Source organism: Chionomys nivalis, chromosome 2 (assembly GCF_950005125.1).
Source record: "Chionomys nivalis chromosome 2, mChiNiv1.1, whole genome shotgun sequence".
In the NCBI taxonomy this organism is placed as follows: domain Eukaryota; kingdom Metazoa; phylum Chordata; class Mammalia; order Rodentia; family Cricetidae; genus Chionomys; species Chionomys nivalis.
The window spans coordinates 67,372,586-67,426,889 of record NC_080087.1 but is presented as its reverse complement, the minus strand read 5'-3'; the positions used below and the strand labels follow the sequence as shown (position 1 = coordinate 67,426,889).

The following is a 54,304-nucleotide window of genomic DNA, read 5'->3' as shown; positions in this document are numbered from 1 at the left end:
CTGAAACTGAGAAGCTTCTGTAAAGCAAAGGACAATGTCATTAAGACAAAAAGGCAAGCTATTGAATGGGAGATGATCTTCACCAACCCCACATCAGACAAAGGTCTGATCTCCAAAATATGTAAAGAACTCAAGAAACTAGACATTAAAACTCTAATTAACCCAATTAAAAATGGGGCACTGAACTGAATAGAAAATTCTCAACAGAAGTTCAATGGTCATGCTCAACCTCCTTAGCAATCAGAGAAATGCAAATCAAACCAACTTTGAGATACCACCTTACACCTATCAGAATGGCTAACATCCAAAACACCAATGATAGCCTATGCTGGAGAGGTTGTGGAGAAAGGGAAACACTCATCCATTGCTGGTGGGAATGCAAACTTGTGCAACCACTTTGGAAATCAGTGTGTCAGTTTCTCAGGAAACTGGGAGTCAACCTGCCTCAGGAACACGCAATTCCACTCTTGGGAATATACCCAAGAGATGCCCAATCATACTACAAAAGCATTTGTTGAACTATGTTCATAGCAGCATTATTTGTAATAGCCAGAACCTGGAAACAACCTAGGTGCCCCTCAATAGAAGAATAGATAAGGAAAGTATGGAATATATACACTTTAGAGTTCTACTCAGCGGTAAAAAAACAATGACATCCTGAATTTTGCATGCAAATAGATGGAAATAGAAAACACTTTACTGAGTGAGATAACCCAGACCCAAAAAGAGGAATATGGTATGTACTCACTTGTAAAGCCATAAACAAAGGACATTGAACCTATAGTTTGTGATCCTAGAGAAGCTAAATAAGAATGTGAACCCAAAGAAAAACATATAGTTATCCACCTGGATATTGGAAGTAGACAAGATCGCTGGACAAAAGTTGTAAGCGGGGGAAGGGGGAGTGGGTTGGGATGAAGGGGAGACGGGGAGAGAGAAGGGAAAAGGAGAGAATTGGGGAGAGCTAGGGGGAATAGGATGGTTGAGATGGAGGAAGAGTGGATATGGGAGCAGGGAAGAAGATATCTTAACTAAGGGAGCCATTTTAGGTTTAGCAAGAGACTTGGCTCTAGAGGACTTCCCAGGTGTCCAAGGGGATTTCCCTAGCAAGGTTCATGGGCAGCAGAAGAGAGGGTGCCTGAACTGGCCTTATCCTATAGACACACTGATGAATATCTTGCATATCACCATAGATCCTTCATTTGTTGATGGATGGAGATAGAGACAGAGACCTACATTGGAGCACTGGACTGAGCTCCCAAGGCCCAGATGAAGAGCAGAAGGAGGGAGAACATGAGCAAGGAAGTCAGGACCGCGAGGGGTTGGTCCATCCATGGAGAAGGTGGGACTGATCTAATGGGCCAGATAAACTGGGACTGAATGAGCATGTGATCAAACTGAACTCTCTGAATGTGGCTGTCAATGAGGGCAGACTGAGAAGCCAATGATAATGATACCAGATCTTGATTCTAATGCATGTACTGGCTTTTATGGGAGCCTAATCTGTTTGGATGCACATCTTCCTAGACCTGGATGGGGGGTGGGGGCTTGGACTTCCCACAGGGCAGGGCATCCTGACTTCTCTTAGGACTGGAGAATGAAAGGGAGGGGGAATAGAGGGAGTGGGAGCGAAATGGGAGGATGGGAGGAGGTGGAAATTTTAAATAAATAAATTAATTAATTAACTCATAAGGATGTCCCCCAAAAACCCTCAATAAACTAGATATCGAATTATAAAATAATCTAATAAAATGTGTAGAGATCTAAACAGAGACAGCTCATCACAGAATGAGAGGTCATGTCCTTTTACATGGCGATGTTTAAATGTACTAAGTTCAAAACTAGAACTTTATTTCTGTTTACCTCATCAAATGCTAAGTAAATCTTACAACCAAGTAGAGAAAGTCTTACACTACTGTCGGGAACCAGCCTCAACAAAAGTACCACTTGCCAGGATAGGGGTGTGTGGTTTTAGAAAAATTTGTTAAGTATACAAAGATGTATTTTAAAACAATAAAACATAGAATAGTACTGGAAGGGAGTTCCAATAAATACTGAAATTGCCTGCATATAATTTCCAATTGCTTGAAATACTCCTGGCCCCAAAAGGAAGGAGTAAGATTTAAAAAAAAAAAACTGCATTAGCATGATACAAGAAAATGAATAGAACAGTTGAGGTTCATGGGCTACATACATAGTTAAGAATTCTGTTGCTAGAACAAAACAAGTCTTGCTCACACCCTAACCCAAAACATTCTAAAGGCAAACTACTCCCTGGATGGAATCCAATGTCACCTCCTTAAAAGAAATGGAACCTTAGTTGGATCCTTAGACTTTTGTTTGAGGTAGAAGCAATCTACTTCTCTATTCCTAAAATACAAGGTCTGGCTATTAGACACACCTGTTGACAATAACCTTGAGAAAGCAGAACTCTCTGACCTAAATCTTTTTTGTTTTTGCGGGACTTTTGTTTGAGGTAGAAACACAATAATCCTGAAGGAATAGAGGTATGTTTCAACTCTCTGACTTTTGGTCAATGTGGAAATAAGCTCATATTTTGGGGCCTCCATGCCCTATTTCTGTTCTGCTTTTACTGCAGTCCATATCCATCCACTGAAAGAGACTCATCTGCTCACATTCATCAATGCCCCCTCACACTGGCAATGCACAGTCTAGAAGGCAAGCAAAACAGTTGAGTTGGAAAATGGTATAAGAAGAATTTATAAGTAACTAATCTGTAAAGTTTCCTGATGTTGATCCTGAGAAAATTCCATCTTGGTCAATATGTAAATTTTAATAAAAGCTTGCTTAAATTCAGGCAATAAAAAAAGAAAAAAAATTATGCATTGAGCCCATGGTCAATTCACAGTATCTATTTCCTTTGTAGATTTTCAACAAAACATATTCACAACAACTATAAGAATCTAAAATGATGATATTCGAGATAATCATCAGTGTGATAGTGGCGCAAGGCCAGTTCAGGTACCCTCTACTCTGCTGCCCAAGGACCTAGCTGGGGACATCCCCATGGACACCTGGGATCCCCTCTAGAGCCAAGTCTCTTGCCAACCCTAAAATGGCTCCCTTAATGTAGATATCTTCTTCCCTGCTCCCATATCCGCTCTTCCTTCATCTCCACCCTCCCACTGCCCCAAGCACTCTCCAGTCTTTCCCTTTTCCCTTCTCTCTCCCCCTTTCTTCTTCCCCCACCTCCACCCCCACCCCCACCCCCATGCTCTTAACTTTTGCCCGGCAATTTTGTTTGCTTCCAATTTTCAAGAAGATCTATATATGTTTTTCTTTGGGTTCACCTTGTTACTTGACTTTTCTAGGCTTGTGGACTATAGGCTTAATGTCCTTTGTTTATAGCTAGAGTCCACTAATGAGTGAGTACATACCATATTCCTCTTTTTGGGTCTGGGTTATCTCACTCAGTATAGTGTTTTCTATTTCCATCCATTTGCATGCAAAATTCAAAATGTCATTATTTTTTTTACCTCTGAGTAGTACTCTAATGTGTATATATTCCACACTTTCTTTATCCATTCTTCCATTGAGGGGCATCTAGGTTGTTTCCAGGATCTGGCAATTACAAATAATGCTGCTATGAACATAGTTAAACAAAAGCTTTTGTAGTATGATTGGGCATCTCTTGGGTATATTCCCAAGAGCAGTATTGCTGGATCCTGAGGTGGATTGTCTGGCAACGGATGGAGATAGAGACAAAGTGTCTAATCAGAGCAACGGACTGAGCCCCCAAGGTCCAGTTGAAGAGCACAAGGAGGGAGAAGATGAGCAAGGAAGTGTGGACTGCGAGGGGTTGGTCCACCCACTGAGACAGTGTGCCTGTTCTAATGGGAGCTCACCAAATCCAGCTGGACCGGGACTGAATGAGCATGCGATCATCTCTGAATGTGGCTGAAAATGGGGGCTGATTGAGAAGCAATTGATAAAGGCACTGGGACTTGTTTCTACTGCATGTACTGGCTTTTTGGGACCCTAGTCTATTTGGATTCAAAGCTTCCTAGGCCTGGATGTGAGGGGGGGATGGGGGGGGGGCTTGGACTTCCCACAGAGCAGGGTTCCCTGCCCTCTCTTAAGGAGGGAGGGGGAGGGAGAATGGTGAGTGGGGGAGAGGGAGCGGAATGGGAGGAGGGGAGGAAGTGTAAATTTTTGAATGGAAAAATAAAAATAAAAAAATCTAAAATGAGAAAAACACTGTATGAAGTCACAGATAAGGCAGAAAAATTTGGTCAAATGACTAATTAATCTATGAAAACTGAGGCTCAGGGAGGGAAATTATGAAAGGGATTATGCTTAGACATAATATATTTGCCTTGTCTTCTACTAAATATTTGTGTTTGGAGGAGGAGTGAGAGATATTATTGAGTGTTTGAAATGTAGGACACAGAATCTGAAGGGATCTTATTGAATATTCAAAAACATTTTGTAATGCTATAAATGTAACTGATTCTGTGGTGATTTGGATAATGGTAGAACAGCAGGATTAATAAAAAATTAGAATTGAGGTTGATTATTGTTCTCAAGAAGTTGGAAGCACAGTTATTGGTTAGATATTCTGTTACTGTCAGTCCTGTAGTATTAGCCCACTAGGCAAGCTGTGTGAAACTCAATTTCTCTAACCATGGAACTGTTGTTCCCTGACAGAGACTTTGTGAAAAAATTCCCTGTGTGCAACTAGGAATTTCGACTTCGTGTGTCCTTCCTGAAACATTGCTGCATGTCTCAGTGTTGATCATCTAACAAAATACACTGACATCATTTCTAAAGGCAATAACATAAAAAGATTGTTCTGGCAGTCATGGGCCAATTTTTCTCAAAATAACATTCCCCAGGGAGCCTTAATTTCCACAAAATTAAATGATGTCATGAAACTACCTGAATTCTCCTCATATATTTCCAAGCTAAATTTGGATCACATGCATATCAGGTGCACAGCCATAGGGGAAGAAGGTGTCCAAGATTCCCCAGAGGTGAGGAATCAACTGGGAAATAAAGGAATCATGAATACACAAACAGCCTCTGCTTTGGCTGCAGAAATAAAAGCAGGTGGGAAAATATGGGTACCCATATAATGTGCTGATCTGAAGAGCACTTCACCACACACACTGCCCAGGCTTCAAGAAGGACAAAGATGTTTGCTTTGATTTTTCTCTTCTTTTTCCTGAACATTCCACTTCTTGTGTCCAGGTCCACTCAACCCAGGTGTTTTTGGAGAATGAATGAGAATAAAGACAAGGATGAAGATTTGTTGACAGGTTGTGTCTTCTTACTTATAACAGAGCAGCGTCCTGTGGAGATAGATTATTTCAACCACATTCTGAATATACAGTAAGTTTCTTTGAATTGTCTATGTAAATGTCAACATAAATAGTTCATAGGAGATCAGAAAATGAAAATCAGAAAAATGTTTAGAATTTTTTGTTGTGTTATTTCAATTTGCACACCTAAGGAAAAAAAACACATGTTCCTTGAGACCCATTGCTGTTTTTTTTTTATTTTTAGTTTGTACAGGGGCTGTAATATTATTTTCCTAGTTACCCTCCTACTTATAAGACTGGAAGCTGAGGGAAAAGGGGACTGTGTAACTTTGTTCCCCACGTATATCTCTCCTTTTGACTGTTTCCAAAACTGAGTAGCCAGTGATATCTTATCAAAGGAAACCTCATAGTAGTCAATAAATAACATACTAAATGGAACAACTAAACTGATGTTGATTAGATACTGTGATGACCATGCAGCTTCAAATGCGTGTCCAAGAGCAACTAATATGTGTGGCACCCCTAGATGAAAGGAGTTTTTACATAGATGTTCAGTTTCTCTCTCAGATGCTCTACATGTGGACACACTGTGCCTTCTAATGCTGCATAAAGAACAAAAACAGGAGACTTGCCCACTGTTAAATTCTTATATGATTCTGTTTCTCCATACTTCACTTATGTACAACCACAGGCCTTTATTTCCACAGTACAGTTCTTCACTGTCTCTTTAAAGTAAAGCAAGAATATTTGTAGTACAAATGATATGTTTGCATTCTTTGAAATATGAGGTGTCACTAATAGTGGTGACTGCTTACTTTCCTAGCACTTGCCTGAGTGGCAGCTGCAGCATATGATATTTGACAACACTGAGAATAGTGATCTACCAGCTCTTTGCTATTATTGAAGAAGCACGTGTCTCTTTTCTATAAGTCCAAACTGTTTACTCACTGTCAACAATATCTTATTTACGACTTATTGTTACTCTTCAATAATTTTACTTATTGTAACTTTGGCTTTTACCACTTTGAACACTATGCATTTTTTATTTTGTGTGTCATTGATAGCTCTTTTCAAATATAGCACTTTAGATCACTATGCCACACTAAAAGCTCAAATCATTGAGGTTTCTTGATGTTTAGTGTGCAGAAGTTAGTGTTTCACTTCCATAAGTTCTTATCTCAAATGTAGACAAAAGGTGCTCTCTACAAGAAAGTGTACGTTGTTCAGATATACCTGGTATAATTATCCTTAATCTCTGCATCTATGAAATGGAGTAGGTATATCATTCTGCATTTGAGGCCAGTGGTAACTAAAGACAAATGTTACTGTAAATAATGAAATCCATTCCCTTTTTATGGTCTATATGAGTATTTCTCATGTCCATACACACAGATGAATCTATTTATTAAAAATTAAATATTTAAAGAACATTTTGTGCTTTTAATCAATAAAGAAAAAATACAAGATGGTAATGATAGACATGAGGGAATACGTTAACTATATTGTCCGGTAAATATGAAAGAATTAGTGGTACAGGAACCAAATTTTGCCCCTAGAAGACTACTGTGCTCAGTCATTCTTTGAATGCCTATCCAGTTTAGTTTGGCTCATAAAAATTACCAGAATCTTGGCTATTGCATCACATGTACATTTAATTTTGCTCAATAATTTCAAACTGAATGTATGACCAGGTTTTCTGTTTCATCAAAGCCTTTACCATTTATTTGTCTTCTGTGCAAGCTCTCAAAAACCAGAGAAAGACAGCCATTTCTATGAAAGCTGCATATTTTTATGGGAGATTTACTTTTATGAAATTTTAAAGCTTTTTTAACCTTCCAGCAATTTATGTCATTTAAATCTCACAACACAGGACATTTATATAAATTACTGAGGGAGGTTGGGAATACTGTCCAGTATAGGATAATCTTTTTATCTACTACAAATAATCATACTGTAGATCTCTGTCTATAATAAACACTGTTGACTTTTATAGAACACAAAATGAAAACTGTCAGTTTGATCTGGTCTTGAATTTTAGCATTGGTGATGTCAGCAAGAACCCATTTCTTTTACCAAATATGTCACTAGTATTTCAATTACCAGCAATGATGGTGTAATAATGTGTCACAATTACACAGTCTAATTCATTTCATCTGAACAAAATAAAGAAACTGCCTCTAATTATGTCCATAATGACAAGATCAGGTATGCTATGTAGCTTAGAGAACCTTATTTAACAACATCTGTCTTTATAGGACTAGTAACATACCTCTACATATCTCAGCAGGTGAGTATTTTTAGGTGTTTGAAAGAAATCCTTGTCTCCATTTGTACCATTCCAAGATGTTAAGAAAAGTGTGAGGAAGATAATGACCACATATGTATGTCAAAATGTGTAGTTAAAAGCTAATATTCAGAAACTTGACGGGGATTTTGCATTTCCTTGTGTGAAACAGAGATGAGAAAAGTTTAACAAGTGAGTTTGCTCTTTAGAACACTTGGCAGAACAGTATTTCTGAGTTCTCAGGAGTGCAACTTACTTCATGCTCTTCCCTGTGTTCATTCAGTTTGCCTATGACCTTGGGTCATTCATTCAGCTTATCTATACACCTGTCCATCCTATCCTAAGTGATCATGGTCAGTTTCCCTCTATGTATCAGATGGCCCACAAAGATGCATCTCTTGTTCAGGCCACGATTTCTTTTGTGCTTCACTTAAACTGAAACTGGGTTGGGCTGCCCAACTCAGACAATGAAAATAGTGCTCAATTTCTCACATAATTGAAAAAAAAGAGATGGAAAATATACAGTCTGCTATGACTTTGTGAATATGATCGCAGTCAACAAGCATTTATACTTGTCAAGACCTGAAGTATATGATAACCAAATCATGACATCATCCACAATTTATTTTTCATTTATGGTGACATAGACAGTACTTGAACTGTGTGCTTTAGAATGTGGGAATCACTAAGTAAACAAAGAACATGGGTCACCACCTCACAGTAAGATGGATATCTCTATAAGAAATATACACTTCACACTTGACTCATGCCATTGGGGTGTTAACTTTTACAAACCATTCTGTTGAGATTTATGCTTTTTAAATTTTGACCTTACGTGGAACAATTCCTAAAACTCAGATGAAAACCTGGCAAGAGTAGGTGGTTGAAGTTTAGAAGTATCAGCTTCTATGTGTCAGACCCTGAAAAACTTATTCAATGCCTCATTAGAATGGTTAATGGTACAGACTTTTGACATGGCCTTTAGTGAGAGCAGTTATGATGTGTACACTGCGGTGTATGCTGTTGCCCATGCTGTGAATTCTGTGTCCCACGCAGTGCATGAGATTCTTCAATAAGATAACCAGTCACTGGATGATAGGAAAAAATTTATATTAAATTCTTGAAGGTAGAGTTTCTTTTATTGGATGATATTTGCTGTCATCAATGTCATAGTGCATAGAGGCTCTCAGATGCCAAAATCTAGTATTTTAAGACATATTCACCAAATAGAAAGATTTCTGTACATTTTTTTGCTTTGGAAAAAAATCTAGACCATAATCCCAAATATTTTTTATAAATGGTTTTTTTTTTTTTTACATTTAAAGGGGAATATGATATAGAGATGAATAATTTGCCTTGATATGGATCTTGGTTTATTGATACAAATTTAAGGTCAATTTTGTTATACATATATGTATTTTGTTGTAATGGAAGGAGCGGGCCTGCTTTTGGTCCCGGCTGCTCTGCTATCTTATACCTGAAATAACCACACAGAAACTGTATTCATTTAAACATTGCCTGGCCCATTAGTTCTAGCTTCTTATTAGCTAAGTCTCACATCTTGATTAACCCATTTCTATTAAATATGTGTATCACCACATGACTGTGGCTTACCAGCAAGATTCTAACCTACATCCATCTCAGGCAGGAGATTCATGGAATCTCAATTCTGCCTTTTTCCTCCCAGCATTCCATTCTGTCTACTCTGCCTACCTAAGTGCTGCCCTCCCAAAAGACCAAGGCAGTTTCTTCATTCAACCAATGAAAACAACACATAGACAGAAAAACCTCCTACACCATTTCCCCTTTTTCTGTTGAAACAAAAAGGAAGGCTTTAACTTTAACATAGTAAAATTACATATAACAAAACAGTTATCAAGAAAGAATTACAGATACAATATTTATACTTATTTTATCTTTTATCATAACAAAGGAAAACTATAATCATAACTATCTATTCTTCAACTCTATCAAAGACTCCAGAAGAATATAATATTACCTAAGTAAATGAGAAGTGCATTATAAGCAACTTCCAAAACTCTAGAAATGACAGAGACATCTCACTGCCTGAACAGGTTACCCAAGGGTTTTTTTGTACCGTTGGGGCATCCACGTTCAGCCTACAGGCCCATAGTATCCAGAAGACTTTTCCATTAAGCTGGAAATATCAAAGACAGTTCACTTTCTTCTTTGTCCTTCAGAATGTCTCACAGACTCTTTCATAAAGCAGGAAACCTGAAGGACCATCTCACCTTTAGGCAAGCTCAGCGGTCCTCTCTCTTCAGGTCCTTTATGTCTAGTTTATGCAATGGTCAAGGCAAGAGCAGTTTCTTGCCCAAATGGATACCAAACTCCATAAGGAGTTTCTTCAATGCCCATATTCCTCTTGAAGTAGATTGGTGCTGCCAGGAGCAGACGTGTCTCATTGTCATGAAAAGCCCTAAGTTATTAGAACATTTAGCTGCCATATTCTGTAATTTTTGAAAGATGAGAAGAATGCCTATCTAACTGAAATATATCTCTATATATCTAAAAAATTTAACTAACATGACTACAAGCTTGACTATTACCAATGATTATCCATTAACAACCTATATTTCCTAATTATACATTACATTTTAAATGAACTACACAATCACAATACCTTATTCAAGATCAGAAATACATATAACAAGATTAACCTTAAATTTATATCAATAAAGCAAAATTTATACCAATGTAAATTGTTAATATCTATATCATATCCCAATTTAAATGTAAAAGAACATTTATAAACAATATTTGGGGATACAGGCTTAGTTTTTTCTCTCCAAACTGCTTCATGCTGTATTGGGGCACTGTTAATCAGATATCCTGTATGCTAGGTTCACCTCAGTTTGCCAGTTGAGCTAAGTAAGTTTTAAGTGTGTTCACAGCAATCTTTCAGCTAGTCTATCAAACCATATTTGTCTAGAAGCAATCCATAGGGTAACATCCTCTGTGAAAACAAAAGAAGAACCTCTTTTTCAAAGCACCATATCCTTAGACCCAAATTTTGAAGTCAAGATACCTTTATAATATAGATGCTGGATTAGATCAGCAGCACACACAATAAAGTGTCTCTCTGCAGTTAGCCCCTTCACAGTCAAAAAATTCAAAGAAAATACAATAATACACAGAATCCAGACTCTCTGTGAATTTTCCATATTTACCTTGCTTTTTTAACTTCTTTTAATCTATGACTATCTGCACTCTATCTCTTTAAAGACTTTACCCTCTTTTTAAAGCATTAACGTTATTTTATGACTCTATATACTCTTTTTATTTTCTCTTCCAAGCCTACATGTATTTATCCAACATTGTGACCCATTAAGAGGTCTCTTACATCTGAATCTGTCCTATTGCATTGCTTGTAATACTCTACTGTCTTGAAGAGTTTTAAAACGCTAAGCAGCTCGGTTACAACTGCTCTGGATGTTGGCTGTACCTCTCTCCAATTGCAAAATAGTGGAAGTACCATTTCTCCTAGCTCTGGGGTCACCAGGTAGAAGCCATGATCAGCACTTTAACTCTGAGAATGAGTTTGCAGCACATAAGCTCTTTTTATCTGGCTTACCCTGAATCTGCCATGCAGAGCATTGAGCAGCCTGGAAACATCTCTGTGTATGGTGGTGGAAATCTGCCATGCTCTCCTGCCTGCACAAACCTGATCCTGCTGTCTACCCAGGCAAGAAGAGCTGAGTCATGGGAATGATCTCAGCTACTTTTCTCCTGGTCCCGAGAGGGCACACAAATACCCAGGCCCACAAATGCCCCATAGCTGGAGTTGTCACCAGTGGCAGGGCCCAGGAAACCATGTTTAAAAACTGTGCAGCTTTTTTTTATTGTTGTTGTTATGGCTGCTGAGTCAGAAAATTCTCTCTTAAAGGAGCTATGACACACCACAAGGTGTGCTAAACTCTACATTGTGTATATAATTCCTTTTTAAGCTCTCTCGGGTTTTACATGGAGTTCGTTTAAGACATTGGTCACCATTCTGTTGTAGTGGGAAGAGGAGGCATGCTTTTGGTCCCAGCCGCACAGCTATCTTATACCCAAAATAACCACACAGAAACTGTATTCATTTAAACACTGCCTGGCCCATTAGCTCTAGCCTCTTATTGGCTAACTCACATCTTGATTAACCCATTTCTATTAAATCTGTGTATCACCACGTGACTGTAGCTTACCAGCAAGATTCTGACCTACATCCATCTCAGGCAGGAGATTCATGGAGTCTCGACTCTGCCCTTCTTTTTCCCAGCATTCCATTCTGTCTACTCCACCTACCTAAGTTCTACCCTATCAAAAGGCCAAGGCAGTTTCTTTATTCAACCAATGAAAATAACACATGGACAGAAGAACCTTTTACACCAGTGTTTCTGATCTTGATTAAGGTATTCTTCTTGTATAGCTCATTTAAAAATATAAAGTATAATTAAGAAATATAAGTTAATAGATAATCATCTATAATAGTCAAAATTGTAGACATGTTAGGTTTTCTAGATACATAGAGATATATTTCACTTATATAGGTATTCTTCAAATCTTTCAGAGGCCTCCAGAATATTGCATTTAAAATGTTTTAAAAATTTAGGACCTTTCAGGCAATAAGACACCTCTGCTCCTGGCATCACCAATCTACTTCAAGAGGAAGATGAGCATTGAAGAGGTTCCTTATGGAGATTGTTAGATAAAATGAACATACAGGAGCCACAGAGAAATGACTGCTGAACTTGCCTAAAGGTGAGATGATCATTCAGGGTTACTGCTTCTTGAAAGAGCCTATGAGACATTCTGCAGGATAAAGAAGAAAGTGACTGCCAAGCTGCCAATATAGGAGGAACTGTCTTTGAAATTGCCTGCTTCATGGAAAAGTCTGCTGGATACTATGGGCCTGTAGGCTAAAGATGAATGTGCCAGTAGTACAGAAGAACTTTGGGTGACTGTCCAGGCAGCAAGAAGTCTCTGTCAACTCTAAAATTTAGGAAGTTGCTTGTAATGCACTACCTGTTAACTGAGGTAATAGTATATCCTTCTGGAGTCTTTAATGGTGTTGAAGAATAGATAGGAAGTAGATATAAATATTGTAACTGTAATTCTTGCTTGATACCTGTTTTGTTATATGGACTTTTACTGTGCTAAAGTAAAAGTCGTCTTTTTTATTTAAACAGAAAAGGGGAGATGATGTGAGAGTGCCCTCTGCATGCTGCGATTACCATTAATGAATAAAGAAACTGTAATGGCGTAAACAAATGCAGACAGATTGTAAAAATATATACAGCTTTAATGGGGAAATAGACTTACAGAACCACCGTTCCCGCAGAGACCAGGAAAGCAGAAGCAAGTGCTGCCAGCACACTCGCCAGATTTATAGGTAAACATTAGCCTGAGGCGAACACACCCCCTAAGGGGCAGAACTTATCCCTACATCTCCCCCTTTTGTCTAAATAAGGCAGAACTAAACCAAATACAACTATATACAATAATAACAAATAATAAATATAACAAACAATATTGAGAACAAAAGTTTTGCTAAACATTCTATCTCAAGGAGTCTAAATAATGTAGAGAGTAACTACAATTATATAATCTTCAACTCCGTCAAAGATCTGAGAAAGGAATAAATATTACTTAACAAACGAGATATATCCAAAATGTGCAACAATTGACAGAGACAACTGACTACCTGGGCAATCACCCAAAGTCTCGTTTGCAATGTTGAGTCAACCAACTTTGGCTAAGGCCTAACATAACTGACATACCATTATTAAAGGCAAGGAACTTTTCAAAACTATCTTACCCTGTCTTGGCAGGATATGACAGTCCTGTTTTATCCATTGATGCATGCTCTGTATCTCTGTCAGTCGTTGAGGTATGGGCATTTCTTTGCCCAAAGGCCAGTTCTGCCAAAAAGAAAGGCTCCAGATGGAGTGTCTTTGGTGCTCAACATTCTCTCGGGAATAGAGCGGTGTTGCCAGGAGCAATTGTGTCTCACTATCACGAAACTCTGAGTTAGATTAAAGGCCATTTCTACAGCTCTTTGAAGAGGTTGAAGATTATCTATCTATACTGAGTATAATCTCTATATATCTAAAGAACCTGATTAGTCTAATTATAAATGACAAACTTAGATGACTATTAATCTATATAATTCTCAATATCTATCTAACTTAAAGACTAAGACAATAAACAACTGTGTAACAAATGAGGATAATGACCTCCAAATATAAACACTGTACAAATATACATTGCAATATGGTAAATATATATTAATACACAAACATTATATAAGTATCTTAAACAGAGGTAGAAATGTACACTGCAATGTGGTAAATATATACAATATATATATATATATATATCAATACAATATATGTCAATACATAAAAAATGTTTTAAACAGAGGTAGAAAAATGCATGCATACAATAGTCAATATAATTTAACTTTGTATGAATATACAAGAATCAATACCAATATATTTGTCTAAAAACAGTAATTCACAATTATAAATCTATTATCCCATCATTCCCTCTTCTTTTTTTTTCAAAATGATCCCTGAGCTTATAAAATTCCTCCGTAATCTCCCAACCCCTAAATGATGTCCCTAAACCCAGGGGCAAACTTTACTGGGAGAGGGGACGTCGTCCTCTAGAATTACTTCCAGCTGTCATGGGGGTGACGTTCTTTCTGGGGGATCCTGTGAAAGTAAAATGATGGTTAAATTTCAAGATCAATGTCTTTTAAAATTGCAAATAGTCTCTGAGTATTTTGTGGAGGTCTGGCCAAAATGTTGTACAAGATGTGCACCATTTCGGCTAACCAAGTTGGGATCATCTTGTGCAGCTGGTACCCAAAACAGGTCTTGTAGTAGTGCTATCAGTATCATGACGTCATATCAACCAGGTAGAGTTGTTGTTGTGGGGCCCCATCTTCTTCCTGGAAACTTCAAATGTCACTTCAGGAAAAACTCATTGCTCATTGTGAAAAACTTAAACATTAATCATATAGACATATATATATGTATATTCAGTGAAAGGTATGATAGATATATTCAATGAAAAGTATGATAGATATGAAGAAAAGCAAAGATGTTTTCTAAACTCATATTTCTTTCTGTCCCATATCATGGCTCTTGACATGAGACAGAAACTCCAGAAACTCTAAGTTTTTCTCTTACTAACAGGCTTGGAATTGGAGAGGGACTGAGCCAGAGTCCAACTTCAAAACCAGCTCTACATATTTATAAAGAAATGTTTAATAAGACATATATATATATAAATTAATACTTACAAAATGTGTCCATCCATCAGTAATTAAATATTCAGGGTCCCTTAATTTCTTTGAAGATGAGTATTTTCCTGTGGAGATAAGAACCCTGCCCCAACCTATCTGTATTTCTTACCATTAGTATGCTCACCGTCCTTGTGAATGAATTGTTATTTATCTTTTCCAAGTGGCTTCTCTTCTTCAAACCGAACCTTTATTAATTTTTACGGTACCCACAATTTTTCCTCACCTGTGGAGATAAGAACAAAACCCCTTCCCCAACGCAGCACATCTCCTGGCTTCCATTGTGAGGTCAGCACATCCTTGGAATAAACTGGTTGATTTAGTTCAGTAGACTTTTCCATTATCCAATGTCTTTCTACAGCCGTTGTTCCCTTCTCATTAGCGTTGAGGAAATTCAAGGTTAATAAAGCATTATGTAACCTATTTCTGGGGGTGTTTTCCACCCCTTTCTGTTTGTTCAACATATCCTTTATAGTTTGATTTGATCTTTCTATGACTGCTTGACCTGTAGGATTGTATGGTATACCTGTAACATGCTTGATATTGTAATAATCAAAAAACCATTTCATTTTCCTAGAGACATAAGCAGGACCATTATCCATCTTTATTTGTGTAAGTATACACATGATAGCCATGACTTCTAATAAATGAGTGATTACTGAATCAGCTTTTTCTGAACTTAAAGCAGTTGCCCACTGAAAGCCTGAATAAGTGTCAATGGTGTGATGAACATATTTTAATTTGCCAAATTCTGCAAAGTGGAACACATCCATCTGCCAGATTTCATTCCTTTGGGTGCCCTTTGGATTAGCCCCTGCAGGCAGTGGCGTTTGGTTATAGAAAGACCAAGTAAGGCATTTCTTTACAATCTCCTAAGCTTGTTGCCATGTAATAGAAAACTCTTTCTTCAAACCTTTACTATTAACATGATGTTTTTTATGAAATTCAGAGGCTTGTAGCACACTACCAATCAATAATTGATCAATTTCTGCATTACCTTGTGCTAGAGGACCTGGCAGACCTGTATGGGATCAGATGTGTGTTATGTACATAGGGCAAAGCCTGTTCCTGATCAAATCTTGAACCTGGAGAAACAATGAGGTTAGTTCTGTATCATCAGGTATAAATTCAGCAGTTTCAATATGTAAAATTACTCTTTCTGCATATTGTGAATCAGTAACTATATTAATAGGTTCTTTAAAATCCCTTAGCACCATAAGAATGGCATATAATTCTGCCTTCTGGACAGAATCATAAGGACTTTGTTCCACCTTACCCAAGTCTTCTGATTTGTAACCTGCCTTCCCTGATTTATTGGCATCCGTATAGAATGTACGGGCTCCAGTTACTGGAGCATCAGGGATGATTCGAGGAAGAATCCAAGAAGTTCTCTTTATGAAGTTAAGCCTCTTGTTTTTTGGATAGTTGTTATTAATGTCTCCCAAAAATTAGCACAAGCTCTTTGCCATGGTTCATTATCTTCCCATAACTTCTTTAGTTCATCAGCAGTGAAAGGCACTATAATTTCTGCTAGGTCTATGCCTGTTAGTTGACGAAGTCTCAGCTTGCCTTTTATAATTAACTCAGAGACTATTTCCACATAAGTTTTCAGTTTCTTACTTGGTTTTTGTGGTAAAAAGATCCATTCCAAGACAATATCATCTCTCTGCATTAAAATTCCTGTAGGGGAAATTTTTAATGGTAGTATGACGAGAATACAATCGAGCTCTGGATTCACCCTGTCCACATGTGCCTCTTGTAATTTTTTCTCAATCATTGTCAGTTCCTTTTCTGCTTCAGCTGTTAATTCTCTGAGACTGTTTAAATCTTTATCACCATCCAAGGTTTTGTTCAAATGAATTATTAGATCAGGTGTTATCCCAATAGCTGGTCGTAGACTGGAAATGTCTCCTAACAGTCTTTGAAAGTCATTGAGAGTCTGTAGGCGATCTCTCCTAATTTGTGCCTTTTGTGTCTTAATTTTTTGAAACCTATTTTATAACCTAAATAATTAACAGAATCTCCCTTCTGAATCTTTTCAGGAGCAATTTGCAATCTCCATTTAGGTAAAAGTATCTTTATTTCTTCAAACAGTCTGTTCAAGGTATCTATGTTTGAATCGGATAACAAAATGTCGTCCATGTAATGGTATACTATAGATTTGGGAAATTTCTTGTGTATTATTTGCAATGGTTGATTCACAAAATATTGGCACAGGGAGGGGCTATTTAACATACCCTGGGGGAGGACGACCCAGTGGTACCTCCTCAAAGGTTGAGAATTGTTATAAGTAGGCACTGTGAAGGCAAATTTTTCTCTATCTTCTTTTGTAAAGGTATAGTGAAAAAAACAATCCTTTAAATCAATAACTATGAGAGGCCATCCTTTTGGTAATAAAGAGGGCAAAGGAATTCCAGATTGCAGAAGGCCCATAGGTTGGATAACCTTGCTGATGGCCCTGAGATCTGTCACCATTCTCCATTTACCTGATTTTTTTCTTAACCACAAATACAGGAGAGTTCCAAGGGCTGGTAGATTCTTCTATATGTCCAGCATCTAATTGTTCTTGTACCAGCTGTTCTAAAGCCTGTAACTTTTCCTCAGCTAAAGGTCATTGCTTTGTCCATATTGGTTTCTCAGTCAACCATTTTAGAGGCAAGGCTGAGGCTGTTGGTATCTCTGAAGGGACATCAATTGCTTGTTCTTGTACAGCCCGAATGGCCGGTTTTCTCCGTTTGTAATATCTTTTAATATTATTCTCAGAAATATAGGCTCTAGAAGTAACAGGAATGTTAATTTGGGTATTCCATTGTTGTAATAGGTCACAACCCCATAAATTCATTGCAATATTGGCTACATATGGCCTTAATTTTCCTATTTGTCCCTCTGGCCCTATACATTCAACCCATCTCGTGCTCTGCCTTACTTGAGATAGGGTTCCAATTCCCAGGAGCTGAACATTCTGAAGAGGCCAAAATGGATGCCAAGATTCTGGGGTAATGATACTTACATCAGCACCTGTGTCCAGCAGGCCAGTAATAAAAATTCCATTTACACACACTCTCAGTTTAGGTCTTTGATCATTTATAGAAGTTTGCCAAAACACACGTAACTTATCTTTCTGATCATTATTGCTTGTAACAGTAGGCATGGGGCTTCCTAATTGTCCTGACGAGGCACGTTCTCTGCAGAAACTGGAAATGACTGAACCATGTTTGCCATGGGGGCCTGTGAGCCCCCCCCCTCACGTTTCCCGTCTGTATCAGGTTGCCTTGTCTATCTCTTGTAGACCTGCATTCATTCGTCCAATGTCTGCCTTTTCTACATCTTCTACATAAACCTGAAGGCTGAGTCCTCCTATTTCTGTTATTTCTAAAAGATGCATTATTATTTCTGAAAATCCATTTTCTACAATTCCTTTTCATATGACCCATTTTGCTACAATTAAAATATTTGGTATTCTGGTGTCTCCTTTTACCATTGGAAATTGCTTCTTCTACCCATGCTTCAGTGCCATAATCAAATGTATCAACATTTAGTGTATGCAAGACCCATTCTTCCAAGGGCGCTGATCTGAGCTTTAAAGGCCCCCAAATCCTTTTGCATTCCACATTTGCATTTTCATAAGCCAAAGACTCAATCATTATACGTCTTGCTTCTGGGTCAGATATCCCTATTTGTACAGCCTTAGTTAGTCTTTGTAAAAAGTCACTAAAGGGTTCTCTCTGACCCTGTTTAACTCTGTCAAATGATTCCATTCTCTGTCCTGGGTCTTGTACCCTGTCCCAAGCCCTTAAGGCTGCTAGAGTACACATGGAGAGTGTGTTTTCATCCAAATTAGCTTGTTCCTGAGGGTCGGAAAAGAGCCCTTCACCTAGAATTTTATCTAGGGAAATGTCAATTCCCTTTGCTTTTTCCTGCTGTTCTAAAAGTCTAGCCTCTTGTCTGAATAAGCATTTCCATTTCAATTGTGGTCCACTCTCAAGTACCGCAGAGCTCACCTGGAGCCAGTCCGAGGGGGTTGCTCTGCTTGTCGTGGCCCAAGATTTTAGCATCTCTTTAACAAAAGAGGCGTGCATCCCAAAAGTCATGACAGCCTGTTTAATTTCTTTCAGATCATTCATACGGACAGGCTCCCATGTATCTTCCTTGATGACCCTAGGGTTTCTGGAACCAATCACCTTCTCTGTTGTTATTACTGGAAAGGTAGGTAAAGCTTTGTGGAAATTGTCCCGGAGAGATTTACCCACAGATGTAGTTAAAATTTGCCTTTCTACCCTTTGCTCTTCTTCATCAGAATTTAGAAATTCCTCAATCTTTTCAATTCTATTCACCATTGCCTTCTGCAATGTCTGAATCTCTTGTCCAGAATTATGTTCCAAAGCCTTCATTGAGGATTCTAAAGTATGAAGTTTGTCCATTAGAGATAACATCTCATCTTTGGACATAATTTTTATGGCATAAACCGTGCCTTCTTGTATGGACAATCTTTCCGCCAATCTGACATAAGCTTTAGACAAAATCCGATTGTCACATTTAGCAGTTTTGATTCTCTCAGTTAATGTTTCAGTTCCTACAGAAAGGGACTGAAGCTTACTATCCAGATCAGCTGTTCTCTCTTCCATAGTAATGAATTTCTCCTTAATATTAGCCACTAATGTTTCGGTTCCTACAGAAAGGGACTGAAGCTTATGATCCAAATCAGCTGTTCCCTCTTCTATAGTAATGAATTTCTCCTTAACATCAGCCTGTCCCTTTTTTAAATTTTGCTCGGTTGATCGAGTCATGTTAAACAAAGATCTGTTCTCTTTTTTTTTTTTTTTTTTTTTTTTTTTTTTTTTTTTTTTTTTTTTTTTTGGTTTTTTGAGATAGGGTTTCTCTGTGGCTTTGGAGCCTGTCCTGGAACTAGCTCTTGTAGACCAGGCTGGTCTCGAACTCACAGAGATCCGCCTACCTCTGCCTCCCAAGTGCTGGGATTAAAGGCGTGCGCCACCACCGCCCGGCAAAGATCTGTTCTCTTCCTGGAGAACTTCAAACTGATTCTTGAGAAGATTGTTGTCATTCTCAATTGTTTTTAAGCATTCAATCTCTGCCTTAAGAATCCAGGATTCGTCTCGTAAAGACTTTATCATATTTCTGTTATCAAACCATTTAGTGTCAATGAAAACTACGAATCCCAGAAGGATCCATAGATGTGGGGTGATAGACACCTCTTGTAAAATCTCCCACATGGTACAATTAAAAAAACTGTTAAATTCTTGAATGGTAACATGTTCAGACATTTTATTTATAAAAGAAAAATTTTTACCTGCAATGACCGATTCCTGCCAGTGGTGGTCTCTGTGGTTTTGGAGCCTGTCCTGGAAATAGCTCTTGTAGACCAGGCTGGTCTCGAACTCACAGAGATCTGCCTGTCTCTGCCTCCCGAGTGCTGGGATTAAAGGCATGCGCCACCACCGCCTGGCTGGCCTCGAACTCACAGAGATCCGCCTGCCTCTGCCTCCCAAGTGCTGGGATTAAAGGCATGCACCACCACCGCCTGGCCAAGTCACTTTGTATCAGACCAAATCTGCCACTGTGGCAGCTTTTGTTGCAAAACCGCAGGTACTTGAGCTTCCTCTAATTCAGGCAGTGGGGTTCCGCTGCAAACTTAGCCAAGGCAGGCAGGGAGGGGTTAATTGCTCCAGCGAGCAGGCAGGGCAGAATGGGCCTGTGTGGCCGAGTGTATCTCGGACTCAGTACTGGGGCCCAAGTCACGAACTAAAAAAATGGCACCTGGGAGCGTGCTGTGTTAGCTAGGGGGCTACGCGCTTGAGTCGGGGGCAAAATAGCCTGACCTTGGACGCCAAAATGTAACGGCGTAAACGAATGTAGACAGATTGTAAAAATATATACAGCTTTAATGGGGAAATAGACTTACAGAACCACCGTTCCCGCAGAGACCAGGAAAGCAGAAGCAAGCACTGCGAGCACACTCGCCAGATTTATAGGTAAACATTAGCCCAAGGCGAACACCCCCCCTAAGGGGCGGGACTTATCCCTACAAGAAACTGCCTTTGATAGGTCAGAACTTAGGTAGGTGGAGAAAACTAAGCAAAATGCTGGGAAGAAAAATGTAGAATTTGAGGTACACCATGGAGCTGCTGCCACCAGAGACAGAGGCACTGAAATTTTGCTGGTAAGCCACTGTCACATGATGATACACAGATTAATGGATATGGGTTAAATTAATATGTAAGAGTTAGCCAACAAGAAGCTAGAGTTAATGGGCAAAGCAGTGATTTAATACAGTTTCTGTGTGTTTATTTTGATTCTGGGCGCCATTACAAACAAGTGTCTCCTCCTACATCCCACTAGCAGTAAAGATTCTCTAAAGAAAACTAAATACATGATTAAAGAAATGATATAAGAACATCACTTCTTAGTTTCCATTTGCTTCTAAGATAATTGACAAAAGACTTCTTTGCAACAACTACTAGATTGTAAATTGAGCAAAAAATAAGTAAATAAAAAGGAAATAAAAGATAAAGCAGAAAAAATCAGTAAACAAATGTTATTGATCTGTGAGAACAGAGGGTCATGGAGGGATATAATGTGCTAGATAATAAATATTCAGTTTATCTTCTCATTATTCATGATAGTGTAAGAAGAGGAAGAGTGATAGGTCTTATGTAGTAGATGAAATGAATCACACAGATTCTGGAGTTTGTGGAATATTTAAAAATCAATATTTAACATGCAAGTGACCTGTGGTTCTATGATGAGCTGGATAGTTTGGGAATACTAGAATTTAGAAATTTTCTGGATGTTGTTTGATTATTGGTTCTCAAGACAATGGGAGAACAAGATTTGGTAAAATGTTCTGTACCTACCATAGATGAAGCATAAGTCAGACTGCCATATATGATTTCCCTGGCGTGAACTTTGTAATAATATGATCAGTATGTAGCTATGAATTCTGAATTTATAAGTCCTCTTGAAACAATAATACAAGTTGCACCGTGTATCATACAATAAATATCCCAAAAACACATCTAAAGACAGTAGCATAAACAGATTAATGAGAATGTCATGTAACCAAATTTTTCCAAAATGGCATCCACCCAGAGTCTTTAATTTCAACAAAGATGAGTAATGTCATGAAACTACCTGAATTTGTCTCATATACATTCATCACATAGACTTCAGACTTCAGATGCAGTGCTTCTGAGAAGAGTTGAAGATCCCAATGTTTGAAGAAATGCTGTCAAAAAGAGGGAATCAGGAATGAACAAGTATCTATCTTTGCCCACAGAAATAACAACACTTGGGAATACACAGATGCCTATTTTATAAACTTATATGAAAGACATTTCACAATTACACTGCCCAGGAATACAGCTAGAAAAATATTATTTTACTCTTGTTGTGCCCAATAATTCTTTTTTTTTTTTGGTCAGTTTCATTCATTCCAAGAGTTTTTGGAGAAGAAAGGAGAATGAAGATTATGATGGAGTCTTGGTTACAGTTTGCCCCGCTCACTTGTAGTAGTGTATTGGCATGTAAAAAAAAAAGAGCAATTAAACAATATTTTGAATATGCAATATGTTCCTTTGTATGTTATATTAAATGTCACCCTGATATTATTTGAGGGCTAGATGCTGAAAATCAGAACAATGGTATGAATTTTCTGTCCTGTTTTTACAACCTGTTCACCAATAAGCAACCCCAAATTCTTTAGAGAATTAATGCTATTTTTCTACTTTTAATTTGTCCAAAAAATTGTTCTGTTTTAAACACAGTTATCCTCCAATTTACAAGACTGGTTGCTGACTCAAATTATATTGTTCCATAATATATAACCATCCACTTCACAGTTTCTATAGCACTGTAGCAGGAGATGACTTATTAAATAAACCCAATTCTATTGTAATTAGTATAATCCTAAGTTGGCCCAAGTAAATGGTTATAGAGTACAATCAACTGATGCACATTCATCAATGTGTAGGTCCTAAAGCATGTGTTAGCATATCCTAAATAACTGGCTGTCACCCTGTAGAAGAATGAAAATATATCCATTTCTATCACCATGCACCAAAATCAAGTGCAAATGGATTGAAGACCTCAATATAAATCTGACCACACTAAAGCTGATAGAAGAGAAAGTGGGAAATAGCCTGAAATGCATGGGCACAGAAGACCACTTCCTACATATAACCCCAGTAACACAGACAATAAGAGCAATCATGAATAAATGGACCTCCTGAAAATGAGAAGCTTCTGTAATGCAAAGGAAACAGTCAATAAGACAAAAAGGCAACCTACTAAATGGGAGAAGATCTTCACCAAACCCACATAAGACAAAGGACTGGATCTCCAAAATATATAAAGAACTCAAGAAACTAGACATTAAAATTCTAAATAACCAAATTAAAAAATATTGTTCTGAACTGACCAGAGAATTCTCAACAGAAGAATTACAAATGGGCAAAAGATACTTAGGGACGTGTTCAACTTCCTTAGCTATCAGGGAAATGCAAATCAAAACATCTTTGAGATACCATCTTACACCAGTCAGAATGGCTAAAATCAAAAACACCAATAATAACTTATGCTGGAGAGGATGTGGAGTAAGGAGAATATTCATCCATTGCTGGTGGGAAGGCACAATCACTTTGGAAATCAGTATGGTGCTTTCCCAGAAAACTTGGAGTCAACCTACCTCAGGATCCAGCAATACCACTCTTGGGAATATACACAAAAGATGCCCAATCACACTACAAAAGCATTTGCTCAACTATGTTCATAGCAGGATTATTTGTAATAGCCAGAACCTGGAAACAACCTAGATGCCCCTCAATAGAAGAATGGATAAAGAAAGTGTGGCCCTTTCTTTACATCTACACATTAGAGTACTACTTAGTGGTAGAAAACAATGACATCTTGAATTTTGCATGCAAATGGATGGAAGTAGAAAACAATATCCTAAGTGAGATAACCCAGACCCCAAAATATGAATATGGTATGTACTCACTCATTAGTGGATTCTAGCCATAAACAATGACATTGTGCCCATAGTTCATGATCCTAGAGAAGCTAAGTAATAAGGTGAACCCAAAAAGAACATATATAGATTCAACTGGAAATTGGAAGCAGACAAGATCTCCAGGCAAAAGTTGGGAGCAAGTGGGTGGAGGGATAGAGTGAAAGGGAAAGAGTGAGAGAGAGGGGAGAAGGGGAGGGTTGGGGAGAGATTCGGGGAGTGGAATGGTTGAGATGGAGGAAGGACAGATATAGGAGCAGGAAGGAGATATCTTAATTGACGGAGCCATTTTGGGGTTGGCAGGAGGATTGAATATCTTCCTGGGAATGAATAAGCATGGGATCAAACTGGTCTCTCTGAATGTGGTTGACAGTTGGAGCAGACTGAGGGGCCAATGACAATGGCACTGGAATTTGTCTCTACTGCATGTACTGACATTTTGGGATTTTCTTAGGATGCATACCTTGCTCAGCCTGGATGTAATGGGGAGGGCCTTGGACTTCCCACAGGGCATGGTGCCTTGACCTCTCTTAGAACTGGAGAGGGTAGGGGGAATATCTGGGGGGAAGGGGGAGGAGTGGGAGGAGGGGAGGAAGTGGGAATTTTGATTGGTATTATTTTTAAAGTAAAAGAAAATAAAAACAAACAAACAGAAAAGTTTTTATCAAACTTTTACCAAACAGAAATTTAGTCCACTGGGACACTCTAACTGTTCAAGGGATTTATGTTTCTTAATGTTTGGCGGTAAGGAATTAGTGTTTGAGCTTCACAAGATCTACTCTCAAATTCCTGTTGTGTGTTACTAAATTTTCAATGACACATTTTCTGTGTGGAAATAAAAATGTTTAAAAATTACTTTTAATTTGAAAATATATAGGAAATACATAGAGACATCATAGTAGTAAAATATCTAAGTGGTAAATAGGTTTAATTTAATCTGAGTAAATCATTTAGAATGAAGAAGTATGATTTATGTTTATCGGTCAGATGATATGAAATGACTAGGAAGAGACTAATTAAAGCATTTCCCAAAAAAATTAATACAAATTGGTATTATTCACTCCCAACATGCTTGTGAACCAATTTTATTACAAAAGAATCCTCATAAATATTTTCCTCACATTTTATACTTTATCATCTTCTATTTTACAAAGATGTTAAACTGGCATATATAAATTTATGTAGGATACTATTGTTGTGCTAGTGTAACTAGAAAGGTAGTAAAAGCAGATTTGTAATATAAAAATATATTGGTCAGATATAGCCAGTGTGAATATATGATATTGTGTGTAAACATAAAATAGGTGAAGAATACATAGAAGGTAGTACAATACCTTAATCTCGGCACTAAGAACCTGGAGCTGGCATATCTCTGTACATTTGAGGACAGTCTAATCTGTAGAAAATACGATAACTCATAGGCTCACATGTCTCTTGAATTTTTCACATTGCTTGATGATTTCAAAATGAATACATGAATAGGTATATTGTTTGGTTAAACCATCTGCCATTGTCTTTATCTTTAGATTAAGCATTCATAAACCAGAAGTTGAAAACACACTTTTTGAAAGATGCTGACGGCTTACCTTATTTATGGAAGATTACTCTGATGAACTTTTAAAGCTTTTTACAAGCTTCCAGCTATTCATATTGTTCCAATCTCACAGCATAGGCCATTTGTATAAGTATTGGCAGTGGTTGGGAATACTGTACAGCTCAGAATAGTACATCCATTGACTACACAGGATCATCTGTAGATCTTTGTACATATTAAGAATCATATTCTTTTACAGAACAACAACTAAAAACATCCAGTTTGCACTGGCCTTAGCTTTTTCCATGAATGAAGTCAACAGGAACCCTGATCTTCTACCAAATTCATCATTCATATTTGAATGCCCAGAAGGTGGTTGTGCAACTTGGAAAAAATTATATAATCACTTGCAATTTTCTGAAGAATTTAGTGATACTCCAAATTATATCTGTTATGAACAGACTATGTGTGTAGTGGTGCTTACAGGATCAAATTTGGCAACATCTGTGATGGCTGGGACCATCTTCAACCTCTTAATGCCTCAACAGGTGAGATTTTGAGTTCTGAATTTGCAAGAAATTCTGATTCTGTTGTTATAAGTCCTAGATGCTAAGAAGATTGTGAGAAGTATACCACCTTCAAATTTGTGTGAAACAGTGTACTTCATGGTTATTCTTCATTCTTGATGGTGCTTCGTTTCCTTTTTTGAAACTGAGATGAGAAGAATTAACAAATAAGGAGTTTTTTAAGAAAATTTTGACCAAACGTGTGTTTACAAGTTCTTATGACTGTGTGCCACCTCATGCTCCTCCCTGTGTTGTAGATCCTTCAGATTACCTATGGACCTTTCCATCCCATCCTGAGCAATCGTGAACAATTTCCCTCTCTGTATCAGATGGCTGCCAAGGACACATCTTTAGCCCTGGCCATGATCTCTTTGATGCTTTACTTCAACTGGAACTGGATTGGACTGGCCGTCTCAGACAATGAGCAGGGTACTCAATTTCTCACACAATTGAGAGGAGAGATGGAAAAAAATACAGTTTGCTTTGCCTTTGTGAGTATGATCCCAGTCAAGATGCATTTATTCTTGCCAAGGGCTGAAGTTTATTATAACCAAATCATGACATCATCCACAAATGTGGTTATCATTTATGGTGACTCAGACAGTACTCTAGCTGTGGGCTTTAGAAGGTGGGAATCTCTAGGTTTACAGAGAATATGGGTCACCACCTCACAGTGGGATGGCACTACAACTAAGAATGTCTTCCCACTTAATTCATTCAATGGAAAAATAACTTTTGCACACCACCATGCTGAGATTTCTAGTTTTAAAACTTTTGTACAGACATTGAACCCTCTCAAATACACAGACGAATTCCTGGCCAAGCTGGAGTGGATGAACTTGAACTGCAAAGTCTCAGCTCCTATGTGTAAGACCCTGAAGAATTGCCTATCCAATGCCTCATTGCAATGGCTAAAGGAACAGACTTTTGACATGGCCTTTAGTGATGAGAGTTATGACATATATAATGCAGTGTATGCTGTGACCCATGCCCTCCATGAAATGCTTCTTCAGCATGTATATAATCAACCCATGGATAATGGAAAAGGACATTATGCTCACTGCTTGAAGGTAGTGTTTCCTCTTTTGGATGAAATTTGATGTCAGCAAATTTAAATGTCTGTCAAATGTCTCAATTTACTAAATTAGGGAAAATTTCCTAAAAAAGAAAGATTTCTGAAAATTTTTCTTAATAGTGATGTAAATCTGGATGCTGGTATAGATCTTAATGCAAAAGCAATGATGTAAGAGGCACAATTTGTAAAAGAAACACACTAATTTTGTTACAGAGTACCTGACAATCACCACAGCTATTCTAAAAGTATAAGCCTAAGTCCTTCCTTTTTAATCCTCTCCTTTATGAGAAGATGAATCCTTGTGTATTTATTTTCAAATATGTGATAATCAGTTTATGAGATGATTTTCCACAAGTGACCTCATTTCACATCCTGAGTGAAAGTAATTACACAGTAAACAGTGTCATTTTTCAGTTAAAGATATACAATTGTATTCATATGTGTGAATGCATGGTTCTTTTTGTGTATGGTTGTATGTTTGTGTTTCTGGGTATCTCTGTGTCACTGTGTAAATCAGTGTTTCTGTATATCTGCATATCTATTTGTATTTGGAACTGAACATAGATTTGTAAATTTGTCTTGTGTCGATATCTTTTTGTATGGGAGTTTGCTTCTGTAAATATTTTTCTGTGTATTTTATCAGTGCATGTGTTTATATGTGTTGATCTCACTGTTGTATATTTCTTACACATATGTATATATTTGTTTCTATCTGTCTATCTGTCTGTATGTCTGTCTACCCACCTCTTGAATCTGTATGTGAACACAAATCGATTTATATCGATATCTCTCTGTGTAGGTGTTTTTGTCTGTGAGTGTCTCCATGTGTGTATTTGTAAATTAATGTGTGCATGTATTTCTGAGCCTGTTCATGTGTTTTGCGGCTTTCTGCTTTTGTGTGTCTGTTTTGGTGCATATATCTCACTGTGTGTAGCTTTGTTTTCATGTGTCAGTGTTGGCATTTATGTGTGTGTCTGTATAAAATGTAAGTAGTGGCACTATGTATGTCTGTATGGAAGTTAATCTCTGTCTCTCTCATTCTCTGCCTCTCTCTGTTTCTCTCTCATGCTGTGTGTGTGTGTGTGTTTTCATATTGGTGTTTGGTATCTGCATATATGTCTGTGTTTCTGTTTGGGTGTTTTTTCTGAAAGAACTTAAATTCTAGGAACATTATGATAATTTTATTTGTCCACTTAATTCATTGTTATTTCTCCCATGGACACTTTCAATAATATTGCCTTGGAGATGAATTAAAAGCCATTTTATGAATTCAAAAAGAGGAAAAAACACACTATAGAACCATGTGTCTCTTTCAGCTGCAATCCTTTCTGAGGAAAACGCGCTTCACCAATCCAGTTGGAGACAGAGTGATTATGAACCAGAAAGAAAAACTTCAGGAAGAGTATGACATTTTCCAGATTTGGAATTTCCCATATGGTCGTGGACTTAAGGTGAAAATAGGAGAGTTTAGCTCATATTTTCCATATGGTCAACAGCTGCATATATATGAAGACATGATAGAGCATGCAACAGGAAGTAGACAGGTGGGTCTGACTTATTATTTTACATTACACAGCAGTAACATGGACAATGGGATTGATTTGAGCTGGCTTGTAACCAACTAAAATAAATAGTCACATTACAAAGCATTTTGTGACCTTCTATTTTATGTTTCTACATTTCCCTTTTTGATGTGACATTTTATTATGCATACAATTAATTTTTAACATTCCAGAATATCTTTCTTATTTTTAATATATAATGTATCATGACTGTTACTACTGTGCTATATTGTTTCTAGTAAATAGAGCCACTTTCTCTGATAGCTAGACAGTGATTGTCATCCATTTTGTGGAACACTTGACACAGGTGTTGAAAGACTGAGGGTAAATCTAATGGAAGAGAAAGTAAATATATAGAAATTGTTAATTTTTATTACATAATTGTTTTTAAGTATCTTTACCAACAGGTACTAAGTTGCCAATATCTTGAACAATATATTAAGGTAATATTTTCATAGCACTATGAATTATAATTTTATTCATTTTTCTTTCTTTTTGGTTTTAAGTTGATACGGATATTTGTTTATATTTATATCTGTGCTATACTGCTATGTGTGGTGCCAATGGATGCATATCTGTTAAAGTAATTGTGAACTAGAGGAACATTGTTTGGTCCTGTATATTTTTTTAAATTTATTTTTACTGAGATGGCTCAGAGGTTAAGAGCACTGGCTGCTCTTCCAGAGGTCCTGAGTTCAATTCCCAGCAACCACATGGTGGCTCACAACCATCTGTAATGAGATCTGGCGCCCTCTTCTGGCGTGCGAGCATACATCGAGGCAGAATGTTGTATACATAATAAATAAATAAATCTTTAAAAAAACAAAACAAAACAAAACAAAAAAAACCACTGATGAGCCGGGCGATGGTGGCGCACGCCTTTAATCCCAGCACTCGGGAGGCAAAGGCAGGCGGATCTCTGTGAGTTCGAGACCAGCCTGGTCTACAGAGCTAGTTCCAGGACAGGCTCCAAAGCCACAGGGAAACCCTGTCTCGAAAAACCAAAAAAAAAAAAAAAAAAATTTCCACCTCCTGGGCTGGAGAGATGGCTCAGCGGTTAAGAGCATTGCCTGCTCTTCCAAAGGTCTTGAGTTCAATTCCCGGCAACCACATGGTGGCTCACAACCATCTATAATGAGGTCTGGTGCCCTCTTCTGGCCTTCAGGCATATACACAGAAAGAATATTGTATACATAATAAATAAATAAATAAATAAATAAATAAATAAATAAATAAATAAAATTTCCCCCTCCTCCAATTTTCCTCCCCCTCCTTCCCTCCCCCTCTCTCTCCAATCCAAAGAACAGTCAGGGTTCCCTGCCCTGTGGGAAGTCCAAGGCCCTCCCTGCTCCATCCAGGTCTAGGAAGGTACGCATCCAAACAGACTAGGCTCCCACAAAGCCAGTTCATGCAGTAGGATCAAAAGCCAATTCCATTGTCCTTGGCTTCTCAGTCAGCCCTCATTGTCCACCATGTTCAGAGAGTCCAGTTTGATCACATGCTCCATCAGTCCCAGTCCAGCTGGCCTTGGTGAGCTCCCAATAGATCAGCCACACCATCTCAGTGGGTGGGCGCACCCCTCGCGGTCCTGACTTTCTTGTTCATGTTCTCCCTCCTTCTGCTCCTCATTTGGACCTTGGGAGCTCAGTCCAGTGCTCCAATGTGGGTCTCTGTCTCTACCTTCATCCATCGCCAGATGAAGTTTCTATGGTGATATGCAAGATATTCATCAGTACGGCTATAGGATAGGTTCATTTCAGGCTCCCTCTCCTCAGCGGCCCAAAGATCTAGCTGGGGACATCTCCGTGGACACCTGGGGACACCTCTAGAGTCAAGTCTCTTGCCAACCATAAAATGGCTCCCTTAATTAAGATACATACTTCCCTGCTCCCATATTCACCTTTCCTCCATTCCAACCGTCCCATTTCCCCAAGCTCTCCCCATCCCTCCTTCTCACTTTTTTCTCCCCATCTCCCTACCCCACCACACCCCCAAGTTTCCAATTTTTGCCTGGCAATCTTGTCTCCTTCCAATATCCAGGAGGATAACTATATGTTTTTCTTTGGGTTCATCTTTTTATTTACCTTCTCCAGGATCATGGATTATAGGCTCAATGTCCTTTATTTAAAGCTATATCCACTTATGATTGAGTACATACCATATTCATCTTTTTGGGTCTGGGTTACCTCACTCAGGATTGTGTTTTCTATTTCCATCCATTTGCATGAGAAATTCAAAATGTCATTGTTTTTTATCGCTGAGTAATGCTCTAATGCGTACATATTCCAAACTTTCTTTATCCATTCTTCCATTGAGGAGCATCTAGGTTGTTCCAGGTTCTGGCTATTACAGATAATGCTGCTAGGAACATAGTTGAACAAATGCTTTTGTAGTATGATAGAGCATCTCTTGGGTATATTCCCAAGAGTGGTATTGCTGGATACTGGGGTAGGTTGATCCCGAATTTCCTAAGAAACCACCACACTGATTTCCAAAGTGGCTACACATGTTTGCATTCCCACCAGCAATGGATGAGTGTTCTTGTTACTCCACATCCTCTCCAGCAAAGGCTATCATTGGTGTCTTTGATTTTAGCCATTCTGACAGGTGTAAGATGGTATCTCAAAGTTGTTTTGATATGCATTTCCCTGATCGCTCAGGAGGTTGAGCATGACCTTAAGTGTCTTTTGGCCATTTGAACTTCTTCTGTTGAGAATTCTCTGTTCAGTTCAGTGCCCCATTTTTAATTGCGTTAATTAGCATTTTAAAGTCTACTTTCTTGACTTCTTTATATATTTTGGAAATCAGACCTTTGTCTGTTGCGGGTTGTCTGGTGAAGATCGTCTCCCAGTCAGTGGGTTGCCTTTTTGTCTTAGTGACAGTGTCCTTTGCTTTACAGAAGCTTCTCAGTTTCAGGAGGTCCCATTTATTCAATGTTGTCCTTATTGTCTGTGCTACTGGGGTTATACGTAGGAAGTGGTCTCCTGTGCCCATGTGTAGTAGAGTACTTCCCAATTTCTCTTCTATCAGGTTCAGTGTGTTCAGATTGATATTGAGGTCTTTAATCCATTTGGACTTGAGTTTTGTGATGGCGATAGATATGGATCTATTTTCATTCTTCTACAGGTTGACAACCAGTTCTGCCAGAACCATTTGTTGAAGATGCTTTCTTTCTTCCATTGAATACTTTTAGCTCCTTTATCAAAAATCAGGTGTTCATATGTTTGTGGGTTAAAATCAGGGTCTTCTACTCAATTCCATTGATCGATGTCTCTGTTTTTATGCCAGTACCAAGCTGTTTTCAATACTGAAGCTCTGTAATAGAGTTTGAAGTCAGAGATGGTAATGCCTCCAGACAATCCTTTATTATATAAGATTGTTTTGGCTATCCTGGGTCTTTGTTTTTCCATATAAAGTTGATTAATGTCCTTTCAAGATCTGTGAAGAATTTTGATGGGATTTTAATGGGGATTGCATTGAATTTATAGATTGCCTATGGTAGAATTGCCATTTTTACTAAGTTGATCCTACCCATCCAAGAGCATGGGAGATCTTTCCATTTTCTAGTGTCCTCTTCAATTTCTTTCTTCAATGTCTTAAAGTTCTTGAAAATAGATGTTTCACTTCCTTGGTTAGAGTTACCCCAAGATACTTTATGCTATTTCTGGCTATCGTGAAAGGTGATGTTTCTCTGATTTCCCACTCTGCTTCTCTCTCTTTTCTGTATAGGAGGGCTACTGATTTTTTTGAGTTGATCTTGTATCCTGCCGCGTTACTAAAGGTGTTTATCAACTGTAGGAGTTCTTTGGTAGAGTTTTGGGGGTCCCTTATGTATACTATCATATCATCTGCAAATAAGGGAAAGTTTGACTTCTTACTTTCCAATTTGAATCCACTTGATTTCCTTATGCTGTCTTATTGCTATTGCTAGAACTTCAAGCACTATATTGAAGAGGTATGGAGAGAGTGGACAGCCTTGTATTGTTCCTGATTTTAGTGGGATGGCTTTGAGTTTCTCTCCATTTAATTTGATGTTAGCTGTCGGCTCTCTGTATATTGTTTTTATTATATTTCGGTATGAACATTATATCCCTAGTCTTTCCAAGACCTTTATCATAAAGGGGTGTTGAATTTTGTCAAATGTTTTTTCAGCATCTAATGAAATGATCATATTTTTTTCTTTCAGTTTATTTATATGATGGATTACATTGATAGATTTTCGTATGTTGAACCAGCCCTGTCTCTCTGGGATGAAGCCTACTTGATCATAATGTGTAATTTTTTGGATGTGTTCTTGGATTTGGTTTGCCACTATTTTATTGAGAATTTTTCATTAATGTTCATGAGTGAGATTGGCCTGTAATTCTCTTTCTTGGTTAAGTCTTTGTATGGTTTTGGTATCAGGGTGACTGTAGCTTCATAAAAGGAGTTTGACAATGACCCTTCTGTTTCTATTTTGTGAAACACATTAAGGAGTATAGGCATTAGCTCTTCTTGGAAGTTCTGATAGAATTCTGCATCAAAACCATCTGGTCCAGGGCTTTTTTTGGTAGGGAGGTTTCTGATGACAGCTTCCAATTCCTCACGACTCACAGGTCTATTTAAACTATTTACCTGGTCTTGATTTAATTTTTTTATATGGTACTTATCTAAAAGAGTGTCCATTTCTTTAACATTTTCCAATTTTGTGGCATATAGGCTTTTGTAGAGTAACATCTAATGATTCTCGGAATTTCTTCTGCATCTGTGGTTATGTCCCCCTTTTCATTTCTGATCTTGTTAATTTGCATGTTGACTCTCTGCCATTTGATTAGTTTGGATAGGGGTTTGTCAATCTTGTTGATTTTCTCCAAGACCCAGCTCTTTGTTTCATTGATTCTTTGGATTGTTTTCTGTGTTTCTATTTTGTCGATTTCAGCCCTCAGTTTGATTATTTCCAGTCTTATACTCCTCCTGGGTGAGTCTCCTTTTTTTTCTAGAACTTTCAGTTGTGCTGTTAAGTCTCTAATGTATATTTTGTTTATGTGGGCACTTAGTGCTATGGACTTTCCTCTTAGCACTACCTTCATAGTGTCCCATGGGTTTGGGTATGTTGTGTCTTTATTTTCATTGAATTCAAGGAAGACTTTAATTTCTTTATCTATTTCTTCCTTGAGCCAGGGGTGGTTCAGCAGTTGACTGCTCAATTTCCATGACTTTGTAGGCTTTCTGGGGTTAGAATTTTTGTTAAATTCTAACTTTAATCCATGGTGATCCGATAATACACAGGTGATTACTACAATTTCTTTCTATCTATGGATGTTTGCTTTGTTACCAATTATGTGATCAATTTTTTTATTTATTTATTATTATTCTTTTTTAATTAAAATTTCCAACTGCTCCCCGTTTCCCATTCCCCTCCCCCTCCTCCCACACATTGCCCCCCTCCCCCCACTCCCCTCCCCCATCCCCACTCCTCTTCTCCTTCCCCCAGTCCATTCCCCCTCCCTCTCGATACTGAAGAGCAGTCCAAATTCCCTGCCCTACAGGAAGACCAGGGTCCTCCCACTTCCATCCAGGCCCAGGAAGGTGAGCATCCAAACAGGCTAAGCTCCCACAAAGCCAGTTCATGTATTAGGATCGAGACCTAGTGCCATTGTCCTTGGCTTCTCATCAGCCTTCATTGTCCGCTATGTTCAGAGAGTCCAGTTTCAACCCATGCTTATTCAGTCCCAGTCCAGCTGGCCTTGGAGAGCTCCCAATAGATCAGTTCCACTGTCACAGTGGGTGGGTGCACGCCTCGTGATCCTGATTTCCTTGCTCATGTTCTCCCTCCTTCTGCTCCTCATTTGGACCTTAAGAGCTCAGACCGTTGCTCCAAATTGGGTCTCTGTCTCTCTCTCGATCCATCGCCAGATGAAAGTTCCTGTGCCATTCTCCTTGGCCTCTCGTGAGCTCTCATTGTCCACCACATTCAGAGAGTCCGGTTTTATTTCATGTTTTTTCAGTAGCAGTCCAGCTGGCCTTGGTGAGCTCCCAATAGATCGGCCCCACTGTCTCAGTGGTTGGGTGCACCCCTCATGGTCCTGACTTCCTTGTTCATGTTCTCTCTCCTTCTGCTCCTCATTATAACCTTGGGAGCTCAGTCCGGTGCTCCAGTGTGGGTCTCTGGCTCTATCTCCATCCATCGCTAGATGAAGGTTCTATGGCGATATGCAAGATATTCATCAGTATGATTATAGGATAGGTTCATTTCAGGTTCCCTATCCTCAGGTGCCCCAATGAACTAACTGGGGACATTGCCCTGGGCATCTGGTAGCCATTCCAAGTTCAAGTCTCTTGCCAACCCTTAGGTGGCTCCCTTACCTAAGGTATGAGTTTCCCTGCTCCCCTATCCAACCTTCCTTTATCCCCAATCACCCCGATTCCCCCAGTTCCCCTCATCTTCTCCTTCACACTTTTCTCTCCCCATCACCCCTCATCCCCATCCCACCCCACCCCCAAGATTCCAATTTTTTGCCCATCAGTCATGTCTATTTCCCATAGCTGGGAGGATATCTATATGTTTTTCCTTGGGTTTACCCTCTTGTTTAGCTTCTTTAGGATCACAAATTATAGACTCAGTGGCCCCTATCCATGGCTAGAAACCAATTATGAGTGAGTACATCCCATGTTCTTCTTTTTGGGTCTGGGTTACCTCATTCAGGATCGTATTTTCTATTTCCATCCATTTGCATGCAAAATTCGAGAAGTCATTGTTTTTTACCGCAGAGTAGTACTCTAATGTGTATATATTCCACACTTTAAAAGGTTCCATGAGATGCTGAGAAGAAGGTATATTCTTTTCTGTTTGGGTGGAATGTGCTATAGATGTCTGTTGAGTCCATTTGGCTCATTACATCTGATAGTTCTCTTATTTCTCTGTTAAGTTTCTGTCTGATTGACCTGTCCATTGGTGAGAGAGGAGTGTTGAAATCTCCTACTATTAGAGTGATGTTTGATGTATGCTTTGAGTTCTAGTAATGTTTCTTTTACATAAGTGGGTGCTTTTATAATAGGAGCATAGATATTCAGGATTGAGACTTCCTCCTGATGAAATGTTCCTGTTATGAGTATAAAGTGTCCATCTCTATCTCTTCTGATTGATTTTAGTTTGAAATCTATCTTGTTAGATATTAGTATAGCCACACCCACTTGTTTCTTTGGTCCATTTGTTTGGAAAACCTTTTCCCATCCCCTAACTCTGAGGTAGTATCTGTCTTTGAGTTTGAGGTGTGTTTCTTGTAGACAGCAGAATGTTGAATCCTGATTTCATATCCATTCTTTTAACCTGTGCCTTTTTATAGGTGAATTGAGTCCATTGTTATTAAGTGATATTAGTGATCAGTTGTTGTTAGCTCCGGTTATTTTTTTGGTGGTAGAGTTTGTGTGTTTCCCTTCTTTGAGCTGTGCTGGTGGAGGGTTGTCAGATGCTTGTGTTATTATGGGTGTTGTTGGCTTCCTTGGATTGTGATTTTCCTTCTAGTATTTTCTGTAAGGCTGGGTTTGTGGCAATGTATTGTTAAAATCTGTTTTTGTCCTGGAATATCTTGTTTTCTCCATCAATGGTGAATGCAAGCTTTGCTGGATATAGTAGTCTGGGCTTGCATCCATGTTATCTTAGAGTCTGCAGCACATCTATCCAAGACCTTCTGGCTTTCATGGTTTCCATTGAGAAGTCAGGTGTAATTCTGATAGGTTTCCCTTTATGTGTTACTTGACCTTTTTCCTTTGCAGCTCTTATTATCTGTTCTTTATTCAGTATGTTTTGTGTTTTGATTATTATATGGTGTGGTGATGCTTTCTTTTGATCCAGTCTATTTGGTGTTCTGTATGCTTCTTGTATCTTCATAGGAGTATCCTTCTTTAGGTTGGGAAAGTTTTCTTCTATAATTTTGTTAAATATATTTTCTGGGCCTTTGAGCTGTAATTCTTCTCCTTCTTCTACCCCTATTATTCTTAGGTTTGGTCTTTTCATGGTGTCCTAGATTTCCTGGATGTTTTGTGTTAAGAAATTCTTGGAGGGCTGGAGAGATGGCTCAGTGGTTAAGAGTATTGCCTGCTCTTCCAAAGGTCCTGAGTTCAATTCCCAGCAACCACATGGTGGCTCACAACCATCTGTAATGAGGTCTGGTGCCCTCTTCTGGCCTCTAGGCATACATGCAGACAGAATATTATATACATAATAAATAAATAAATTTAAAAAAAAAGAAATTCTTGGATTTTTTTTGTTCTTTAATCAGTGAGTTTATTTCCTCTATAGTATCTTCACTGTCTGAGATTCTTTATTCTATCTCTTCTATTCTGTTGGTAATACTTGGCTCTGTAGTTCCTGTTTGTTTACCCATAATTTCCATATCCAGCCTTCCCTTGAATTGTATTTTCTTCATTACCCCCATTTCATTTTTCAAGTCTTAAACTGCTTCCTCTACCTGTTTGATTGCATTTTCTTGTTTTTCTTGGGTATGTTTGAGAGATTTATTCATTTCGTCTTTTTGTTTGTCATCTCTATTTCTTTTTTTCACCCCCTGTTTAAGGTCCTCAATTATTTTCATAAAGTTCCATTTAAAGTCAATTTATTCTATTTCTTCAGGAGTAGGGTTTTCAATTCTTCTTTTTTCAGGATCCCTGGATTCTGGTGATGTCATGTTGCCTTTCAGGTTGCCTTGCATTGGTGCCTGCCCATCTCTTTCTTCAAATGGAGCCAGGAGAGTCTTGGTGTTTTGGTCCAGTCTTTGTTGTGACTGACTCTCTGGGTGATCTCCTCAGTGCAGGAGCAGGAACTGTTTTTGTCTGTCCAGATGGAACTCCTCTGCACTGTCCAGATGGAACTCCTCAGCACTAAAACAGGGATGCCTTGTATCCCAAGGGCACCGCGGACAAAAGGGTGAATGTGGGGGCAGGGCAGGGTTGAGTAGAACACAACAGACCCTACAGCACAAGCTAAAGGTGCCTGCACTCCCTTGCAGGGACCTTCAGGCCTGCCTGGCAGGCAGACACCCACCCCTCTGGGTGGATGGCCTTAGTACATGAGCAGGAAACTTCCTGAGCCAAGGACCTTGCAGACAATAGGGCAGGCTTGGTCCTGTAAATTTTTTCATATTTTACTCAAAGCAAAGAGTGTATGTCCAGTTACCTTATCTGTGTGGGGAGGAGATAGTGGTAATAAAAGAAATGGCTTTTGGGCATTTATAGAGGATGAATTCCATTATGGGTCTAATGTATGCTATAAGTGTGAATTCTGATGTGAATGTTTTTAAGATACCCAATTCAAACTTTTCTAGTATTATATGGCTGAAAATTAAAGGAGTTAATTTCAGGAAACTCATCAAGCTAGATCCTAAGTTGTGTTAGATAACCGAGGTAGCATAAAATCTACAAAATAATATTTTATCTCAGAGTAATGAGGAGAGTTACTCTTGGGGAATATAACATATGGACTGAAGGTATAGCCACTGTCTGAAAAATTCATCAGGGAGCAACAATGTACTTTCAAGTATGCTCTTTCCAAGCCAAATTGAGCATTGCAAAACTATCCACTGAAGGATACAGAAGATTATGAACCCTGCAACCAGTACTCATCTCCCATATAAGCAAATTTCAATGCAAAACCAAATGAACAAAAAATAAGTCTTCAAGCCAACACAACTACAAATATTACAGTTATAGGCTAAAATGAGAGTATGTTCAATGACATACTAGAAAAATACAAAGAATGATAATAACAAAATTACAGAACATCAAACAGGACACAAATCATTACTAGAAGAAGGCAATGAAATCATAAAACCTTGCATATCATAAAGAACTCAGTGAGCATGTGATAGATACTTTCCAAATAGTAGAAAATGATAAAAATATTCAAACTAAAATATGTAAAGAAAACACAAAAGCAATCCAATAAATATCTCAAAAAATTTGCTCATAAGGGAAAACTTCAAGTTGAGTACAGGATGGCAAGGCTCAGAGACAAGCAGAAGAATTAGAACACTGAAACTATGACAGCTAAAAATAAGAAAAATTGAAATCTATATGAGACAAAGGGGATGTGATTAAATATTCAAAGTTACTCAAACTAGACAGAAGAAGAACTAATGAAGACATCAACAATATTTTCAATAAAATGCAACAGTAATTTCCCAAAATGCAATGAGATACATGGCCATCTGGAGACAGGAGGCATTTATACACATATTATCAGAAAAAACCTTCCTATGATGTATTTTAAATAAATTTGTATTATAATGGCACAGAACGGAAATTGAAGGGTTCAGAATAGAAATCCCTTTCATAGAAAGACCTCTCATAAATAACAAAAGATTCCCTCATGAATTCATTTTAAAAGGGCAGAGTATCAGTGAGCCAATTCAAGGAGTTAGAGATATGCTTGCAAAATCATGTTACTATACCCAACAAAGTTATCCTTTATAATGAAATGAGGCTTTGAGATCTCTTCAAGGGCAGAACTTAGGTAGGAAGGGAAAGAATAATTGAATTCTGTGAGGAAGAAAGCATATCGGGAGATATGCCATGCCCGGAATTTTACCTAATAAGCCACTGCCACATGGTATACACAGATTAATAGAAATGGGTTAAATTAAGATGTAAGAAGTAGCCAATAAGAAACTAGACCTAATGGGTCAAGCAGTGATTTAATTAATACAGTACCTGTGTGGTAATTTGGGGGCTAAACTAGCCAGGCAATTGAGATGAACAAGAAGCTCACTCTCTGCAACAGTTCAGCATTCATTGAGAGTTAAAATTTAAATCAAACAAAAAGTCTTATACAATAGAAGGAACCCATCTTTACTTAATAAGATCTACTTTTCCATTAATTACTCAATGTTTTCCAGCCTGATCATATTAAAAAGTTTTTCTATGACAATCATATTGATAACATTGTACTACCGGAAAAGAAACTCAAAGAATTTCCAATGAAATCCTAACTGAAGTCAGGTGTATGTGTTGGTGTGTATGCTTAGTTAAAACTCTTGGGTGGCAGAGGTAGAAAAAAAACCCTATCTGTTTATGTCCAGCCTGGCCTGCTTAGCATATCCTAGTGAATGAGGTTTGCATAAACAGACACTGGCTCGAATAAACAGAGATTGGACAAGGATTGGCATTTTCTTCATGCTTCTTGAAAACAGTCCTTAATATCTTAGCAAATACAAAAAAAGAAATAGTAAAAATTAAATAAAGAAAAGAAGAGAATAAATATGCACAGTGGTAGCATGTACATTTAATGCCAGTGTTCAGAAGACAGGAGAGGCAGATTTCTGTGTGATCTAAGCTAATGTACTCTATTTAGGTAGTTGAGGTCTACCAATATTACAATTTGAGACTCTGTTTAAAGAAAACCACACGAAAGAAGGAAGATTTGTAGTAAATCATCTTGTGGAGAACATGAAAGAACCAATGCAGAGGAGAAACTGTGGTGTTGACACATAGCTCAGTTCTGAACAGAGGATGCAGAGTGAGCGCACAACAATCAGAGATGTCTAAAACTGTGTATAGGTCCCAATTGAGAGTTTTTTGGTTATACAAAGCTTTTTTATTTTAAACTTTAAAAAATACTTCAATGAAATTTTTACAAAATCAAACTTTTATTCAGGCTCCCCAAATATTTGCAGCCTTTTAAGCATTTACACCTTAGGAAACACCATTCCTTACAGCTCAATGCATATCTATTAAGCTCACTCTGCCTATTTAGCTGCTTTTTTTCTCTTTACACTATGTCATGCTTTGCAGTGCTGATTTTGGAGTTCATGTGTACTATCTGACATTTAGAGAGATATTCCCCTGTTTCAGATGTCCATTCATCTCAGCTTTCTCTGATGTTCCTATGATTAAATACTGACCAAAATCATATTTTGGGGGGGATTGATTGGGCTCATGAATTATGGCAAAGAAATGACAAGGCAGGCAGGCATATGGAGATTGCAACTAAATCATAGATGCTGAAGGAATATACCTAATAGGCTTTCTCACACAGATCTGAGTAGGGACAGCACTGCCCACAGAGGGCAGAACAGTCGTAAATCAATTACCCATTAATAAAATGCTTAAATAAATTGACAGCAGGCTATTTCAATGGAAAGAAATATTTTAGTTAAGGTTCTCTATAACTTATTAATGGACTTTGTGTCAAGGTTATGAAAATTAAGTAGAAAAAAAACACTTTGCAATCTCTATAGTGTTCATATCAAATAATCAATTCTTCCTCCTTAATTTCTATGTTTGAAAATCTATTCAAACTTACATCAATTTGTTTCCATACATTTGCATGTGTGGTATTATAAAATATATTAAGTTTAATCTGATCACTCCTTTGATGTACAGAAAATCAGTTTATGGGTATTTAAACATAATAATAGAATAGACTCATAGAAAGAGAAGGTAAAATATCTGACACCAGCATGTCTGATTTTGCACAGATGCCGCCCTCTGTGTGCACTGTGGATTGTGGTCCTGGATTCAGAAAATTCTGGCAGGAGGGAATGGCAGCCTGCTGTTTTGATTGCAGCCCCTGCCCACAAAATGAAGTTTCTAATGAGACGAGTGAGTGTTTGCTAATGAGCTAAATCCTTCACATTATATAGATCATCTTCTCTCAGTCATACTGGCACTATCAAATGGTCCAAAAGACAACCAAAGAAATAAAATATCACTTTCCTAAGTTAGTTTTATAGGACTATGATTATTAACAAAGTCACTTTAAGTAAGTTGTTATACCATTTTAGTGGTATTTTAATAAATAAAGAGTGCCTGAAAATCTAAGAATAAAACACTCCCACTGGTCTGCCTTACAGATCACATTATGATAACATGCACCTTTAATCCCAGTAGCCACAATGACACGCACATTTAATCCCAGTAACTATCCTAGTTGATAAAGCAATCGGGTGTTGCAAATCTTTAATCCCATTGATACATGCATTTAGTCCCTGCCCTAGAGAGGAATATAAGATGGGGGAAGACAACTCTCAAACATAGTTCTTTTTGAGATTCTGAGAGGCAGGATAGTCATTTCGGACTGAGGTTGACCCAATGACTGACTGCTTTGCTTTTCAGATTTTCAGGTTGAACCCCAATTTCTGACCCTGAGGGTTTTTTTTTAATCATGCTTCATTTGGAACCCAACTTTTTGGGGATATGAATTCATGAAAATGATGTTTGCTTGATGATTTTTATACACAAGCCCAGGACACTGATCTATTGGAATTCCAGTTCTAAGAGCTGGAACCAAATCTAGCTACCTGGGTTCAGGAGAAAAACTAGAGCTTCCAGATCCCATCTGCCCTGTCTTAGCTTCCATGTAAAGATCCAAAATACACAGAAAAACTGGGTACTGTGTGCTATTGTGTTGTCTTTGAATTGTTTGACTTCTGAGGAAGGAGCAACAGCTGCCAAAAGGCATTTGGTTATTGATGACGCTGGATTGATCCAACCTGTATATTTTGAAAATTTAAGTCAAAAAATATGTTACTTTGGAGAAGATGTTTTACTTTTATTTCCAAAAAAAGTGAGAGGTTGTGGATTCATTTGGGTTAAGAAAAATAAGGTTTGCTCAAGGAAGATTACCTGAAAAATCTCCAGTGGGAACAGATGACCCAGATGATCCAATGTTTCAGAGCACATTTGTTGCAGTTTCCTCTGAGTTCTGCATCCAGAACAGCTTTAAGACTTCGGGCTGCTATGATCCAGGCTTACAGAATACTCCAATAAGTACTTGACCATAATTTAAAAATCTCTTTTGGTAACAAAAGATTGTCAGCACCCACAGTCAGCAGGATGTAGCATAAAAAACTATGCCCCAATCCCCCCAAATGTATTATGGATATTTGTTTTTGTTTAAAACATTTGTTACAAGTTGTTATGTTTAGAAATACAGCTAAACAAACAAATTTGATTCAAGGTTCTTGTTTTGAAAAATAAAAACGACAGGCTGTAGTGGTGCCTGCCTTTAATTACAGCACATGGTAGGCATAAGCAGGCAGATCTCTGTGAGATCGAGGAGAGGCTCTATAGTTACTGAGAAAATACTGTCTTTAAAAAAAAAAAAGAAAGAAAAAGAAAAAGAAAAAGCCGGGCAGTGGTGGCACACGCTTTTAACCCCAGCACTCGGGAGGCAGAGGCAGGCGGATCTCTGTGAGTTCGAGGCCAGTCTGGTCTACAAGAGCTAGTTCCAGGACTGGAACCAAAAAAGCTACGGAGAAACGCTGTCTTAAAAATTAAAAAAGAAAGAAAGAAAGAAAGAAAGAAAGAAAGAAAGAAAGAAAGAAAGAAAGGAGGGAGGGAGGGAGGGAGGGAGGGAGGGAGGGAGGGAGGGAGGGAGGGAGGGGGGGGAAGGAGGGAGGGAGGGAGGGAGGGAGGGAGGGAGAGAGAGAGAGAGAAATAAGTAATGAAAAAAAAGGGAAATAGAAATATGATAAAATAGAGATGTAGATTATTGACTCTACTCTGAAAAGAAAAGGGGAGGATATAAATATGACAAGGTAAAAAGGTAGATTATTGATTCTAATTTTTTTATTAACAATTTCCACCTCCTCCCTGCCTCCCTTTTCCCTCCCCCTCCCCCCACTCACCACGCCCCACTCCCATCCCCCTCCCTCTTCAATCCTAAGAGCAGTCAGGGTTCCCTGCCCTGTGAGCAGTCCAAGGTCCTCCCCCCTCCATCCAGGTCTAGGAAGATGAGCATCCAAACAGACTAGGCTCCCACAAAGCCAGTATATGCAGTAGGATCAAAACCCAGTGCCATTGTCCTTGACTTTTCAGCAGCCCTCATTGTCCACCATGTTCAGAGAGTCCAGTTTGATCACATGCTCCATCAGTCCCAGTCCAGATGGCCTTGGTGGGCTCCCAATAGATCAGCCCCACCGTCTCAGTGGGTGGGTGCCCCCTTGCGGTCTTGACTTCCTTGCTCATGTTCTCCCTCCTTCTGCTCCTCATTTGGACCTTGGGAGCTCAGTCCATTGCTCCAATGTGGGTCTCTGTCTCTATCTCCGGCCATCGCCAGATGAAGGTTCTATGGTGATATGCAAGATATTCATTAGTATGGCTATAGGATCAGGCCATTTCAGGCTCTCTCTACTCAGCTGCCCACGGACCTAGTTGGGGACATTTCTCTGGACCCCTGGGAACCCCTCTAGAGTCAAGACTCTTGCCAACCCTAAAATGGCTCCCTTAATTAAGATATATACTTCCCTGCTCCCATATCCATCCTTCCATTATCCCAACCATCCCATTCCCCCAAGCTCTCCCCATCCTCCCCTTCTAACTTTTCTCTCCCCATATCCCCTTTCCCCCACCCCACCCCACCCCCCAGATCCCAGTTTTTTGCCCAGCAATCTTGTCTACTTCCAATATCCAGGAGGATAACTATATGTTTTTCTTTGGGTTCACCTTCTTATTTAGCTTCTCTAGGATCGTGAATTATAGGCTCAATGTCCTTTATTTATGGCTAAAAACCAATTGTGAGTGAGTACATCCCATGGTCATCTTTTTGGGTCTGGGTTACCTCACTCAGGATAGTGTTTTCCATTTCCATACATTTACATGCAAAATTCAAGAAGTCATTGTTTTTTACCACTGAGTAGTACTCTAATATATATACATTTTCTTCATCCATTCTTCCATTGAAGGGCATTTAGGTTGTTTCCAGGTTCTGGCTATTACAAATAATGCTGCTACAAACATAGTTGAACAAATACTTTTGTAGTATGATAGGGCATCTCTTGGGTATATTCCCAAGAGTGGTATTGCTGGATACTGGGGTAAGTTGATCCCAAATTTCCTGAGAAATCGCCACACTGATTTCCAAAGTGGCTGCACAAGTTTGCATTCCCACCAGCAATGGATGAGGATACCCCTTATTCCACATCCTCTCCAGCAAAGGCCATCGTTGGTGTTTTTGATTTTAGCCATTCTGACAGGTGTAAGATGGTATCTCAAAGTTGTTTTGATATGCATTTCCCTGATCGCTCAGGAGGTTGAGCATGACCTTAAGTGTCTTTTGGCCATTTGAACTTCTTCTGTTGAGAATTCTCTGTTCAGTTCAGTGCCCCATTTCTTAACTGGGTTAATTAGCATTTTAGTTTCTTGAGTTCTTTATATATTTTGGAGATCAGACCTTTGTCTGTTGCAGGGTTGGTGAAGATCTCCCAGTCAGTGGGTTGCCTTTTTGTCTTAGTGACAGTGTCCTTTGCTTTACAGAAGCTTCTCAGTGTCAGAAGGTCCCATTTATTCAATGTTGTTCTTAATGTCTGTGCTGCTGGGGTTATATGTAGGAAGTGGTCTCCTGTGCCCATATGTTGTAGAGTACTTCCCACTTTCTCTTCTATCAAGTCCAAATGGATTAAAGACCTCAATATCTGTCTGAACACACCGAACTTGATTCTAATTTTTAAAAGCAAGTATTAGCTTTAAATGTTTCACACTGGTTTTACTTTTGTATATTGTATACAAATTTTGTATATTGATACAAATTTGATATTAATTTTGTTAAAACATATTGTACATGCATTTTGAATCTTGTTCAAGGTATTGGACCTATACAGCTCATTTAACAATGTAATGCAAATTTCTAGTCCTTGAAAATGAGTATTATTAATTAAAATTAGTATTATTAATTAAAATTAGTATTATCAACTAATTATTAGGAGAATAGAGCAGACCAGTCAACTTCAGAGAAGATAATGGACATTGAAGAAATTCCACATGGAGTTTACCTTCTTTGTGGCAAAAGTAAGTCACTAATAGGAAGTTAATTAGGTATAAGCTTTTGGACTCACCAAGATGGGATATATACAAAATATTTTCTCTCAACTTGTCAAATACAAATGGACTCAATATTGTGGGTATATTTATATTGTATATAGTCGTTATACTTATTGTATATAGTTTTCTCATATTAATAATAGCCTTCTTTTTATTATTTTTCAACATAAAGGGGAAATGTAGAGGCAGTTCAATTATATTTTAATAAATATATACTGCTTGAAGATCTTAGAGTAGAACAGTTCCACTAGTCAGCCTTACAGACAAGATTATGATAACAAACACCTTTAATTCTTGTAGCCACCCTAATTAATAAAGAAATTGGGTGGTGCATGCCTTTAATCCCAGCCCTAGAAGGGAATATCAAATGGTGGGTCACAGCTCTCAAACAAAGTCTCTTTTGAGATTCCAGGAGGCAGGATAGCCATTTCAGACCGAGGTTGAGGTAAGAGTCAGTGACTGCAGTTTTGTTTTTCAGATCTTCAGGTTGAACCCAATTTCTAACCCTGTGATTTTATTAATCATACTTCATACCACAACATACTTTCATTGAGAGTCTATATTAGCTGGCCATTTCTCAAAAATCAGTTTTGACAGTCATACAAGAGTGTGATCAAATTCTATACAATATTGTTGATAGTAACTAATATCTTCTGAAACTACATATAGAATTTATTCCAGTCATGAATCTTTAATAATATTTATTTTCTTTCAATTGTCATGTCTCTATATGTCACTCTATAAGTTTATAGCCACCATGTATTTGCAGAAATCAATGGAGAAGAGACTAGATCATCACAGTAATTATACTCTATTATGTGCATCTTGGGAACCAAATTCAAGTACTCCGTAAGATTAATAAGGAGGAAAAAATCATTACTTGTAAATGTTTCAATGACTGTTAATTATTAGACTGAAGACTTCAAGCAATAACCAAAGATCCCTTTTCCAAAGATCAATGTGATTTACTATTTAGGGAAGTGTAATCACTGTTAGCACATGATGTACAAAATATGGAGTCTTACAATCATCATTTTTTTTACATACAGCACACAGTAATGTCAAAGAGTAGAAGATTTAAATCATTTCCTGTGAAAGCAACTAACCACAATTACGCTAGCGTTCCTGTCTCCTATACAGCTCATATCAGTCAACTGAGTGTTTAGAGGTGCTTACATAAAAATGACAGATAGATAGTTTACTTCCCTGTCGCCTGTCATCCTATATAATGAAAGTTTATAAAGGACATTTGTGTGTGGTAAGATGACTCACAAGTTAAATCCATTGCCACTAAACTTGAAGATGAGCTCATACCTGGACCCATGTGGTAGGAAGTGGTTGCCAACTCATTGAGATTGTGTTCTGATCTCTATGCGCCTACACATATGTATCATGAGGGCCTGCTTGTTGGGGTTTCTGTCTTCTCACAAAGTTCCCCAGTCCGTAAGTCCCAAAAGAAATTACACAGAGATCTCCATAAACTGATTGGCCCATTAGTTCAGGCTTCTTATTAAATCTTATAACTTACATTAGCCCATTATTCTAGTATATGTTAGCCACATGGCTCAGCACCTTTTTCATCAGGGCAGGACACATCTTCCTTCTTTGGTGTCTGGACAGGACTGAGGAGAAATGGGTTTCCTCCTTCCCAGAATTCTCCTGTTCCCATTGACCCTTCTGTTCTTCCTGTCTGGTTGTCCCACCTGTACTTCCTGCCTGGCTCCTGGCCAATCAGCGTTTATTTAAAACATAATTGACAGAATATAGAATTGTCACAAACCACACATAGAGTATACTCCAAGTTAATTAAACAAACTGCAATTAAATTGTCTTAAATATAAAAATATGGGGTATTTGCAACAATAAATACAATAAAAATTAAGCAAAAAATATTTTCTTAATCCTTTAAATATGTGTATATTTGTGAGATGGGTGGTTATGTGTGCACAATGCACAATGTGTACAAAATGCAAGTGAGTGGCATTCAATGCTCCTGTAGTTATAATTGTAAACGATTGTGAGACACATAATATGGATACTGGGAATTAAACTCAGGTATTCTGCATGAACAGTATATTCTCTTGATAACTGGGATAAATTTTCAGTACATTAAGCAAATTAAATAATAATATGTGTCCATAAATTTATCTTTCTAGATAAAAATGCTTAAAATCTAGAAGCACATTCTCATTCTTTCCAATTATCCAATGGTTCAAAACTATTGAAATCATATTTTCTATTGGTTCCAGGGTGAAGATTATAACCTATGAATGCATTACTATTCTTCAAAGCAAACCTTCTGTATTACCACTTTTACCTATATATTTTTCTGTTTTCATACTCATGGTGTTATAGCAATATCTACTTTACACCAGAGTTCAGTTAAAGAATCCTGGTCTCAAATAAATTGTTATTAGGAAGGAAGGTATTTGTTTGTTCCCAAAGTTAATGGAATCAAGATGTTGGGCTTTAAATGCTAAGTATGTACAGAGGTTTCTACCTTCAAGATAGGTTTACAGTTTCTTTAAGTTTCAAGGATAAAGCATCCCTACTGCCTGAAAAGGACACAAGTTAAAACATTTTTTTATTTTATTTAATTATATTTTGCTTTTTAAAACAAAAAAATAGCCGGGCGGTGGTGGCGCACGCCTTTAATCCCAGCACTTGGGAGGCAGAGGCAGGCGGATCTCTGTGAGTTCGAGACCAGCCTGGTCTACAAGAGCTAGTTCCAGGACAGGCTCCAAAACCACAGAGAAACCCTGTCTCAAAAAAAAACCAAAAATAAATAAATAAATAAATAAATAAATAAATAAATAAATAAATAAAATAAAACAAAAAAATATGTTTATATAACTTTCTTATCTCATTCCCATTTCCCTACTTTGCCCATATAAACTAAATAACTTTGATATTTGAGCTCTGTTGTTACTTTTACATGTATACATACATGTAGATATAGCCACACATACAACTTACTGATTCTGAAGGAACTTTTATCAGTCTAAGAATGGAAAATATGATTTCAGCAAGATTTGCCTTTTTTGCCCATTCCCTTTGCCATGCTAAAGAACATTATATTAGGGGCTGGAGAAATGGCTCAGAGGTTAAGAGCATTACCTGCTCTTCCAAAGGTCCTGAGTTCAATTGCCAGCAACCACATGGTGGCTCACAACCATCTGTAATGGGGTCTAGTACCCTCTTTTGGCCTGCAGGCATACAAACAGACAGAATATTGTATACATAATAAATAAATATTTTTTTTAAAAAAAGAACATTATATTACAGTGATAGTAATTGGCCCTTTGGGAGTTCTGGACTCGTTGGAGTAGTTGTAGTCTTACTGGCAAAAACGTGTCACAGAAGAGGGAGATTTTGAGGTTTTATATGCTTAATTCATTATCAGTGAGATCATTTACTTTCTGTTGCCTATGGATCAAAGATATAGAATCCTCAGCTCCTTCTCCAGCACCATGTTTGCTTCCATATCAACATGTCCCAAGATAAAAATATGGACTGAGCTTCCAAACTATAGGACACTCATTTATATGTTTTTACTTGTAAGAGTAACTGTGGTCATGGTTTCTCCTCACATCAACAGAAATGATGACATGGCTAGTATTTTCCTTAAACTAGCCACCAAGCTCTAATACCTTATTTGGTCACTTATTCCTCCCAAGGCTCACTATCAGCTATCAAAGAATTGAAATCTAGCTAGCAAGAAGTACTTTATGGTTTTCTTATTAACCTGTCCAATCAAAGCTAAATTATTTATACTGTTAGGGGGTTCCTCTTTTATCTTTATAAACTGCTATTTTCATTTAGGCCACACTTGTCACCTCTAATAAAAGTCAATATTATGTCCTCCCTGAAAAAAAGCCCTTCCCTCCTCTCTTGTTGATTTACCCCTATCCATCCTCTATATCCTGTCTTTGATTCTTATTCACTATGCACTGTCCCTTTGTAAAAATCAATCTCCTTTGGGTTGAGAATTTGATCTTAGCATGTTGGGTGCAGACCCCAACAGTCCGTACAGATTTTGTTTCCTGCTTCTTCTATGTCAGTGTGTTTGGGCTGGTGAATTCATATTAGAAAATGTATCACATAACTTGTACCAATAGAAGACACAATCTCCACCTATTTCAGGAAAAGCATTTATAAAATACACATTAATACAGGAGGCATCTCAGTAACCATGGGATCTGAGATATTAAAATACACTCTGTGCAATACAATGATTAATTATTTTAATCTCTGTAAACTCACTACTTTCAGTCAGTTCATCATAACATTCAGAAAGTACTGAAAATATCTGTGCTTTCTGATAACATAAAAATGGTGTCATTAACACATAGTTAACATATTGTTTTATTTAATTGCCCATAAAGATAATGAATGCATATTATGAAATGAAAGTATTGCTATGCAACAGTGTCTCTCAAATACATCATCAGCAAAGAATGCCGATATCACAATGTTTACTCAACACACTGAATTGAAATATTCTGTCAATAAATGGCAGAAGTTGTACTAATAATGCTTTTCTGTCTCCGGCAGATGTGGACAACTGTGTGAGATGTCCAGAGAATGAGTATGCAAACAGAGAGCAGAACCAGTGCATTCAAAAAGTTGTGATCTTTCTGAACTACAAAGACACCTTAGGGATGGTTCTTACCTTGATGGCCTTGTTCTTCTCTGCATTCACAACTGTGGTTCTTGGGATTTTTGTGAAGAATCATGACAGTCCCATTGTGAAGGCCAACAACCAGAATCTCAGCTACATCTTGCTAATTTCACTCATCCTTTGTTTCCTGTGTCCCTTGCTTTTCATTGGGCATCCCAACTCAGCTACCTGCGTTCTGCAACAAATCACATTTGGAGTTGTATTCACTGTGGCTGTTTCCACTGTGTTGGCCAAAACAGTGACTGTGCTGCTTGCTTTCAAAGTCACAGTCCCTGGAACAAGGATAAGGTATTTTCTGGTTTCTGGTGTACCCAACTACATCATTGCCATCTGTACGCTCATCCAAATTATTCTCTGTACAATCTGGCTGCAATTTTCTCCTCCTTTTATTGATGAAGATGTGCACTCTGAACATGGGCAGATCATCATTGTGTGCAACAAGGGCTCAGTTACTGCATTCTACTGTGTCCTGGGATACCATGGCTCCCTTGCATTAGGGAGCTTCATTGTTGCATTCTTGGCCAGGAATCTCCCTGACACGTTCAATGAAGCCAAGTTATTGACTTTCAGCATGCTGTTGTTTTGTAGTGTCTGGATCACCTTTCTCCCTGTCTACCACAGCACCAAGGGCAAGATAATGGTGGCTGTGGAGGTCTTGTCCATCTTGGCTTCCAGTGCAGGCCTACTGGGATGCATTTTTATCCCCAAGTGCTACATAATTTTGTTAAGACCAGAGAGAAATTCTCTTCAAAAGTTAAGGGAGAAAACATCTTCCTGAATACACATTTCATAAATTGTAACGACAACTACAGAATTGGTACAGAACCACCTAATACAATACAATGTAAACTGTATGAATGGTTAATGATTCTCATCATTTCTTCTAATTATGAAGCACAGCAGTGTCACATATACTACTTTTCTGTACATTGTGATCTATAAATATCCACACAGCCACTTACTTTATCAGATCCATTTCTTGAACATTGACACATAGAAGATGTTTTCCTTTATTTCACAATTGCACAGTAAGATTTGACATAAACTCCCAGTAATACTATTGATATCTGAGTGAATGTGGGACTTTAAATGCAAATGAAAACAGAGAAATCCTATAGTAGAGTAAAAATTCTTCCAGATTGTGGAACAAATTTTCCCGCTTTTATGGAAATAAAAGAGAATCCTGTTTTATCCTGGGAGTAACAAGAGAAGAATTTAGGAGAGAGAAAGAAATGTTTTAATAAAGAGATATAAAGGATATTGAGAAAGATGAAAAGGTGTCTCAGCATTTAATGTCATGTGTGTTTTTTTCAAGGATATGAGTTCACTATCCATTCTCCGAAACTTGCAGTTGACACTTTCCTATAACAATAGCTCCAATGAAAAGATTGCACTCTTCTTGCTTCCAAGAACATGTACATTCAGATATGCACATAATAATACATTCAAAAAGCATAATATAACTAATTGAAATTAAATTATTTTTAAATTTACAAATCTCTTATTTGCAGATAATATAATAATAATGAAAATTAAATTTTAATTTTAAATTGCCTGAATTTAAATATGGTGCAATTAAACAATACATGTTTATATCATGCATGATACAGTAAAGAACAATGTATAAAATATCTACACAATTATTTTCTATTGATTACATTATGTTAATAGAGACTTTTATAAAGTATATTTCTCATTTATTGTTTTGAATAGGAAAATATAAAACTGTATATTCTGTATATTAGATTCAATATACTGAATTCATAACTATACTATTTTTATTTTTTAAAACACAGAAGAAAAAATAAAAGATATCTATCTATGTTTATCTAAATATACGTAGACATATAGATAGATATCTTTCCGTGGTAAATTTTAGACTTTGACAAACTTAAATCATGAAACCGAAATGCTTTAACAGTGGTTCCCAGAAGATGTTAAGTTAATGTGATGACCACTTGATTTTGTCTGACACATGAGGTTGTTTTCTCTTTTTGCTGTCTTACTGTGATATTTGGGCATAGAGACACAACCCACAGACTTTCCTATAATGTTCATTGTTAGCTCTACATAATACAACTCATTCTTCTCCCCTCCCTATTGTGAGTATAGATTGTATTAAAAGATAATGTTCATCTTAAAGTTGAATTTTACAAAACACTGAAATGGAACACTGGTTTTATTTTTTCCTTCATTAAAAATATTTTTCCATATAATATCCCCTGGTTAGGGCTTCTCCTGCCTTTACTTCTTTATTCTTCCATACTCCTTCCCATAACCCCTTTATGTTATCTTATCCACCCCTTCCTATCTCTCATTGAAAACAGTTTCTACAGGGAAGAAATAAAAAATAAACTAAGATTAAGAAAAACTAATGCATTATGTTAGGTCAAAATGAGGAAACATAAAGAAAAGATCCAAAAAATAGATGGGAATCAGACCAATTGGATTCCACTCAATAATTCCATAAAAATTTAGCCTGAGTGGGGCCTTGGTGGTGCACACCTTTAATACTAGCACTCAGGGGGCAGAGACAGGTGAATCCCTGTGAGTTTGAGGCCAGCCTGGTCTACAAGAGGTAGTTCCAGGACAGAGCTAGGGACACAGGGAAACGCTGTCTCAATAAACCAAAAAAAAAAAAAATTAACCTGAAACTTATAATATATATGCAAAGTATATATATACATATATATATATGTTAAAATGTGGAAATTGTTATATGTGTACATTATATGTGTGTGTGTTGCATAATAGATATGATATGACAAGCCAAACAATTAGAGAGAAGGGGAAATTCTGACACAACATTATGAGACAAGGACATCTGCAAATGAGGCTGAGTGCATTATCTGTTCACATCTGCTTCTGGGCATGCAAATTTCCCTATTGAGTCTTTTTGGAGGAAAGGCAATTATCATCAGTCAGTGATTATAAATTGGATATTGCTTCAGGACTAGGGATAAAGCTTGTGTTTACTTCTACTTTCAGGTCTGGGACCCCAACTGGGAAACACACATGTAAGAACTGTGCCTGTTGCCTCAGGTTCTGTGATTTCTTTTGTGTTTAAATCCTGTTTATATAGAAGGCTTTTTTCTTTGGTGTCCTCCATCCACCTTGGATTTTATACTCTGTACATAATCTTCCATACAATTTTCAGAGGCTTGCAGGGAGATATGTGAAGGAAAGAACTCTTTTAAACTTTAAAGGGGAAATGAAAAAATCCCTTAAAAATGGAGGAAAATACAAACAAAAAAATCAATAAATCACACACACAAAAACAAGAAAACCAAGAAGAAAACAAACAGTAGAAACAAGCTGCTCAAACATTCAAGACTTGAAGACTGAAATATGGGCAATAAAGAAAACACAAATAGAGGGAATTCTGGATATGGGAAATTTGAGTAAATGAACAGAAACAACAGAAGCAAGTTTAACCAACAGAATACATGAGATGGAAGAGATAATCTCAGGTGTTGAAAATATTTTAGAGAAAATAGAATCAATGGTCAAAGAAAACATTAAATCCATTAAATTCTTAATACAAAGGATCCAGGAAATATGGGACACCATGAAAAGATCAAGCATAACAATAATAGAAATAGAAGATTGAGAGTGCCAGCTCAAAGGCACAGACACTATATTAAACAAAATCAAAGAAGAAAACTTTCCCAACCTGAAGTAGAATATTCCTATGCAGGTATAAGAAACTTGCAGAACACCAATAGACTCAACATAAAAAGTACCCTTGTCATGTAATAATCAAAGCACAAAACATACCAAACAAAGAAAGAATATTAAGAGCTGCAAAGGAAAAAAAATCAAGTAACATATAAAGTCAGACCTGAATTCTCAATGGAAAACATAAAAGCCTGAAGATCCTATGGTTTTATTTTTTTTTTTTTTTTTTTTTTTTTTTTTTTTTTTTTTTTAAAATATTTATTTATTTATTATGTATACAATATTCTGTCTGTATGCCTGAAGGCCAGAAGAGGGCGCCAGACCTCTTTACAGATGGTTGTGAGCCACCATGTGGTTGCTGGGAATTGAACTCAGGACCTTTGGAAGAGCAGGCAATGCTCTTAACCACTGAGCCATCTCTCCAGTCCCCCGATCCTATGGTTTTATAGGCTACTTCCAGATGATTAGGGGCACTGATAATCTTCTGGGAACCCAAAGAAAAATTATGATTACG

At 37.7% G+C, this 54,304-nt stretch overlaps 1 protein-coding gene across 3 annotated transcripts; it reads left to right on the top strand.

Annotated features, from left to right (window-relative positions):
* The first annotated feature begins 5,155 nt into the window (after positions 1-5,155).
* Positions 5,156-52,912, top strand: LOC130864355 (vomeronasal type-2 receptor 116-like). Of its 3 annotated transcripts, XM_057754616.1 has the most exons (7): positions 5,156-5,352; positions 25,694-25,982; positions 26,258-27,070; positions 28,392-28,619; positions 41,090-41,213; positions 49,986-50,876; positions 52,872-52,912. In XM_057754616.1, exons 1-7 carry the CDS (start codon positions 5,156-5,158, stop codon positions 52,910-52,912), a joined length of 2,583 nt encoding a protein of 860 aa, XP_057610599.1. The 3 variants fall into 3 exon arrangements, with proteins under 3 accessions (XP_057610599.1, XP_057610612.1, XP_057610604.1); XM_057754629.1 differs by lacking the exon at positions 52,872-52,912 and having other exon boundaries at positions 41,090-41,209; positions 50,132-50,890; XM_057754621.1 differs by lacking the exon at positions 52,872-52,912 and having other exon boundaries at positions 49,986-50,890.
* The last annotated feature ends 1,392 nt before the right edge of the window (positions 52,913-54,304 follow it).

Excerpts from the sequence above, each read along its gene's own strand:
- LOC130864355 (XM_057754616.1), top strand. The coding sequence starts at position 5,156 with ATGTTTGCTTTGATTTTTCTCTTCTTTTTCCTGAACATTCCACTTCTT. Across the intron at positions 28,620-41,089 it reads ATGCAACAGGAAGTAGACAG|ATGCCGCCCTCTGTGTGCAC; the intron begins GTGGGTCTGACT and ends GATTTTGCACAG. Across the intron at positions 41,214-49,985 it reads TGAAGTTTCTAATGAGACGA|ATGTGGACAACTGTGTGAGA; the intron begins GTGAGTGTTTGC and ends TGTCTCCGGCAG.